General features: G+C 32.0%; 3 protein-coding genes across 4 annotated transcripts; all 3 read left to right on the top strand.

The window, feature by feature from the left end:
* Positions 1-18,101: 18,101 nt before the first annotated feature.
* Positions 18,102-27,436, top strand: LOC143254507 (uncharacterized). 2 transcript variants are annotated; one of them, XM_076509681.1, is made up of 4 exons: positions 18,102-18,610; positions 24,689-24,757; positions 26,017-26,106; positions 27,322-27,436. In XM_076509681.1, the coding sequence occupies exons 1-4, from the start codon at positions 18,104-18,106 to the stop codon at positions 27,376-27,378; spliced, it is 723 nt and encodes a 240-aa protein (XP_076365796.1). In that variant the 5' UTR covers positions 18,102-18,103; the 3' UTR covers positions 27,379-27,436. The 2 variants fall into 2 exon arrangements, with proteins under 2 accessions (XP_076365796.1, XP_076365797.1); XM_076509682.1 differs by lacking the exon at positions 18,102-18,610 and adding an exon at positions 23,183-23,271.
* Positions 27,437-35,244: 7,808 nt separating this feature from the next.
* On the top strand, positions 35,245-40,377 carry LOC143251566 (uncharacterized). Its single transcript, XM_076502839.1, has 5 exons — positions 35,245-35,368; positions 35,856-36,211; positions 37,630-37,698; positions 38,960-39,049; positions 40,263-40,377. The coding sequence occupies exons 1-5, from the start codon at positions 35,245-35,247 to the stop codon at positions 40,317-40,319; spliced, it is 696 nt and encodes a 231-aa protein (XP_076358954.1). The 3' UTR covers positions 40,320-40,377.
* An 8,512-nt stretch (positions 40,378-48,889) lies between these two features.
* On the top strand, positions 48,890-53,310 carry LOC143254506 (uncharacterized). Its single transcript, XM_076509680.1, has 4 exons — positions 48,890-49,139; positions 50,558-50,626; positions 51,889-51,978; positions 53,196-53,310. Exons 1-4 carry the CDS (start codon positions 48,984-48,986, stop codon positions 53,250-53,252), a joined length of 372 nt encoding a protein of 123 aa, XP_076365795.1. The 5' UTR covers positions 48,890-48,983; the 3' UTR covers positions 53,253-53,310.
* Positions 53,311-60,491: the final 7,181 nt, after the last annotated feature.

Here is a 60,491-nt window from a genome sequence, read left to right as displayed (position 1 = left end):
TTTTCTATATCCACAGGTAATACTCTCCACTACGATAACCTCAGAAAATGGAATATGCTTTACTGCATCAGGTTTCTTTGCAATAAACCGTTCTTTGATGACAACTGTACGTACGCTTGAACGAATAGTCGTTTTATAAAGCATAAGGCAAAGCTAAAAATATATAAAATAATTTTAACAGTAAAGTTCAAAATAAAGTTCACTTTTTAAATCATAATAATAATAAATAAAAAGTTTTTATTGTTATTATCTTGAGAATAAAAGTCTTTTTTCAACTTTATTGTCAAAGTGTCTAATTCTCACCAGTACGTTTTACAACTTATGAAATATATATATTTATAAAATAAGTTTATCATGTTTCAATACCTGAGAGAAAGTTTAAAGTAGTTCTTATGAGCCACATATTTTTTAGACTCTTACAACATTTCATGTTTAATAAAGTTTCAAGCGTGTAACGTTCTGCTTAGATACACTGTAATACTGTATAAAAACGACGTTCTTTTGCTGCAATGACAATTTTCTTTACTCGCTGTTTCAACCAGAAACAGTAACTATAAATAACTTATCTTTCAAATGTACCAATAAATGTTTTTCTTTTCTAATATAAACGTAACTTTCTATGTTACGTTATCCAAACCCAGTCATTATATTCTAAAAGTCCCCACCTGGTACAGCGGTAAGTCTTCGGATTTACAACGCTAAAATCAGAGGTTTGATTCCCGTCGGTAGACTCAGCAGAAAGCCCAATGTGGCTTTTTTATAAAAAAAACGCACATATTCTAAAGATGGTTGGTATGGGTATTAAACCTTTAATTAAAATAAAGCACAGAACAACGGTTCGACCTGTCTTAGGTCAGCTGCAGGTTAACTATCGTTATTTGTTTTCTAAAACCTCCTTTTGTAAATATGTTTACACTTTCATAATAAAACGTAGGTAGTTAGCAAAGTCAGTAATCAATGTAGATCAACCCCTCAAAGGATTACAATATACTTAGTTGACAAACTAAATAATAGATGGATGAATGAATAGATAGTAAGTTTGGAAATTCAAGCCAGTCGACATTGAAATAAATTATCTTCTATTTTAAGAAAAACCTATTCGAGTTTTTCACTGTTTTATTTAAGAACAGAAGCTAACTTAAAATTGTTATGTTTTTCTACTTGATGTCGTTTCGCTGTAAACTATGTTATTAACATTAATAACAAAACATATTTCACGTTTCGCTTCAAACTGTCTCTTAATATCGGATAACTTTTTTGTTTTATTTTTTCCTTGTTTAGACTTTAGGATTATTATATGTTTTATTTTTCTTTTTTTTACAGATCATTGGGGCTATTATAACCTACACTGTTATCATGATCCAGACTGGAGGAATATAAATCATTAATTATAAAAATGAACAACAACTCAAGAACGATTCTTAAAATTTTGAAAATTCATAATTATTCAAAACAATTATTATAATTGTTCTTTTAGAAATTTATTATACATTTAAAATATAATATTACAGTATTCATTATATTAAGAGCAACAATTTGCACTCACTCATACTTAGAGTTACTTGTAATTAAGTCACAAAGAGAAAAGACATTTTTTTGATACGAAAATGTTTCTTCTTCTCCTGTACGTTTAAATAATATTATACATTTCAGCAATGCATAATGTTTATACTGTTACAAATCTTACTGCAGTTTCTCAATATTGTATTTATTTATATTGGTGTTTATGTTTGCATACTATAAAGAAAGAATTTGACTTATCGTTTTGATATTATTTTATGGCATATTTTAATTCACTGAAGTCTAAAAATTTCTTCTCATAATATTGTTGAGATCTAAAATTAGTATATCTTGACTGTCCTGTACTTAGATTATTGCTGACTTATGTGATCTGTATTTGTTTTTACACGAAGATCTGAATAACAATAAAGTGTACTGTAGTTATATCTTACCTGTTTCGAGGTTTTCGTTATTTTCGTTACTAATTGTACTAAACACATTTCTTTAACACGATAACAGCTCTTTCATTACTTTAAATCTAAAAATCTTTTGGGTATCATCTGATATCATAGTTTGATAATTATTTAAGTAAAATCAAGATATAGTCTCTCATAATGTATTTAGACATTAAATACATGTCTATCGTACTTAATAATCAGACGTACGTCAAGATAAACTTCTGTGAAACAAACTGTTAAATAGGAAATGTAAAGCGTAGTTAAAAGCACCAAATATGCTCGCCCTTTCAACCGTAGGAGCGTCATAATGTGATGGTTAATCCCACTATTCTTTGGTAAAAGAATAGCCCAAGAGTCGGCGGTGGGTGGTGATGACTAGCTGCCTTCCAACTAGTCTTACACTGCTAAATTAGGGACGGCTAGCACAGATAGCCCGCGAGTAGCTTTGTGCGAAATTGAAAAAACAAAACAAACAAATAAATTTTGTATTCCTTCAAGAAAACGCATGTGAAAGGAAAATCATTTTATTTTTCTTGTCTATTAAACTTCAGATAACAATGTTTTTAACCCATTATTTCAACGTAAATACAATAATTTGCAAAAAAATCACGATGACAAAGAAAACAAATATTTCAAAATATGTATTATTTTCTTTTTTTACAATATTAAATCTCATACATTTTTGATAATATCCGGCTAATTTAAATAATAACAATACAGTGTTCTCGATAGTTGCAACATTTGAACTTCTTTACAGGCATAAATTATGTAACGAATTTAACGTTAAACTTTTATTTTAACACCTACGCTTGTTTCAATATAGTTTTACACTTTTGGAACTGACATAGGGCCGGCATGGCCAGATGGGTTAAGACGTTTGACTCCTAATTTAAGAAGGCGGGTTCGAATCCGCTTCGCACCAAACATGCTCGTCCTTTCAACTGTGGGGGCGTAATAATGTGACAGTCAACTACACTATTTGTTGGTGAAAGAGTAACCCAAGAGTTGGCAGTGGGTGGTGATAACTACCTGACTTTTTTCTGAAACATTAGTCAGTTTCCTATTTTAAATATTTAAAACACACCTAAAGATCAATTTTTGGTAATGTCCAAGTACAAACATTGTAGTTTCTTATGAATTACAATATAAAATAAGAACCTCCTACCTTTTGTATTTATTGAGATATTGCTATATTTACTGACGCAAACACTACTAAATTAGAAACAGCTATTGCAGATAGCCCTCGAGTAGCTTTGAGAGAAATTCAAAAACCAAAACGTAAATGTAAAAAAAAACAGCAACATAAAATATTTACTTTTTCTAACATTGAAACATTAAAAATACATTAACTGGGTGATATGAACAAATTTTTCAAAGTATTCAAGTAAAACATTTCTAATATATTCTTTGGTTTCATTTGAATGTAACATAATGATTCATAAATAGTTGGGTTACCTTGTCCACACTTACTTCAGTAAGTAATTGCTATGAATATTTTTAATTGGGTCAGAGCTCGCATTAAGTCACAGTCTTAGTGTGTTTGTGTTTTGTTGTTGTTAAATTACTACACCGCATTTCGCAATTTTACGTGAGATTTGGCATAAAGATTAAATGTGGGATGTGTTCCATTTTGGTCATTTTAGGGAGTCAGGATGTTAAATGAGTCCGTAATTTTAGTAGCTTTGGTCAAGTAATTAGCCTTGTTTTGACCTGGGATTTGGTACAAAGATACTCTTTGCAGATCCCAAAAAGATATGAATATTATTTTATAATATTTGTCTTTGTTTAAATGTTTCAACGAAGAAAGTACAATTTAGGGTTATCGTAAACTTTTCATGTGCATGTACATGGGATTTGTAACAAAGATACCTACTGGCAGGTCTCAAGCAATAATATATACAATTTTCAATTTCTCTGTGTTTTTAATTATCTATCTAGTGTCGAAATTGGCTGTTGATATTGCGTGACGGAGACGTGTTGCATTTGCCGCTTATGTTATGTATTGGACAATTATCTGACTAAATAATAACAGTCATAAGTAAGACAGTGGTCACAGTGGCCCACAACATTACTACACTGCGTGAGAATCAGTACCTTGCGTATTGAATCATGTGAGTTCCGTAATGCGCAATACTTTACGAACTACTGTGCTGTTTCTGATTTCATTTACAAATTCCTTTTGAACCAATAAAAGATCCACGACACAAATAACAAAAGAGAATATAGACATAAGATATGAAGGGGTGGTTGTTTGAGTTGATATTATTCAAGCTTGCGTTTACTGTGTTAACAGTTGCCGAACCGAGAAATTCTTATCTTATTGCCAAGTGTGTCAAAAAGTGTAGTACTGGAAGTTTTGACAGTCATGAATGATCTAGTGGACATCATCATGCAGACAGTACCTGGAAATCTTTAAACATATAAAAAAGCACACCAATTGAGTAATTTTGGCATCCATGTTGGAAAGTAAGAAATATAAAAGACCTGATGATAGTCCAGTCTCGATAGATTGTGTGTTAAAATCCATAGAAAGAAGACTAGCAACTGGAGAAATCCTTGATGTTTACTTTGATGCTAGAAGACGCAACGTAATTCTAGCCCAAAAATAACCAGGAAGTAGTTACTAAAGATGTAGAATGACAGTCAATGCTGAATGGGGTGATTGCAGGATTTCTGTTGTAATTTACGTTGGATTGGTCAGTCTCTCTGTCAATCTACCACAGAGAGCAGATGATGATGTTATATACCAACAATGTCAAAAAACAAAGAATTGACACTTAACAAAAACTCACACACTAACTCGTATGTGAAGGATAACGAATTAATGAACATGTTCAGAAACGAAAATTAATTTGACCAAACAATGATTCAAATAATCATGTTCTTTAAATCTGCATCCATTCGGTTCGATTCAAATGCTTCTTCTCCAACCCGATGAATGACTTCTTTAATACATTTTTTGTCAATCTTTTAAGTAACTAAACGTAGTGTTGTGCGTATGATATTTTTAATATTTCTCTATACGAGTGCCAGCAATATAAAAAAATCATAAAAATAATTCATATAATTTATTCACCAGTACATATTAACTGTATCATAAATGGGGTGGGGGTTGGAACAAAGAACTATGTTTCCCCTTGAAGGATAATCTTTATACAGTAATCTTCCCAGTGATTCAACTGTAAATATGAAGGTTTGTATCGTTGAAATCCAGGTTTTGATACCCACAGTGGGCACCACACAGACAGCTGATTTTATGGCTTTGCATTTAACAACAACCAAATCAAAACTTCTGCAATACATATCTATGTAGATTAGCTTCAATACAATGTTTCAACTACCAGGAAATTTCTACTACAAAGAACACCCGAGATGAAGTGCAAAATTATGTTACAAGCCAGCAATGAAACTAATCTATGCATATTGGAAATCACCACCATTCGACTTAGAAAAACAAACACTCAACAACAGGAAAGAAATTACAGAATAAGCAGGTTTCAATACGATTAAGATGTGTATATAAAAAATAGGACAAAATAGTGACAAAAACGTTTTTTTTGTTTTAAATTAAACACAAAACTCTATAATCTGTAATCTACCACCCACAAGTATCGAAATGCGGTTTCTAATGAAATTAGTTCAAGGGCTTACCGCTATGCCACTGGGAGGCATTTAAAAAAAAGACATCCAATGTTGTCTCAATAAATATTTCTTAGATAAACACAGAACTTATTAGTTTAATTGTAAAATGTATTAAGATCTAGAAAGTTAAGTTTTGTTTGTTTGTTTGTTTAAAATTAAGCACAAGGCTACACAATGTGCTATCTGTGCTTTGAACACGGGGAATCGATCATAAAAAACGCAGAAGTAGTGTGGTTAATGCATTTGTGACTCAGAACAGAAACACAACACAATGAATGTGGTGAAATGAAATATTTCGCTGCGAAAAGTTACTCCGTGTGATTAATTAAAACAAAATAAACTAGTATCATCAATGTTGCATATACTTGAAATTCGTATGTAACTATATTAATGGTAAAAGACATTTAAAAAACAAATACAAAATATGCATTCTACCAATACATAAAGTCTAGGCTTCTTCTTTCGGTTTTCCCTTGTCAAGAGATACTGATGAGAGGTGGTATTCCTAGAAACTGATACGACTCAGTGACAAGTAACAAATTAGGTACAGGACAATCACATTTGTATTTTAGTATTTCGAAACAGCTTGTTTTATTGACAGTTCACAAGGATAAATTAATAGTTTTAATCGTTCAAACTCTTAAAAATCCTACATAAATATTAGATTACTATGTGAATAAAAGACATTTCAAAACGACTTACGTATTATCATTATTGAAGGTGAAAATTATACAAGGATGATAAAATATTTCGGAGTTAATGTTAGCCACGAACGTTTTTTTCGTGTGGTATAATAAAATTAAGAAAACTTGCTATTACATCACTTTAGGAAATTCAGGATAGAATAAACAAAAATGTTGTACTATCCTTTTGTGTAATGGATTATAATGTCAGAAAAATTAGACAAAAATATTCAGATATTCATCTTGCAGTTGTTTTGTGTGATAAAGTGAAATAACAAGAAATAAAATAACATTCCCAACGACAACAAATGATCCTTTTGCACAAAACGTGTAACGGTCTACAATAAATGAGGTTAATACATTAATGATGTATCTGTAAAACATTTTAATACCTCGTTTTATTTTACTTTAATACCTTTATGATCTGATAGGCTAAATATCATTTAGAGAATATTATGGAAAAAAGTTTTATGATCGTAACGTTGAATTACTTGTTGGGAAATACTCTTTCATTTATAGCTTTTGTAGATCTGGTTTTTCACCGTTGCAGTGCTGATTTTAGTGCAACCTTTATAAATAAGAGTTGGCGGTGGGTTGTGATGACTAGCTGCCTTTCCCTCTAGTCTTACACTGCTAAATTAGGGACGTCTAGCGCAGATAGCCCTCGTGTAGCTTTGCGCGAAATTCAAAACAAACAAACAAACTTTATAAATAAGAAACAACAACATTAGTGTTTCATACACGTGATTCGAGTCATTGTTTTTCCAAATTCTGTATGTTTTTACTATACTTTCCTCTTAAACCAGATTTATATATTAGGATTAAATTGTACGAGCAATTAACACATTCGGGAGGATTTGTATAATACAATTTCCTGAAGAATTTGCTTTACTTTATATATATATGTGGATGAACCACTAATTTTCAAAAATTTATTATAAAAAATTGAAATATTCTAATAAATTAACATTTTTATGTGTACTAAGTTTGTTTGTTTCCTTCAGGTTCCTCGGTGAGTGCAGAAAGTTTGCTGACTTACAATGGTAAAATCGAACGTTCTACTCCCCGCTGTGTAAAGGCTGTGAATGGTCGATTGTGTAGCTTTACTCTAAACAAACACATTTCATTTCTAGCAATAAAGTAAATTACAAATTAATTTATCTTTGCCCATAATATTTACATTTGACGGCAATTTGTAGGAACAACATAAAGGTAAACATAACTGGGTGAGACTCAATATATCCTAGAAGTATCTAAATGTTATTTTATTCAGATATTTATCTTTAGGTGCAGTGATCGATTAATATTTTCTAACTTGTTAAACAGTTCTAAATTATTATAATGGCTTCTTTTTTCAATATCTGATAAAACTAATTTATTCTTTTAAGACCATATGCACACGACACTTTCTTTACGTGTTCTCTCTTTTCTCTCTCTATCTCTCTCTCTTATTCTTTTTGAACTCCAAAAGAACAAATGTCAATATTGACAGTTTATTGAAAAACCAGAAACTTGTATGTTCTTCATAAAAATAATTTCTGCTATAAGTTATCGTTTTGTGCAAACATGACTCCTTCAGTCAACATCCTTTTCGTAATAGTCTCGGACATATTCTTATATTATCATTAATTGTTCCATCTTTCTTTCAGAGCTTTCACTGATAATTAAATCACATATAAGAATGTCAAGTTACTGATCATTTGGACAACATTTCGAAAACTTTGTAAAATTTTAGTTTAATTAGACCTAGTCCATGGTAATAGTCATCTATTGTCATTTTTTCTTATGGTAAACAATTTTAATATTAATTTTAAATGCGTAATTTAACTAAAATTGAAATCCAATTGTTTAAATTAATCTGTTCAAGTTTTCAAACCGTGTGAAGGAACAATTAGAAGTAAAATTAGAAGTAGCATAGTAAATGTTTGTTTACTGATTCTAACAATACAGCGTCGCAGCTATCCACAGTACACTAGACATATCAAACTTCTAGAACCATGTTCTAACATGACAAAAAGGAATTAAGTTACCAACTTAGTTGTCTTTTTTAAAACCTGTTTCAACCTTTTCACAAGTATGTGTGTGATAACATTACTTTAGCGCTGAAATGAAATAGCTGCTTATTTTCCATTATTTAATTCATATAACACATTTTGATGGAGCTTTCTAGAAACAGCTCTTTATATTATAACTTATTTTGTATTTAATTGTAAATGTCTATCACTGATTTACAATTCGGAATTCGACATCGTGCGGTGGGCAGAGTGAAGATATCCATTGTGTAGCTTTGCACTGAGAAAAACCAACAGTAATAAGTGTAAAAAAAAGCTAATAAAATGATGCAATCACAAAGGCATTCCAAAATCAACTGTTGAATTATTTACAATTAGCCAATAGTTTTATTATTTCAAACTCCAAACCTATATTGCTGTAACAATAGGGACTAAATTCTCTGCCAATTTTATGTCACCAGCAAGGCTCTTTTGTGAAATATACCGAAAGTTCATATACGTAATGTCATGACAAATTTACTCTTTTGGAAAACAATGAATGTCAAAGTTATAATGCAATTGAAGCTTAGAAAATTCCTAACACAGAGTATTAAAATAAAAATTCCACAACCTTATTGTCACACAACCAAGTCTTTACAATTAATCGGATTACTACTCGTTAATGAACGTTATAAAAATTACAGCATTAAATTTGTTAAACAAAATACAGTTAAGAACGATTTAACAATTTTCATTAAATATGTTATTTACTGTCTGTAAGTTGTCCATAAACCAACTATTTCTAATTATTTTCTTTTATGTGGCTTGTGATGCATTTATAGGATAAATTGTTGTCATTTATCTTCACTTACAGTCTTATCATTGGAGAAGCTCTCTTCAAGAAGATGGTCGAACGGATCAACTAGTGTCTATATTCTGATAATAATCTGTGAACCTTTTAGGTATGCGTACATTAACTTATTTCTGAACTGAAATAAACCGACCAGTTATCTTTCCTTCTAAAGATCATCACAACAGATAACTTTGTGTTTGGAGCACCTACTATTATGGATTTCATTCTATTGTATTCCAGATCAGCTATCTTTATTGTCACTAGAAACCAAGCCCTGATGATATAATTATAATTTAATATGTGGGGATTTTCTGGTCAGAACATGAGAAGATATGTTATGTTAGACTATTATAGTGTCTATGTCTGTATGAAGTCGGCTCCTAATACACCTTTCCTTGATTATCTACATACCATGCGGTGTAAGGACACTTCTCATACAACACTTTCTGGAGTATATTAACCACTCGCTATCCACATCAGTTCGACTTCTTCATTCAGGTCTAGACGTATCTTTTATTACCAACTCAGATGAAAAAATATTGTAGCTGTATAATTAGTGTCATTCAATACATTTGTGGACTCCTGTGCTAAATTTATTTAGATCATGTGCTCCTTGCTTAATTGGTTAATGTTCCACAAATCTTGTGGATAGTTTGGGCAGACGGAATTATACAAAACACAGTGTACCTTCTAGATATATTGATGTAGTTCAAAGTGTTGGATTCTAAATTAATGTACAAATTATATAAAATGTTCAGTTTCCTTACTTATTCTAATATAGATATTGCTATAGATTATTCTAATATAGATATTTACGTTCAGTAATAGTGTAACAGGAACGAAAATTAGCTATGCAGATGTCAAATAGTCAATGTGAGTTACACCGATAGTCAAACGAGTGAAGATTGTAAAAATTGGTTATTTATAAAGCGACAAAACTCAGTAAAATGCAAAGATCAGTATTGTAAACGTTGCAAAGTTGGGTACCTGATACCCACCCTCGTAAATCAAACAGGATAGTTATATGATACGCAAACGTCTGTGATTCATATTACCCAGGAATAGTATTATCGTGGAAAACATAAATGAACAATGGTATGAACATTTGGTGGATGTATCAAATCTCAGAATGAACAGAGAATCCTTAATAGCCGCAACTGTAATTAGAAATCAAACCTGTCATGATATGAAACTACGAGCTAAAAGTTTGTACTTAAAAAAAACAACTCAGAGCTGTTATGCAGTAGCCAAAAATAGATAATATTACATTTATTAACATATTTACAAAAACAAAATAAAACTATTATGCTCCTCCATGATAAAATAGATGTTTGTTTTAAATTTCGCGCAAAGCTACTCCAGGGCTATCTGCGCTAAGCGAATTAGTAAGTACATGCATCCTGGTTTTGAATTTCGCACTAAGATACGCTGGAGCTAATTGTTCCTACTTTAACAGTAATGGAGTGAAAGGAAAGCAATTAAACACCACCCACCGCCAACTCTTGGACTACTCTTTTACCTATTAACAGTGGGATTATTGTCAACTGTAACGCCTACATTGCTGAAATGTATAGCATATTCGGTAACGGAGCTGCGAATTCGTGACTTTCAGTTTACGAGTAGAGGGCCTTAACCACCAGGACATTGCAGAAAGTCATTAACAACCAACAATTAGCAGTGATCAATAGTAATTTGCCTGTTCGAGACAAATTACGTAATAATAAAATAAGAATTTATCAGAAATTTTGTACACAGGTGTAGAAAAGATTATGTGCCCATATCTGTCCCTCATTTTGAAATAAATGGATATGAAAAAGAAAGGCAGTCAACAATAATCACTGCCAACTTTTGTCTCATCAAATTGTGCACTCTGACCATGACTCTATACGTGTACACAAATCTATCACAGTTTTAAACACGTATATGCCAACTTTTGTCTCATCAAATTGTGCACTCTGACCATGACTCTATACGTGTACACAAATCTATCACAGTTTTAAACACGTATATGCCAACTTTTGTCTCATCAAATTGTGCACTCTGACCATGACTCTATACGTGTACACAAATCTATCAAAGTTTTAAACACGTATATGCCAACTTTGTCTCATCAAATTGTGCACTCTGACCATGACTCTATACGTGTACACAAATCTATCAAAGTTTTAAACACGTATATGCCAACTTTGTCTCATCAAATTGTGCACTCTGACCATGACTCTATACGTGTACACAAATCTATCACAGTTTTAAACACGTATATGCCAACTTTTGTCTCATCAAATTGTGCACTCTGACCATGACTCTATACGTGTACACAAATCTATCAAAGTTTTAAACACGTATATGCCAACTTTTGTCTCATCAAATTGTGCACTCTGACCATGACTCTATACGTGTACACAAATCTATCACAGTTTTAAACACGTATATGCCAACTTTTGTCTCATCAAATTGTGCACTCTGACCATGACTCTATACGTGTACACAAATCTATCAAAGTTTTAAACACGTATATGCCAACTTTTGTCTCATCAAATTGTGCACTCTGACCATGACTCTATACGTGTACACAAAGCTATCACAGTTTTAAACACGTATATGCAGTCAAATGCAGCGAACAACGAATTATGACGTTCAAAGTCTGAGTACGATAACTATAAATCCTGCTAATAACAAAATTACCGCATCGTAAACACTTGATAACAAGTGAAAGTTACTTCTCATTTGAGTTTGATGTATATAGGTTTAATATTCTTAAAAGCAGGTGCGAATGCCTTGCTTTCTATGTTTATCTAACTGTTAAAATGCATGGAATTCATTCTCTGCTTGTCAACTAATTGTCCAATCCAATCGGTCAAGTACCACCAATTTGTCTACTCACTTGACTATCTACTAGGAACACTTTAGTTTAAATGCACACGTTAAACAACGAATGAAGTGGTTGATAAATTACAGGAATAGCCATTAAGGTTGTGTAACACTACACGTGGAAGAAATACTAATATCTTGCTCTACTTCAGCACGTGAAGCTTTGTTTCCACTCATAACTATAATTAGTTTTATTTTGACCTTTAGAAAGTATAACGCTATATATATATATCAGTGAAAAATATGAATTTGTAGTTTATTTCTGCAGCATTTATTGAGGTTTGTGTTATATACATAGAAGACCAGAATTATTATTAGACAAAGTAATTATGACCCCTATTTTATTAACTTGATGGCGCCTATTCGTCGTCCTTGTATTATATATTTATGTTTTTAAACATGGTTGTCATCTACTGCAGAAACTATCACTTTACTAAGTTGTCATGCAGTTTCGTACGGTCGCTTCTCATCAGATCGATAACATTACTTGTCTTAATAAACTTTAAAAAAAAACAACTTTTTATATGAATTAAAATAGAAGCTATCGTGTAGCGTGTTGATAAAAATGAGGACTTAACACTAAACGGAATGTAATGAAGATACAGATGTGTGTAACTTCTAACGTTAAAATCTCATTCTCCCTTTATATATGGAAATCTATTTACAGATGCATGTTCTTACAGTCAGGATCTAGACAGTCCTTGTTTCAGTGTTTTCGTTCTTCCAACAAGGAAAACAACATTTCCTTACGTCCTCCCTCAATTCCAGTATTTAACTTGCATTGTATAGAGTATATAACATTCTACGAAGGGATTCAAGTTACTTCATTTGAGGTTATACCAACTTCTATCACCTATACAATAAGGGGCCTGTGATATTCCATAATAGTTCACGTAATATATAAGGTGTTTATGATTACTAAATATTCAGTCTGATTCTACACCTCAAGAAATAGTATACTGAGAAATAGATTACCTCGTATGTAATCTTATATATTACTTATATATAAGTAATAGTGTTTTCTTATTGACCTTTATAAGGTCAATTATAAAGATACGTATAAATATAACGAATTTATATTTATATAAATATATATAAATTGTCCAATGCAATCGGTCAAGTACCACCAATTTGTCTACAGTTGTCTAAAATTGACAATTTTAACACCTTAACATAGGTGTTGACACCTTTTTGACACCTTAAAATAGGTGTGGGTAGTAACAATTTAATAAATTGTTAAATAACTTTAACAACAATTATTTGTTGTTAAAAATCCTCTCAATAGTGAGAGGGAAATTACTACTAGTAATTAAAAATACTATAGATTGTTTTTACCTTAGATAGTAAGAAATAGTTATTGTTAACTAAATGTTCTAGTGTAATATGAAGTACTTTGATTCTATTTCCAACACCTTCTATGGATACAAATTTAAAGATATATTTCTCGTACTGCGTGTGTATGTGTGTGTGAGTTTTCATATAGCAAAGCCACGTCAGGCTATCTGCTAAGTCCACTGAGAGGAATTGAACCTCTAATTATTTCTCGTACTCCTTTGCACGATAACAAGAATACAAAATTTTTTTAACTATGAAATTAATAATCTGTTTGATATAAATCAAGAATAGCGCATCAGAGATGTTCCGAGAAAAGCCGACAATTTCAGTGAAAAACAGAATCAAGGAAAACATTGCAATTAACAATATAAGAGGGGATGGTAGTTACAGGCCAGGATTTGATACATCGAATTCTCTTGGCATTATGAGATAATTGCAGTTTACTTTCAAGTTAATTTAGAGTTTCATTTAAACTTACTTATCCATTGATTATTACATTCAATCTGTACAAAATTATCTGTTAAGCTTGTAGCAAAATATATTAACTTCGAAATTCAACATATGCAAAAATATTAAATGTGTTTGTGTTATTCTTGATTTTGTTTATAATGTGTGCAAAGTAAGTGAAACAGTAAGTGTCCAACAGAAATTAAAAGAATTTACATGTTTCACATAAGATTTGTATTGCTTTGCCATAACAAATGGCTATCTGCGCTAGCCATCCAAATTTAGCAGTGTATGACTAGAAGGAAGGCAGCTAGTCATCACCACTCACCGCCAACTCTTGAGCTACTCGTTTACTAACGAATAGTGGGATAGCCCTTAACTTTATGACGCTTCCACGGCTTAAAAGGCGAACATGTTTGGTGTGACAGGGATTAGAATCCACGACCCTCAGGTAATGCTGCGCCGAAGAATAGTCGTTCATTTATTATTTTTTAGTACAGATCTTAAAATATACATAACAATGCTAGTATCATGGACAATGATCACATGTGGAAGTACTGTTACTTTATGTGTTAAAATCTAACAGACAGTTACTAAAATTATAGTAATTAAATATATGCACATATGAAAATCCACCTTTGTTAAACATCAGATAAAGTATCACGTATTAACTATTATGTCAAGTTATAAAGTCGAGTTATTAAAGGTGTTATTACATAATAAACGTTTTAGTGATGGTGTTAATTGTTGTATAAAGTCAAATTAATTAAAGTATATGTTTTAATTACTGAATGGTATTGCTCTTTTTTATAGGGTGATTTAAAAGTTATATAACATGGCTGTCTGTAGCAGCGACCTAACAATATTTTCGCTGTTTCGAGGAATGTGAAACAATACGTTCTGTTTTACTAAAATAGGCAGTTATTAAAATAATATTAATTAATTGACGTTTTCGTATAGCAGAACCACATTGACATCAGGAGAGTGTGTGTTGTTTTGTTTATGTTTTCTATCTGCTGAGTCCACCGAGGGGACCCAGCGGGAGATATGTTATTGAAAATCTATAAAGACTTGACTGAGGAAAATATAGTCTTTTTACGACTGAAAATTAAATTACTACTGAAAATCATAAACACTTGATTTACATTTAAATAATACGTTTTAATTAAGATACTGTCCTTTTAGGACTAATTCAGTGGCAAAAAAATGTAAATAATTTAATGATAGCAAGCTTTTAAAATAATTATTAATTATAAATGATTTAATCAACTAGTTAAATAGTGTTAAAAGTCCTTTTAAAGGACTTAATTTAACTATGATTGAATTTATTACTAAGTAATAGATGTTAAGCATCATTATTAGGGCAACTTAATTATAAATGATTTAATTAACTATTGAAATAATGATTAATTATATTAATAGTGAGACAGGTATCATATGAGTCGTTGTTTCATGGCCGCCTGTTATAGCTGTCTAACAACATGTTTTATACTTTGTTGTGGCCCGACTTTGCTAGGTGGTCAAAGCGCTCGATTCGTAATCAGGGAGTCGTTTTATAAGTTACGGTCATTCTCACTATTCGTCGGTAAAAGTGTAGCTAGTCTCAGAGTCGGTGATGAGTCGCAGTTGATGATGACTAGTTACCTTCTCTCTTGTCTTACACTGTTAAATAAAGAACGGCTAGCGTAGAAAATCCTCGTACATAACTTATCGTGGCGACCTAGCAACATGTCCTTACAAAACGCGTCGTCTGGTGGTACATTTTGGAAATATGACGTTTTATCTCCAATGTCATCACCCCTCATTCCTTACCCTCTCTCTGAGACAGATATTTACCGTGAGTCTGCATCCTTTGGATGCCGATATACCAATATAACTAATACCGTTATATTTTTGTTACATTTTTATCTAATTTTGTTTATAACTTTTTTATCTCTAGTGCTGACAAGTATATTGTGTTTTGTTTCATAAATATCTTTATGATGAGGTTTCTAACACTTGACTGTTGGATTAGGTTTGTTGATGACACGATCTAAACAATGATGATCGTTTTAAATCTGCCTAGTTTATATTTCAGTTTGAAAAAAGATAATTGTTTAATATTTCTCAGAAGTACTTATTAAAATGAATAATAGGGGGACGATACTCACCCACTGAAACTATATTTAGACTCCATGCCTCTATATCAAATATCATGTGACCCATTTTCTCAAAAATTAGCAGCTTAGCATTCTTATATAGACAGAGCATTTCGAAAACGAATTGAAACATATAAAAACATTACTAATGATATATTTTATTGTGGTGTTATAAATAAACGTTCAATACAGAAAAAATACAATTAATCTTTTATCAATGTCCTAAAAAGTAAAACTAGTTAAAAACGTGTCCATAAAACATAACTTTTATCCTATTTTAATACGACTAAATCAATAATTTAAATGTATTTAAATACATAGAGCCTTTAAATGTTTACCGTCAATTAATACAAAAACCTTTGGGCATTTTAAACTTTTATTCTATTTTTTCATTTTATAATTTTATACAATTTTTTGACTCGCATAGCAAATTGCATAACTCAGTAGATGGCGCATAACCTTTAGCACTTTTAACATTAGGGCTGTAACAAAACCATGTGAAAGTAACATTTCGATTTTCCTTAGGTGTGGGTAGTAAAAGAAAGATGTATTTGTCTGACCTTAATCTCTCCATAATTTGTTTGTTTGTTTTGGAATTTTGCGCAAAGCTACACGAGGGCTATTTGCGCTAGCCGTCCCTAATTTAGCATTGTATGACCAGAGGGAAGGCTGCTAGTCATCACCACCCACCACCAACTCTTGGGCCACTCTTTCACCAACGAATACTGGGATTGACTGAAACATTATAACGCCCCCACGGCTGAAATGGCGAGCATGTGTGGTGCGACGGGGATTCGAACCCACGACTCTCGGATTACAAGTCGAACGTCTTAACCCACCTGACCAGGCCAGGCCTTAATCACTATAGACTAGCACAAAATCTCTGATTTCGGAAAGCTTTACTGTTGGAACTGCTTTGAAATATTGCCTTCCCTAAAACATATTCAAAATAGTGCACACCTAAATGAGCAGTCAAAAATTTACGTTTACATTTACAGATTTAATTTCACCCAACATTGCCAAAACTTATAACTGTTACCCACATAAATTTCTTCGGCAGAAAACAATTAGATTTGTTTGTTTGCAATTACACACAAAGTTACACGACTGGCTGTCTGTGTTACGCCCACCACGAGTATCGAAACACGGTTTCTAGTGTTTTAAGTCCGCAAACATACCATGGTGCCACTGGGGGGGAATGATTTGCTTTACTACATAAAGTTTTTATATATTTTATAAATCTCTTCAAATTACGAGATAATTTATCACGTTTATTAATTAGTTATCCACAAAGAATAAATTAATTTAATGGCATTGAAATGTCAAAAAGTTCATTCTTTATTTTTGGGCCAAATCATGAAAAACAAGCAGTTGGACATTATGTAACATATATTTCACCTCTGTTAAATTCAGTGTAAATATCGAGAATATTAAAACTTACTGATGTTGTCACTTTGCAACAAAGATCTCATTAACCTATATTTAAACTGTTAGATACGAAATAATCAGAACAAACATAGAAAGTAGAAAGTGCACTCAGAAGTTTGAAATGTTCGTTTCTCTAAAGAAGTACGTTACTGGTCAACTCGAATAGATTTGTTCAGTGATTGGCTATAGTGAAGCAAATAATACGCTGTCTTACGAGATTGATTAGATGGGTCTAGGCGAGCTACTGGCGTGAATGCATTATATCATTCTGAGACGAAGAAGCATACGATGATGGGTAATTCTCGTTCAAAACAATTTTTCCTGATGAAAACAACAAAACCAAACAGGAATGCTCCAGTCTGGTCTACCAAACGTTTCGTAAAATTAACTATTACTTTGGTTTCATGGGAGGGTGCTTCTTACTAGACTTAACACGGAGTGGTCGAGAAGACTTACGTTCGAAAAGATGCAGTTTTCTGACAATCTACTCGATGTTCCTATGGATATTTGGGCTATCTTACGGTGTTTATACAATATATTTATTCCAAATATCCTCTTTTGAGTTTACAAAATACATACGATTACTGAATTTTGTAACTTTCACATCCCTCCTGTTGAGTTCCACCTTTTCTACTATAGTTTCATGGTATAAAGGAACTCATTGCAGTTTAATTTTGAAAAGATTGATTGTCCTGGAAAAAGAAATTAATTTTATTCCAAAGCAAAATCAAAAATACAGTATCTTTCAAACATTGTAATGTGGTTATATACTGTAATATGTCTTTCTTTCGTATTGCTTACGGTAACAATCCGTTTTTACCTTAACCCTTTGTTTAGTTTCCATCTCAGAAATATACCTATTATCTTTGCATTTTTTGTCTTTCACTTACTTTTGATAGGATGGGAGCAGTTGTACAACATCTATATTATTTATTTTGCTTTTTTTCTTAGCAATTTATTTGATTCATTGAATACACGCGTCCGAGAAATAATAAACACTAGAGATAGATCAGTTTCTTCGGAATTTGAAAATTTGAGAATACTTCATGTTAGGTTATGTGAGCTTGTGAAAGATACAGATGAATTTCTTTCTCCTGGCATACTTATTATGTTTTTCAACAGAATTTTGTTTTGTTGTGTTTCTGGAACATTGATGGCATACTCCCAAAAATATGGAATGATGATTCATCTGGTTACCTCTTTCATAGTTCTTTTCACTGGAATGTTCATCGCTTGCCTGTTTTCAGAAAATATGGAAAATAAGGTGAGATTAGTAAGATATACGTTAAACGAGAATATAACCATAGTTATGACGTTTTAATATTAAACTGATAAAATACTATAATGTTAATTTTAAATGTTTCTTCAAATTGAAAAATACCTTTATACTAGAGTGAAAATATTTACCTGTCTGAAAAAATATTATTAAAGTAAGTGTATGAATATTTATATCATTAAATATATGAGTGTAGACAAAAACCTCACAAGTAACACGAACGCACTTTAAACACTAGAACAGTTTATTTCAGCAAGCACTGTAAACCTCAACTACATTTTCGTGTCAACAGCATGATAAAGGTCATCGTCAATGGCTACCAAAGTCTTATCAGGTGGTCAGTGGATTCCTGAAGATAGGTACTCTTGGGCCTTAAAACAAATTGTTAGTGTACCGTACATTTTAACCCAAACAAAAAAATAGAGATTCGTTTTTTAATGTTGAATATTCTTCCGAACACCAAAATCTTCATGGATTCCTCATTACACCCGTTATTTACCACTTCTGTAAGAGGTTAGGATAAAAGAGTCATTATCTACATTAGATATACTGAATCTAATATTTTCTACCGTACTATTGCCATATCATATTGTTTAGTTTCGGAAATATTACTTTACGTAAAGCTTTCGATCGCTTGGCTTAATTTTAAACCCGGCAACGTCGTTGCACCTATCATGTGCAAAAAAGTGAATTTAACTATTAGTTTGGTTTCTTATGTTTATGTTAAAATATATAAAATGTGGAAGACAGCTTCCACCACCATTTTGTATGGCATTGAAAACGTATTATACGACATTGGTTAAAGATCATATAAAATAAGGTTATCAGCTTTAATTTTTTAAACTGTTTTGCTCTGACTGACCTTTAAGTGTTCTGTTATTCTCTGTAGGTGTCTCCAATAAATGTTGAATTATAGCTCTTGCCTGATTATGACAAAAAATCGTGTTTTATTTTTCTGTATACTAATTTGGGCAACCAGTTCTTCACAATTGTTCAAATTTTTCAGACAAAGCAGATTCATTTGAAATGTCTGCAGTAATTAAGTAAAATTGTTGGGAACTTCTATCTATGAAACTGGTTTAGTTTGAATTTCGCGTAAAGCTGCACGAGGGCTATCTGCGCTAGCCGTCCCTAATTTAGCAATGTAAGACTAGACTTAAGGCAGCTAGTCATCACTGCACACCGACAACTCTTAGGCTACTCTTTTAGCAACGAAGAGTGAAATTGACTGCCACACTATAACGCCCCTGGAAGGGTAAGCATGTTTAGTGTGACAGGGATGGCAACCCGTGACCCTCGGATTACGAGTCGAGTGCCTTAAATACCTGTCCATGCCAGGCCGTCACAAAGAGAAAGAACAGTCTTCATGAATAATTCCTTTTTGTCCTGCATATCTAGCCCAGATTAAAACTTTGAAGCACGTATAAATTTTCCCGCATTTCATAACGTTACAAAAGAGACTGCAATTGTTTATATATCGCTTATATATATATATTTGTATGTGCATATTATAAATAAATAAATATATGTATTGCACTGGGACTAATTCATTTTAAATCCATTTTGCTACGTTTTAAAGTCCAACGATGTCTAAACTTTTCCACTGGGTATAATATTGAGTTGAAATGAATGGTAGATATGGACTGTCTTCTATTAAAATTCCTCCTAAATTATGCATTTTGTGATTTATTTTTGTGTTTTGCTCTGAAGATGTGAATACAATTAAACTATATTGTAGTTGCATGTTATGCTGTTACTGTCTCATTGAATAGTAAAATTTGACTATAACTCTTTAACTGTACACACACACAGCTACCAAAGTTTCAAACACGTATATGCGGCAAAATGATGCAAACCACGAATGAAGGTTCAAAGTCTGAGTACAATCATAAAACCTGCTAATAACAGATTTAACACTTTGTAAACACTTTATAACAAGTGTAAGTGACTTGTCACAAGTCATCTTGTCATATGGGTTTGACGTACATTAAATGTGTAATACTCTTAAAAGCTGGTGCGAAAACCTTTATGTTTATCTATCTCTTAGAAATGCATGGAAGTAGTTCTTTACTTGTTCATTTAATTGCCCAATAGATCAAATGCCACCAATATGTCTACATGTGTAATTTTCGTTAGGAACACTTTAGCTTAAACCCAGATATGAATATAAATTTATATATATATATATTGATAAAAAATGTGAATGTGTACTTTATTCCTTTAACATTTATGGTAGGTTTAATTGTACATTGGAACGACAATAATTACCATAGGGAAGAGAACCATACTCTCATTTTAATGACTTCATAGTTCCTGCTGGTCGTCCTTGCATTATTGAATTATTATTGTCATATAGTTTGAAATATGTTATTTTACTAAGATGATATGTAATTTTTGTACAGTAGCTTCCATGAGGTCGATAACGTTACCTATCTATTAGGATTAAAATATTAATAATTAGGACTTAACAGTAAACAGAAAGTAATGCAGACACGTTATAAACTTTTTAAGTTAAAATCTAACACTCTTATTTTTATATCAAATGGCATACAACTATTAAGTTTACCAATAATATAACTTTTTACACAAAATGAACAAATATCCCTGGTCACTTTCTACATTACAAAAAACACAGTAAATGTTCTACCGTATTCAAATATAGAAAATTCGATTTATATTTTCGTTCTTTCCATTACTTAAATGGTAACATTAAAGCTTAATATTCTGCAGCATTATGTGTTATAAACAAGTAATCATTGTAATTTCAAATAACCAGACAATAAATATCAGCTTCCATCACCTGTACAATATGGCACCTGTAATATTTCACGTATAATGTAAGGTTTTACTAATTACTCCACATTCGACCTCAATAAATATTTCAAGAAATATTATATTCACAAATAGATCACCTCCTAAGTACTATAAGAATCACCAATCCAAAATATTTTAAATAGTTTTCCTTATGTAATAAAAGTAGCTAATGTTAACTAAACATTCTAGTGTAATATGAAGCATTTTAAACATATTTCCAAATAATTCTGTGAAAAGAACTTTAGGCCAGGTGGGTTACGGCGTTCGACGCGTAATCTGAGGGTCAAGGGTTCGAATCCGCTTCGCACCAAACATGCTCACCCTTTCAGCATAAGGGTGACGTTTTATGCATTATGGAATTCTTTCATGGCATATCATTATATGCCACAGATATAATGTGGCAATCAATCCTACTAATCTTTGGTAAAAGAGTAGCGCAAGATTTGGTGGTGGGCGGTGTGACTAGCTGCCTTTCCTTTAGTCTTACATTGTTCAATTATGGACGACTGTCGCAGATAGCCCTCATGTAGCTTTGCGCGAAATTCAAAACAAACAAATACCTCAGTTAACATACGGTTAATGTATCGAGAATGTTAAACCTTACTGATGTTGTTACTTCACAACAAAGAACTTATTAACTTATATATACGGTTAGTTACTAAATAATTAGGACAAGTATAGAACGATGACAATGTGATGTCTATTACCTTAAAATAAATGCTATTGATTTACTCGGCTAGACATGTTTTATTATTGGCTATAGCAAAGCAAAGTCTGCGCTGTCATACGTGATGACAGAAAAGGACTGACGCATGGTATTCGGTTGAATTCTAAGCACACTATATCACTCCTATTCGAAGTATAACATGGCGGACTCTTCTCATTTACCAACAATTTTCCTTAGTGAAAACAACAAAACCAAACGGGAATGCTTTAGTCTGGTTTACCAAAGTTTTCGAAGGATTAGCTGGTTTTTCCGTATCTTGGGATGGTACTCTTCAGCAGAGTTAACACAGAGCGGACCAGAAGATGTCCGTACAAAAAGATGTAATTTCATGGTAATCTACCCAGTGTTTCTATGGATACTTGTGTTGTCTTGTGGTATTTATATGCTCCCTTTATCTCAAGCCCCCTCTTCTAAATTTAATGAATTCTCACGTATACTCAACTATGTAAACTTCACAGTCTTTCTATCGAATTGTATGGTTTCTACTATGGTTTCATGGTGTAAAGGACCACACTGCATTTCAATTGTAAAAAAGCTAATTGTCATGGAAGACGAAATTTGCTTCCTCAGAGAGCAAAAAATGAAAACAAAATATTTTTCGAACATAATAATGTTGTTTTTGTTCGTTATAGTCCCTTCTTACGTACTATTTGTGGTTTTATTCAACCTGCATTTAAACTCTATGCTTAGTTTCGATTACCGGAGTATATCTTTGTTTATCACAAGTTTTATCCTTACTTATTATCTTATAGGCTGGGGACAATACTATGTCTTTTACGTTTCTTATTTTTCGTTTGTTTTCAGCAGTTTATTTGATTTTCTGAACGAAAGACTCCGAGACATAACAAACACTGTAGATGTAGCGGAATTTGAAAACTTGTGAATACTTCATTTTAGGTTATGTGAGCTTGTTAAAGATACAGATAAGTGTTTTTCTCCTGGCATACTTATTATGTTTTTCAATGGAATTTTGTTTTGTTGTGTTTGTGGAACACTGATGGAATACTCCTCAAATAATGGAATGGTGATTGAACTGGTTACCTCTTTCATAGTTCTTTTCACTGGAATGTTCATCTCTTGCACGTTTTCAGAAAACATGCAAAATAAGGTAAGCATCACTAAGAAATACGTTAAATGATAAAATCATTGTAGTTGTGAGGTTTTACATTAAAGTTTAATGTTAATTTTAAACGTTTTGAAATAAATATGCAAAAACGGCTCGTTTGGGTTGAGAAAATATTTTACATAGAAGAGCGAACAACGTTTTGTTCGGTTGGTCGAGATCTTTATATTATAGTCAAAATATTTACCTCTCTAAAAATATTATTATTAAAGTGCTTCATAAACTTCTATGCCAATAATTGCCACTATCCTATTAGTTGGAGTCGAGATGCCACTAAGAAAGGAGATTTCAAGCCTTAACTATAAATTGTTATTGAATACTAGTGTACCACACAGTTCGGCATAAATGAACAAAAAATACCAAATGTTAACGTGGAACATTTCTCTTATCATCCAAAATTAATTACTTCTCGATACATCCAACATCACAGCCATTGTTCACTATTTAGATGAAAATCAAACAATGCAATTGGCCTGTCTGAAATCTCATCTTGAATCCATCGTAACCGCTCAGGGCGGTATATAACAACGAGTAAGTTGACGTTAATTAACATCACTTTTTATTAACACAAAACCTGTCCTCTATTGACCAAATCCTTTGGTTAATATCTCTTAAAGTAGAATGACATTTTTGCTGTTTTGATAAGATAGTATCAATAAATATGAGAACTGTTGTAAGGGTATTTTTTTCATCTAGGGATGTTCTTGTATCATTTAATAATATGTAATACACTATGGCTAAAGAGTATTGGTTCTGTAGTTAGAGCTATTCAACCTCATAGCTTTCGATCGCTAGATTTAACAACAACTTCGCAACGTTGTTACCCCTATAAAGTAAAAAGAAATGAATTTTATTATTAGTTTTATTTCGTTTGTTTATGTAATAAAAAATGAAAGAAAAAGATATAGGAGACTACCTTTACCAACAATTTGTATGGTATTAAAAAGGTATTATACGAAATATAATATAACAATGCCAGGTGTGTTAAGGCGTTCAACTCGTAATCTGAGGGTCGCGGGTTCGAATCGCAATCGCACCAAACATGATTGCCCTTTCAGCCGTGGGATCGTTATAATTTGACGGTCAATCCCATTATTCGTTGGTAAAAAGAGTAGCCCAAGAGTTGGCGGTGGGTGGTGATGAATAGCTGCCTTCCTTCTAGTCTTACACTGCTACATTAGGGACGGCTAGAGCAAATAGCCCTCGAGTAGCTTTTAGCGGAATTCTAAAACAAACAAACAGCCCTCTTTTAACACGAATTGTGTTATCACCTTAATGTGTTATGCTTTTGTGCTGTGATCTTTGTGTGTGATCGTTTCCATGTGTGTATACAATAAATGTTGAATTATAGTTACTGTCTTGTTTTGATTAAAAACATGTTTTATTTCTGTATTTTAATCAGGGCAGCCAGTTCTTCAAGATAGTTCAAACATTTAAGACAGAGCAGATTCCTTTGGAATCTTTGCAGCAAGTAAGTAAAATTGATAAGTTTCTAACATAATATCAGGATAAGCTAGAACACCTTAACATAAGAGAAGACAAAACATTATGATAATTATGATAGGGCAAAAGTTTTCGTAAAATCTTAGTATTACATTTCTAAAATCAAAATATATTACATGATATTTATATTCCTCCATCATTACTATTCAGTTTCATGGGAGAAATTTTGACTTTTCTTTGATATTCCAATGTCATCTGCTTTTCTGCACTTTAGATTACACGTATAAAATGTTCACGTATTGCTTTAATTATGAAGAAACACGCACTATTAATAGTATATTCTATTTAAACACACTTCATATTGTAACGTATGATAATATTAGACAGTAATACGGAATGAATCTGAAAACTGAATTATTTTTAATACCTAGAAATACTTGTGTAGGTCTAGTATAGAAAATGCGAAGACATTTATTGGTCATAAAATGAGAAATAAAATGAACAATAAAAACATCTTAATGTAAAAGACGTTAATAGGAACTAGACTGTTAAAATACCAGTGGCATATTTTCCGCGTCACCATCTTTCCCGGACGTAAACCAGCCCGCGGAGAGTTTTTAAAAATAGTGCTTTAGTCGTTATAAAAATATTTGAAACATGTATGACCAGTACTAGCACAACTATATAATTACTGCAGTTTAGGAAAAGCAGTGACACAAGATGTTATTTATGTTTTAGTTATGTTTTACGTATAGTTGTGATAAAACAAATCTACCGGCCAGCACACACCACTGTAAAATACATATTTCAATCAGAAGATATTTACTTTCTTTCTAAAATACTATTATTCAACGTTCAAAATATTTTTCGATAACCTTGAAACTGAAGAATTTAACGTTGGAATGCACGAGGAATAGCAACCACTAAGTGTATTCTTTGATATATTGTTCAGGCAGAGTATTCATAATGAAACTTTGTAGAATGGACGACAACTTTCGAAACGTCGTCCTCTACACATATGTCTTCACAACAGAGAGTTGCCGCCCATTCTAAAAAGTTTCATCAACGACTAGGTGATATGCACAAACCAAAAGTCAACATTTTGAGCTAAAATAAAGTTGTGATCGAATAATTTATTAGGTTTTTTTGGAAGCAAATATTTAACTCTTAAAGCGTAAATTTCAATAATTGTATTGGTCGCCAATTACATAAGGCTTATTGGTTGATCTTTGCAACTTAAGTTTTGCTGAACTTTGAATTTAAAATATATTATTTCCATATCCACAGGTAATACTCTCCACTACGATAACCTCAGAAAATGGAATATGCTTTACTGCATCAGGTTTCTTTGCAATAAACCGTTCTTTGATGACAACTGTACGTACGCTTGAACGAATTGTCGTTCTATAAAGCATAAGGCAAAGCTAAAAATATATAAAAAATTGTAACAGTAAAGTTCAAAATAAAGTTCACTTTTTAAATCATAATAATAATAAATAAAAAGTTTTTATTGTTATTATCTTGAGAATAAAAGTCTTTTTTCAACTTTATTGTCAAAGTGTCTAATTCTCACCAGTACGTTTTACAACTTATGAAATATATATATTTATAAAATAAGTTTATCATGTTTCAATACCTGAGAGAAAGTTTAAAGTAGTTCTTATGAGCCACATATTTTTAGACTCTTACAACATATCATGTTTAATAAAGTTTCAAGCGTGTAACGTTCTTCTTAGATACATTGTAATACTGTATGAAAACGACGTTCTTTTGCTGCAATGACAATTTTCTTTACTCGCTGTTTCAACCAGAAACAGTAACTATAAATAACTTATCTTTCAAATGTACCAATAAACGTTTTTCTTTTCTAATATAAACGTAACTTTCTATGTTACGTTATCCAAACCCAATCATTATATTCTAAAAGTCCCCACCTGGTACAGCGGTAAGTCTTCGGATTTACAACGCTAAAATCAGTGGTTTGATTCCCGTCGGTAGACTCAGCAGAAAGCCCAATGTGGCTTTGTTATAAAAAAACGCACATATTCTAAAGATGGTTGGTATGGGTATTAAACCTTTAATTAAAATAAACCACAGAACAACGGTTCGACCTGTCTTAGGTCAGCTGCAGGTTAACTATCGTTATTTGTTTTCTAAAACCTCCTTTTATAAATATGTTTACACTTTCATAATAAAACGTAGGTAGTTAGCAAAGTCAGTAATCAATGTAGATCAACCCCTTAAAGGATTACAATATACTTAGTTGACAAACTAAATAATAGATGGATGAATGAATAGATAGTAAGTTTGGAAATTCAAGCCCGTCGACATTGAAATAAATTATCTTCTATTTTAAGAAAAAACTATTCGAGTTTTTCACAGTTTTATTTAAGAACAGAAGCTAATTTAAAATTGTTATCATTTTCTAGTTGATGTCGTTTCGCTGTAAACTATGTTATTAACATTAATAACAAAACATATTTCACGTTTCGCTTCAAACTGTCTCTTAATATCGGATAACTTTTTTGTTTTATTTTTTCCTTGTTTAGACTTTAGGAGTATTATATGTTTTTATTTTTATTTTTTTTACAGATCATTGGGGCTATTATAACCTACACTGTTATCATGATCCAGACTGGAGGAATATAAATCATTAATTATAAAAATGAACAACTCACTTCAAGAACGATTCTTAAAATTTTGAAAATTCATAATTATTCAAAACAATTATTATAATTGTTCTTTGAGAAATTTATTATACATTTAAAATATAATATTACAGTATTCATTATATTAAGAGCAACAATTTGCACTCACTCATACTTAGAGTTACTTGTAATTAAGTCACAAAGAGAAAAGACATTTTTTTATACGAAAATGTTCCTTCTTCTCCTATACGTTTAAACAATATTATACATTTCAGCAATGCATAATGTTTATACTGTTACAAATCTTACTGCAGTTTCTCAATATTGTATTTATTTATATTGGTGTTTATGTTTGCATACTATAAAGAAAGAATTTGACTTATCGTTTTGATATTATTTTATGGCATATTTTAATTCACTGAAGTCTAAAATTTCTTCTCATAATATTGTTGAGATCTAAAAATAGTATATCTTGACTGTCCTGTACTTAGATTATTGCTGACTTATGTGATCTGTATTTGTTTTTACACGAAGATCTGAATAACAATAAAGTGTACTGTAGTTATATCTTACCTGTTTCGAGGTTTTCGTTATTTTCGTTACTAATTGTACTAAACACATTTCTTTAACACGATAACAGCTCTTTCATTACTTTAAATCTAAAAATCTTTTGGGTATCATCTGATATCATAGTTTGATAATTATTTAAGTAAAATCAAGATATAGTCTCTCATAATGTATTTAGACATTAAATACATGTCTATCGTACTTAATAATCAGACGTACGTCAAGCTAAACTTCTGTGAAACAAACTGTTAAATAGGAAATGTAAAGCGTAGTTAAAAGCACCAAATATGCTCGCCCTTTCAACCGTGGAGGCATTATAAAGTGACGGTCAATCCCAATAATCGTTGGTAAAAGAGTAGCTAGTCTCAGAGTCGGTGATGAGTCGCAGTTGATGATGACTAGTTACCTTCTCTCTTGTCTTACACTGTTAAATAAAGAACGGCTAGCGTAGAAAATCCTCGTACATAACTTATCGTGGCGACCTAGCAACATGTCCTTACAAAACGCGTCGTCTGGTGGTACATTTTGGAAATATGACGTTTTATCTCCAATGTCATCACCCCTCATTCCTTACCCTCTCTCTGAGACAGATATTTACCGGGAGTCTGCATCCTTTGGATGCCGATATACCAATATAACTAATACCGTTATATTTTTGTTACATTTTTATCTAATTTTGTTTATAACTTTTTCTAAAATGTCTTTTTTTATCTCTAGTGCTGACAAGTATATTGTGTTTTGTTTCATAAATATCTTTATGATGAGGTTTCTAACACATGACTGTTGGATTAGGTTTGTTGATGACACGACCTAAACAATGATGATCGTTTTAAATCTGCCTAGTTTATATTTCAGTTTGAAAAAAGATAATTGTTTAATATTTCTCAGAAGTACTTATTAAAATGAATACCAGTGAGACGATACTCACCCACTGAAACTATACTTAGACTCCATGCCTCTATATTAAATATCATGTAACCAATTTTCTCAAAAATTAGCAATTTAGCATACTTATATAGACAGAGCATTTCGAAAACGAATTGAAACATATAAAAACATTACTAATGATATATTTTATTGTGGTGTTATAAATAAACGTTCAATACAGAAAAATACAATTAATCTTTTATCAATGTCCTAAAGTAAAACTAGTTAAAACGTATCCATAAAACAAAACTTTTTTCCTATTTTAATACGACTAAAACAATAATTTAAACGTATTCAAATATATAGAGCCTTTAAATGTTGACCCTCAATTAATACAAAATCCTTTGGGCATTTTAAACTTTTATTCTATTTTTCATTTTATAATTTTATACAATTTTTCGACACGCATAGCAAATTGCATAACTCAGCAGATGGCGTATAACCTTTAGCACTTTTAACATTAGGGCTGTACAAAACCATGTGAAAGTAACATTTCGATTTTCCTTAGGTGTGGGTAGTAAAAGAAAGATGTATTTGTCTGACCTTAATCTCTCCATAATTTGTTTGTTTGTTTTGGAATTTTGCGCAAAGCTACTCGAGGGCTATTTGCGCTAGCCGTCACTAATTTAGCATTGTATGACCAGAGGGAAGGCTGTTCGTCATCACCACCCACTACCAACTCTTGAGCCACTCTTTCACCAACGAATACTGGGATTGACCGTCACATTATAACGCCCCACGGCTGAAAGGGCGAGCATGTGTGGTGCGACGGGGATTCGAACCCACGACTCTCGGATTACAAGTCGAACGTCTTAACCCACCTGGCCAGGCCAGGCCAGGCCTTCTTCTCCACAGACTAGCACAAAATCTATGATTTCTGTAAGCTTTACTGTTGTAACTGCTTTGAAATATTGCCTTCCCTGAAATATATTCAAAATAGTGCACACCTAAATGACAGTCAAAAATTTACGTTTACATTTACAGATTTAATTTCACCCAACATTGCCAAAACTTATAACTACCCACATAAATTTCTTCGGCAGAAAACAATTAGATTTGTTTGTTTGCAATTACACACAAAGTTACACGACTGGCTGTCTGTGTTACGCCCACCACGAGTATCGAAACACGGTTTCTAGTGTTTTAAGTCCGCAAACATACCATGGTGCCACTGGGTGGGGGGAATGAGTTGCTTTACTACATAGAGTTTTTATATGTTTTATAAATCTCTTCAAATTACGAGATAATTTATCACGTTTATTAATTAGTTATCCACAAAGAATAAATTAATTTAATGACATTGAAATGTCAAAAAATTTATTCTTTATTTTTGGGCCAAATCATGAAAAACAAGCAGTCGGACATTATGTAACATATATTTCACCTCTGTTAAATTCAGTGTAAATATCGAGAATATTAAAACTTACTGATGTTGTCACTTTGCAACAAAGATCTCATTAACCTATATTTAAACTGTTAGATACGAAATAATCAGAACAAACATAGAAAGTAGAAAGTGCACTCAGAAGTGTGAAATGTTCGTTTCTCTAAAGAAGTACGTTACTGGTCAACTCGAATAGATTTGTTCAGTGATTGGCTATAGTGAAGCAAATAATACGCTGTCTTACGAGATTGATTAGATGGGTCTAGGCGAGCTACTGGCGTGAATGCATTATATCATTCTGAGACGAAGAAGCATACGATGATGGGTAATTCTCGTTCAAAAACAATTTTTCCTGATGAAAACAACAAAACCAAACAGGAATGCTCCAGTCTGGTCTACCAAACGTTTCGTAAAATTAACTATTACTTTGGTTTCATGGGAGGGTGCTTCTTACTAGACTTAACACGGAGTGGTCGAGAAGACTTACGTTCGAAAAGATGCAGTTTTCTGACAATCTACTCGATGTTCCTATGGATATTTGGGCTATCTTACGGTGTTTATACAATATATTTATTCCAAATATCCTCTTTTGAGTTTACAAAATACATACGATTACTGAATTTTGTAACTTTCACATCCCTCCTGTTGAGTTCCACCTTTTCTACTATAGTTTCATGGTATAAAGGAACTCATTGCAGTTTAATTTTGAAAAGATTGATTGTCCTGGAAAAGAAATTAATTTTATTCCAAAGCAAAATCAAAAATACAGTATCTTTCAAACATTGTAATGTGGTTATATACTGTAATATGTCTTTCTTTCGTATTGCTTTCGGTAACAATCCGTTTTTACCTTAACCCTTTGTTTAGTTTCCATCTCAGAAATATACCTATTATCTTTGCATTTTTTGTCTTTCACTTACTTTTGATAGGATGGGAGCAGTTGTACAACATCTATATTATTTATTTTGCTTTTTTTCTTAGCAATTTATTTGATTCATTGAATACACGCGTCCGAGAAATAATAAACACTAGAGATAGATCAGTTTCTTCGAATTTGAAAATTTGAGAATACTTCATGTTAGGTTATGTGAGCTTGTGAAAGATACAGATGAATTTCTTTCTCCTGGCATACTTATTATGTTTTTCAACAGAATTTTGTTTTGTTGTGTTTCTGGAACATTGATGGCATACTCCCAAAAATATGGAATGATGATTCATCTGGTTACCTCTTTCATAGTTCTTTTCACTGGAATGTTCATCGCTTGCCTGTTTTCAGAAAATATGGAAAATAAGGTGAGATTAGTAAGATATACGTTAAACGAGAATATAACCATAGTTATGACGTTTTAATATTAAACTGATAAAATACTATAATGTTAATTTTAAATGTTTCTTCAAATTGAAAAATACCTTTATACTAGAGTGAAAATATTTACCTGTCTGAAAAAATATTATTAAAGTAAGTGTATGAATATTTATATCATTAAATATATGAGTGTAGACAAAAACCTCACAAGTAACACGAACGCACTTTAAACACTAGAACAGTTTATTTCAGCAAGCACTGTAAACCTCAACTACATTTTCGTGTCAACAGCATGATAAAGGTCATCGTCAATGGCTACCAAAGTCTTATCAGGTGGTCAGTGGATTCCTGAAGATAGGTACTCTTGGGCCTTAAAACAAATTGTTAGTGTACCGTACATTTTAACCCAAACAAAAAAATAGAGATTCGTTTTTTAATGTTGAATATTCTTCCGAACACCAAAATCTTCATGGATTCCTCATTACACCCGTTATTTACCACTTCTGTAAGAGGTTAGGATAAAAGAGTCATTATCTACATTAGATATACTGAATCTAATATTTTCTACCGTACTATTGCCATATCATATTGTTTAGTTTCGGAAATATTACTTTACGTAAAGCTTTCGATCGCTTGGCTTAATTTTAAACCCGGCAACGTCGTTGCACCTATCATGTGCAAAAAAGTGAATTTAACTATTAGTTTGGTTTCTTATGTTTATGTTAAAATATATAAAATGTGGAAGACAGCTTCCACCACCATTTTGTATGGCATTGAAAACGTATTATACGACATTGGTTAAAGATCATATAAAATAAGGTTATCAGCTTTAATTTTTTTAAACTGTTTTGCTCTGACTGACCTTTAAGTGTTCTGTTATTCTCTGTAGGTGTCTCCAATAAATGTTGAATTATAGCTCTTGCCTGATTATGACAAAAAATCGTGTTTTATTTTTCTGTATACTAATTTGGGCAACCAGTTCTTCACAATTGTTCAAATTTTTCAGACAAAGCAGATTCATTTGAAATGTCTGCAGTAATTAAGTAAAATTGTTGGGAACTTCTATCTATGAAACTGGTTTAGTTTGAATTTCGCGTAAAGCTGCACGAGGGCTATCTGCGCTAGCCGTCCCTAATTTAGCAATGTAAGACTAGACTTAAGGCAGCTAGTCATCACTGCACACCGACAACTCTTAGGCTACTCTTTTAGCAACGAAGAGTGAAATTGACTGCCACACTATAACGCCCCTGGAAGGGTAAGCATGTTTAGTGTGACAGGGATGGCAACCCGTGACCCTCGGATTACGAGTCGAGTGCCTTAAATACCTGTCCATGCCAGGCCGTCACAAAGAGAAAGAACAGTCTTCATGAATAATTCCTTTTTGTCCTGCATATCTAGCCCAGATTAAAACTTTGAAGCACGTATAAATTTTCCCGCATTTCATAACGTTACAAAAGAGACTGCAATTGTTTATATATCGCTTATATATATATATTTGTATGTGCATATTATAAATAAATAAATATATGTATTGCACTGGGACTAATTCATTTTTAAATCCATTTTTGCTACGTTTTAAAGTCCAACGATGTCTAAACTTTTCCACTGGGTATAATATTGAGTTGAAATGAATGGTAGATATGGACTGTCTTCTATTAAAATTCCTCCTAAATTATGCATTTTGTGATTTATTTTTGTGTTTTGCTCTGAAGATGTGAATACAATTAAACTATATTGTAGTTGCATGTTATGCTGTTACTGTCTCATTGAATAGTAAAATTTGACTATAACTCTTTAACTGTACACACACACAGCTACCAAAGTTTCAAACACGTATATGCGGCAAAATGATGCAAACCACGAATGAAGGTTCAAAGTCTGAGTACAATCATAAAACCTGCTAATAACAGATTTAACACTTTGTAAACACTTTATAACAAGTGTAAGTGACTTGTCACAAGTCATCTTGTCATATGGGTTTGACGTACATTAAATGTGTAATACTCTTAAAAGCTGGTGCGAAAACCTTTTATGTTTATCTATCTCTTAGAAATGCATGGAAGTAGTTCTTTACTTGTTCATTTAATTGCCCAATAGATCAAATGCCACCAATATGTCTACATGTGTAATTTTCGTTAGGAACACTTTAGCTTAAACCCAGATATGAATATAAATTTATATATATATATATTGATAAAAAATGTGAATGTGTACTTTATTCCTTTAACATTTATGGTAGGTTTAATTGTACATTGGAACGACAATAATTACCATAGGGAAGAGAACCATACTCTCATTTTAATGACTTCATAGTTCCTGCTGGTCGTCCTTGCATTATTGAATTATTATTGTCATATAGTTTGAAATATGTTATTTTACTAAGATGATATGTAATTTTTGTACAGTAGCTTCCATGAGGTCGATAACGTTACCTATCTATTAGGATTAAAATATTAATAATTAGGACTTAACAGTAAACAGAAAGTAATGCAGACACGTTATAAACTTTTTAAGTTAAAATCTAACACTCTTATTTTTATATCAAATGGCATACAACTATTAAGTTTACCAATAATATAACTTTTTACACAAAATGAACAAATATCCCTGGTCACTTTCTACATTACAAAAAACACAGTAAATGTTCTACCGTATTCAAATATAGAAAATTCGATTTATATTTTCGTTCTTTCCATTACTTAAATGGTAACATTAAAGCTTAATATTCTGCAGCATTATGTGTTATAAACAAGTAATCATTGTAATTTCAAATAACCAGACAATAAATATCAGCTTCCATCACCTGTACAATATGGCACCTGTAATATTTCACGTATAATGTAAGGTTTTACTAATTACTCCACATTCGACCTCAATAAATATTTCAAGAAATATTATATTCACAAATAGATCACCTCCTAAGTACTATAAGAATCACCAATCCAAAATATTTTAAATAGTTTTCCTTATGTAATAAAAGTAGCTAATGTTAACTAAACATTCTAGTGTAATATGAAGCATTTTAAACATATTTCCAAATAATTCTGTGAAAAGAACTTTAGGCCAGGTGGGTTACGGCGTTCGACGCGTAATCTGAGGGTCAAGGGTTCGAATCCGCTTCGCACCAAACATGCTCACCCTTTCAGCATAAGGGTGACGTTTTATGCATTATGGAATTCTTTCATGGCATATCATTATATGCCACAGATATAATGTGGCAATCAATCCTACTAATCTTTGGTAAAAGAGTAGCGCAAGATTTGGTGGTGGGCGGTGTGACTAGCTGCCTTTCCTTTAGTCTTACATTGTTCAATTATGGACGACTGTCGCAGATAGCCCTCATGTAGCTTTGCGCGAAATTCAAAACAAACAAATACCTCAGTTAACATACGGTTAATGTATCGAGAATGTTAAACCTTACTGATGTTGTTACTTCACAACAAAGAACTTATTAACTTATATATACGGTTAGTTACTAAATAATTAGGACAAGTATAGAACGATGACAATGTGATGTCTATTACCTTAAAATAAATGCTATTGATTTACTCGGCTAGACATGTTTTATGATTGGCTATAGCAAAGCAAAGTCTGCGCTGTCATACGTGATGACAGAAAAGGACTGACGCATGGTATTCCGTTGAATCCTAAGCACACTATATCACTCCTATTCGAAGTATAACATGGCGGACTCTTCTCATTTACCAACAATTTTCCTTAGTGAAAACAACAAAACCAAACGGGAATGCTTTAGTCTGGTTTACCAAAGTTTTCGAAGGATTAGCTGGTTTTCCGTATCTTGGGATGGTACTCTTCAGCAGAGTTAACACAGAGCGGACCAGAAGATGTCCGTACAAAAGATGTAATTTCATGGTAATCTACCCAGTGTTTCTATGGATACTTGTGTTGTCTTGTGGTATTTATATGCTCCCTTTATCTCAAGCCCCCTCTTCTAAATTTAATGAATTCTCACGTATACTCAACTATGTAAACTTCACAGTCTTTCTATCGAATTGTATGGTTTCTACTATGGTTTCATGGTATAAAGGACCACACTGCATTTCAATTGTGAAAAAGCTAATTGTCATGGAAAACGAAATTTGCTTCCTCAGAAAGCAAAAAATTAAAACTAAATATTTTTCGAACATAATAATGTTGTTTTTGTTCGTTATAGTCCCTTCTTACGTATTGTTTGTGGTTTTATTCAACCTGTATTTAAACTCTATGCTTAGTTTCGATTACCGGAGTATATCTTTGTTTATCACAAGTTTTATCCTTACTTATTTTCTTATAGGCTGGGGACAATACTATGTCACTTACGTTTCTTATTTTTCGTTTGTTTTCAGCAGTTTATTTGATTTTCTGAACGAAAGACTCCGAGACATAACAAACACTGTAGATGTAGCGGAATTTGAAAACTTGAGAATACTTCATGTTAGGTTATGTGAGCTTGTTAAAGATACAGATAAGTGTTTTTCTCCTGGCATACTTATTATGTTTTTCAATGGAATTTTGTTTTGTTGTATTTGTGGAACACTGATGGCATACTCCTCAAATAATGGAATGGTGATTGAACTGGTTACCTCTTTCATAGTTCTTTTCACTGGAATGTTCATCTCTTGCACGTTTTCAGAAAACATGCAAAATAAGGTAAGCATCACTAAGAAATACGTTAAATGATAAAATCATTGTAGTTGTGAGGTTTTACATTAAAGTTTAATGTTAATTTTAAACGTTTTGAAATAAATATGCAAAAACGACTCGTTTGGGTTGAGAAAATATTTTACATAGAAGAGCGAACAACGTTTTGTTCGGTTGGTCGAGATCTTTATATTATAGTCAAAATATTTATTTCTCTAAAAATATTATTATTAAAGTGCTTCATAAACTTCTATGCCAATAATTGCCACTATCCTATTAGTTGGAGTCGAGATGCCACTAAGAAAGGAGATTTCAAGCCTTAACTATAAATTGTTATTGAATACTAGTGTACCACACAGTTCGGCATAAATGAACAAAAAATACCAAATGTTAACGTGGAACATTTCTCTTATCATCCAAAATTAATTACTTCTCGATACATCCAACATCACAGCCATTGTTCACTATTTAGATGAAAATCAAACAATGCAATTGGCCTGTCTGAAATCTCATCTTGAATCCATCGTAACCGCTCAGGGCGGTATATAACAACGAGTAAGTTGACGCTAATTAACATCACTTTTTATTAACACAAAACCTGTCCTCTATTGACCAAATCCTTTGGTTAATATCTCTTAAAGTAGAATGACATTTTTGCTGTTTTGATAAGATAGTATCAATAAATATGAGAACTGTTGTAAGGGTATTTTTTTTCATCTAGGGATGTTCTTGTATCATTTAATAATATGTAATACACTATGGCTAAAGAGTATTGGTTCTGTAGTTAGAGCTATTCAACCTCATAGCTTTCGATCGCTAGATTTAACAACAACTTCGCAACGTTGTTACCCCTATAAAGTAAAAAGAAATGAATTTTATTATTAGTTTTATTTCGTTTGTTTATGTAATAAAAAATGAAAGAAAAAGATATAGGAGACTACCTTTACCAACAATTTGTATGGTATTAAAAAGGTATTATACGAAATATAATATAACAATGCCAGGTGTGTTAAGGCGTTCAACTCGTAATCTGAGGGTCGCGGGTTCGAATCGCAATCGCACCAAACATGATTGCCCTTTCAGCCGTGGGATCGTTATAATTTGACGGTCAATCCCATTATTCGTTGGTAAAAAGAGTAGCCCAAGAGTTGGCGGTGGGTGGTGATGAATAGCTGCCTTCCTTCTAGTCTTACACTGCTACATTAGGGACGGCTAGAGCAAATAGCCCTCGAGTAGCTTTTAGCGGAATTCTAAAACAAACAAACAGCCCTCTTTTAACACGAATTGTGTTATCACCTTAATGTGTTATGCTTTTGTGCTGTGATCTTTGTGTGTGATCGTTTCCATGTGTGTATACAATAAATGTTGAATTATAGTTACTGTCTTGTTTTGATTAAAAACATGTTTTATTTCTGTATTTTAATCAGGGCAGCCAGTTCTTCAAGATAGTTCAAACATTTAAGACAGAGCAGATTCCTTTGGAATCTTTGCAGCAAGTAAGTAAAATTGATAAGTTTCTAACATAATATCAGGATAAGCTAGAACACCTTAACATAAGAGAAGACAAAACATTATGATAATTATGATAGGGCAAAAGTTTTCGTAAAATCTTAGTATTACATTTCTAAAATCAAAATATATTACATGATATTTATATTCCTCCATCATTACTATTCAGTTTCATGGGAGAAATTTTGACTTTTCTTTGATATTCCAATGTCATCTGCTTTTCTGCACTTTAGATTACACGTATAAAATGTTCACGTATTGCTTTAATTATGAAGAAACACGCACTATTAATAGTATATTCTATTTAAACACACTTCATATTGTAACGTATGATAATATTAGACAGTAATACGGAATGAATCTGAAAACTGAATTATTTTTAATACCTAGAAATACTTGTGTAGGTCTAGTATAGAAAATGCGAAGACATTTATTGGTCATAAAATGAGAAATAAAATGAACAATAAAAACATCTTAATGTAAAAGACGTTAATAGGAACTAGACTGTTAAAATACCAGTGGCATATTTTCCGCGTCACCATCTTTCCCGGACGTAAACCAGCCCGCGGAGAGTTTTTAAAAAATAGTGCTTTAGTCGTTATAAAAATATTTGAAACATGTATGACCAGTACTAGCACAACTATATAATTACTGCAGTTTAGGAAAAGCAGTGACACAAGATGTTATTTATGTTTTAGTTATGTTTTACGTATAGTTGTGATAAAACAAATCTCCCGGCCAGCACACACCACTGTAAAATACATATTTCAATCAGAAGATATTTACTTTCTTTCTAAAATACTATTATTCAACGTTCAAAATATTTTTCGATAACCTTGAAACTGAAGAATTTAACGTTGGAATGCACGAGGAATAGCAACCACTAAGTGTATTCTTTGATATATTGTTCAGGCAGAGTATTCATAATGAAACTTTGTAGAATGGACGACAACTTTCGAAACGTCGTCCTCTACACATATGTCTTCACAACAGAGAGTTGCCGCCCATTCTAAAAAGTTTCATCAACGACTAGGTGATATGCACAAACCAAAGTCAACATTTTGAGCTAAAATAAAGTTGTGATCGAATAATTTATTAGGTTTTTTTTGGAAGCAAATATTTAACTCTTAAAGCGTAAATTTCAATAATTGTATTGGTCGCCAATTACATAAGGCTTATTGGTTGATCTTTGCAACTTAAGTTTTTGCTGAACTTTGAATTTAAAATATATTATTTCCATATCCACAGGTAATACTCTCCACTACGATAACCTCAGAAAATGGAATATGCTTTACTGCATCAGGTTTCTTTGCAATAAACCGTTCTTTGATGACAACTGTACGTACGCTTGAACGAATTGTCGTTCTATAAAGCATAAGGCAAAGCTAAAAATATATAAAAAATTGTAACAGTAAAGTTCAAAATAAAGTTCACTTTTTAAATCATAATAATAATAAATAAAAAGTTTTTATTGTTATTATCTTGGTAATAAAAGTCTTTTTTCAACTTTATTGTCAAAGTGTCTAATTCTCACCAGTACGTTTTACAACTTATGAAATATATATATTTATAAAATAAGTTTATCATGTTTCAATACCTGAGAGAAAGTTTAAAGTAGTTCTTATGAGCCACATATTTTTAGACTCTTACAACATATCATGTTTAATAAAGTTTCAAGCGTGTAACGTTCTTCTTAGATACATTGTAATACTGTATGAAAACGACGTTCTTTTGCTGCAATGACAATTTTCTTTACTCGCTGTTTCAACCAGAAACAGTAACTATAAATAACTTATCTTTCAAATGTACCAATAAACGTTTTTCTTTTCTAATATAAACGTAACTTTCTATGTTACGTTATCCAAACCCATCATTATATTCTAAAGTCCCCACCTGGTACAGCGGTAAGTCTTCGGATTTACAACGCTAAAATCAGTGGTTTGATTCCCGTCGGTAGACTCAGCAGAAAGCCCAATGTGGCTTTGTTATAAAAAAACGCACATATTCTAAAGATGGTTGGTATGGGTATTAAACCTTTAATTAAAATAAACCACAGAACAACGGTTCGACCTGTCTTAGGTCAGCTGCAGGTTAACTATCGTTATTTGTTTTCTAAAACCTCCTTTTATAAATATGTTTACACTTTCATAATAAAACGTAGGTAGTTAGCAAAGTCAGTAATCAATGTAGATCAACCCCTTAAAGGATTACAATATACTTAGTTGACAAACTAAATAATAGATGGATGAATGAATAGATAGTAAGTTTGGAAATTCAAGCCCGTCGACATTGAAATAAATTATCTTCTATTTTAAGAAAAAACTATTCGAGTTTTTCACAGTTTTATTTAAGAACAGAAGCTAATTTAAAATTGTTATCATTTTCTAGTTGATGTCGTTTCGCTGTAAACTATGTTATTAACATTAATAACAAAACATATTTCACGTTTCGCTTCAAACTGTCTCTTAATATCGGATAACTTTTTTGTTTTATTTTTTCCTTGTTTAGACTTTAGGAGTATTATATGTTTTTATTTTTATTTTTTTTACAGATCATTGGGGCTATTATAACCTACACTGTTATCATGATCCAGACTGGAGGAATATAAATCATTAATTATAAAAATGAACAACTCACTTCAAGAACGATTCTTAAAATTTTGAAAATTCATAATTATTCAAAACAATTATTATAATTGTTCTTTGAGAAATTTATTATACATTTAAAATATAATATTACAGTATTCATTATATTAAGAGCAACAATTTGCACTCACTCATACTTAGAGTTACTTGTAATTAAGTCACAAAGAGAAAAGACATTTTTTTATACGAAAATGTTCCTTCTTCTCCTATACGTTTAAACAATATTATACATTTCAGCAATGCATAATGTTTATACTGTTACAAATCTTACTGCAGTTTCTCAATATTGTATTTATTTATATTGGTGTTTATGTTTGCATACTATAAAGAAAGAATTTGACTTATCGTTTTGATATTATTTTATGGCATATTTTAATTCACTGAAGTCTAAAATTTCTTCTCATAATATTGTTGAGATCTAAAAATAGTATATCTTGACTGTCCTGTACTTAGATTATTGCTGACTTATGTGATCTGTATTTGTTTTTACACGAAGATCTGAATAACAATAAAGTGTACTGTAGTTATATCTTACCTGTTTCGAGGTTTTCGTTATTTTCGTTACTAATTGTACTAAACACATTTCTTTAACACGATAACAGCTCTTTCATTACTTTAAATCTAAAAATCTTTTGGGTATCATCTGATATCATAGTTTGATAATTATTTAAGTAAAATCAAGATATAGTCTCTCATAATGTATTTAGACATTAAATACATGTCTATCGTACTTAATAATCAGACGTACGTCAAGCTAAACTTCTGTGAAACAAACTGTTAAATAGGAAATGTAAAGCGTAGTTAAAAGCACCAAATATGCTCGCCCTTTCAACCGTGGAGGCATTATAAAGTGACGGTCAATCCCAATAATCGTTGGTAAAAGAGTAGCTAGTCTCAGAGTCGGTGATGAGTCGCAGTTGATGATGACTAGTTACCTTCTCTCTTGTCTTACACTGTTAAATAAAGAACGGCTAGCGTAGAAAATCCTCGTACATAACTTATCGTGGCGACCTAGCAACATGTCCTTACAAAACGCGTCGTCTGGTGGTACATTTTGGAAATATGACGTTTTATCTCCAATGTCATCACCCCTCATTCCTTACCCTCTCTCTGAGACAGATATTTACCGGGAGTCTGCATCCTTTGGATGCCGATATACCAATATAACTAATACCGTTATATTTTTGTTACATTTTTATCTAATTTTGTTTATAACTTTTTCTAAAATGTCTTTTTTTATCTCTAGTGCTGACAAGTATATTGTGTTTTGTTTCATAAATATCTTTATGATGAGGTTTCTAACACATGACTGTTGGATTAGGTTTGTTGATGACACGACCTAAACAATGATGATCGTTTTAAATCTGCCTAGTTTATATTTCAGTTTGAAAAAAGATAATTGTTTAATATTTCTCAGAAGTACTTATTAAAATGAATACCAGTGAGACGATACTCACCCACTGAAACTATACTTAGACTCCATGCCTCTATATTAAATATCATGTAACCAATTTTCTCAAAAATTAGCAATTTAGCATACTTATATAGACAGAGCATTTCGAAAACGAATTGAAACATATAAAACATTACTAATGATATATTTTATTGTGGTGTTATAAATAAACGTTCAATACAGAAAAAATACAATTAATCTTTTATCAATGTCCTAAAGTAAAACTAGTTAAAAACGTATCCATAAAACAAAACTTTTTTCCTATTTTAATACGACTAAAACAATAATTTAAACGTATTCAAATATATAGAGCCTTTAAATGTTGACCCTCAATTAATACAAAATCCTTTGGGCATTTTAAACTTTTATTCTATTTTTCATTTTATAATTTTATACAATTTTTCGACACGCATAGCAAATTGCATAACTCAGCAGATGGCGTATAACCTTTAGCACTTTTAACATTAGGGCTGTACAAAACCATGTGAAAGTAACATTTCGATTTTCCTTAGGTGTGGGTAGTAAAAGAAAGATGTATTTGTCTGACCTTAATCTCTCCATAATTTGTTTGTTTGTTTTGGAATTTTGCGCAAAGCTACTCGAGGGCTATTTGCGCTAGCCGTCACTAATTTAGCATTGTATGACCAGAGGGAAGGCTGTTCGTCATCACCACCCACTACCAACTCTTGAGCCACTCTTTCACCAACGAATACTGGGATTGACCGTCACATTATAACGCCCCACGGCTGAAAGGGCGAGCATGTGTGGTGCGACGGGGATTCGAACCCACGACTCTCGGATTACAAGTCGAACGTCTTAACCCACCTGGCCAGGCCAGGCCAGGCCTTCTTCTCCACAGACTAGCACAAAATCTATGATTTCTGTAAGCTTTACTGTTGTAACTGCTTTGAAATATTGCCTTCCCTGAAATATATTCAAAATAGTGCACACCTAAATGACAGTCAAAATTTACGTTTACATTTACAGATTTAATTTCACCCAACATTGCCAAAACTTATAACTACCCACATAAATTTCTTCGGCAGAAAACAATTAGATTTGTTTGTTTGCAATTACACACAAAGTTACACGACTGGCTGTCTGTGTTACGCCCACCACGAGTATCGAAACACGGTTTCTAGTGTTTTAAGTCCGCAAACATACCATGGTGCCACTGGGTGGGGGGAATGAGTTGCTTTACTACATAGAGTTTTTATATGTTTTATAAATCTCTTCAAATTACGAGATAATTTATCACGTTTATTAATTAGTTATCCACAAAGAATAAATTAATTTAATGACATTGAAATGTCAAAAATTTATTCTTTATTTTTAGGCCAAATCATGAAAAACAAGCAGTCGGACATTATGTAACATATATTTCACCTCTGTTAAATTCAGTGTAAATATCGAGAATATTAAAACTTACTGATGTTGTCACTTTGCAACAAAGATCTCATTAACCTATATTTAAACTGTTAGATACGAAATAATCAGAACAAACATAGAAAGTAGAAAGTGCACTCAGAAGTGTGAAATGTTCGTTTCTCTAAAGAAGTACGTTACTGGTCAACTCGAATAGATTTGTTCAGTGATTGGCTATAGTGAAGCAAATAATACGCTGTCTTACGAGATTGATTAGATGGGTCTAGGCGAGCTACTGGCGTGAATGCATTATATCATTCTGAGACGAAGAAGCATACGATGATGGGTAATTCTCGTTCAAAACAATTTTTCCTGATGAAAACAACAAAACCAAACAGGAATGCTCCAGTCTGGTCTACCAAACGTTTCGTAAAATTAACTATTACTTTGGTTTCATGGGAGGGTGCTTCTTACTAGACTTAACACGGAGTGGTCGAGAAGACTTACGTTCGAAAAGATGCAGTTTTCTGACAATCTACTCGATGTTCCTATGGATATTTGGGCTATCTTACGGTGTTTATACAATATATTTATTCCAAATATCCTCTTTTGAGTTTACAAAATACATACGATTACTGAATTTTGTAACTTTCACATCCCTCCTGTTGAGTTCCACCTTTTCTACTATAGTTTCATGGTATAAAGGAACTCATTGCAGTTTAATTTTGAAAAGATTGATTGTCCTGGAAAAGAAATTAATTTTATTCCAAAGCAAAATCAAAAATACAGTATCTTTCAAACATTGTAATGTGGTTATATACTGTAATATGTCTTTCTTTCGTATTGCTTTCGGTAACAATCCGTTTTACCTTAACCCTTTGTTTAGTTTCCATCTCAGAAATATACCTATTATCTTTGCATTTTTGTCTTTCACTTACTTTTGATAGGATGGGAGCAGTTGTACAACATCTATATTATTTATTTTGCTTTTTTTCTTAGCAATTTATTTGATTCATTGAATACACGCGTCCGAGAAATAATAAACACTAGAGATAGATCAGTTTCTTCGGAATTTGAAAATTTGAGAATACTTCATGTTAGGTTATGTGAGCTTGTGAAAGATACAGATGAATTTCTTTCTCCTGGCATACTTATTATGTTTTTCAACAGAATTTTGTTTTGTTGTGTTTCTGGAACATTGATGGCATACTCCCAAAATATGGAATGATGATTCATCTGGTTACCTCTTTCATAGTTCTTTTCACTGGAATGTTCATCGCTTGCCTGTTTTCAGAAAATATGGAAAATAAGGTGAGATTAGTAAGATATACGTTAAACGAGAATATAACTATAGTTATGACGTTTTAATATTAAACTGATAAAATACTATAATGTTAATTTTAAATGTTTCTTCAAATTGAACAATACCTTTATACTAGAGTGAAAATATTTACCTGTCTGAAAAAATATTATTAAAGTTAGTGTATGAATATTTATATCATTAAATATATGAGTGTAGACAAAAACCTCACAAGTAACACGAACGCACTTTAAACACTAGAACAGTTTATTTCAGCAAGCACTGTAAACCTCAACTACATTTTCGTGTCAACAGCATGATAAAGGTCATCGTCAATGGCTACCAAAGTCTTATCAGGTGGTCAGTGGATTCCTGAAGAAAGGTACTCTTGGGCCTTAAAACAAATTTTTAGTGTACCATACATTTTAACCCAAACAAAAAAATAGAGATTCGTTTTTTTAATGTTGAATATTCTTCCGAACACCAAAATCTTCATGGATTCCTCATTACACCCGTTATTTACCACTTCTGTAAGAGGTTAGGATAAAAGAGTCATTATCTACATTAGATATACTGAATCTAATATTTTCTACCGTACTATTGCCATATCATATTGTTTAGTTTCGGAAATATTACTTTACGTAAAGCTTTCGATCGCTTGGCTTAATTTTAAACCCGGCAACGTCGTTGCACCTATCATGTGCAAAAAAGTGAATTTAACTATTAGTTTGGTTTCTTATGTTTATGTTAAAATATATAAAATGTGGAAGACAGCTTCCACCACCATTTTGTATGGCATTGAAAACGTATTATACGACATTGGTTAAAGATCATATAAAATAAGGTTATCAGCTTTAATTTTTTTAAACTGTTTTGCTCTGACTGACCTTTAAGTGTTCTGTTATTCTCTGTAGGTGTCTCCAATAAATGTTGAATTATAGCTCTTGCCTGATTATGACAAAAAATCGTGTTTTATTTTTCTGTATACTAATTTGGGCAACCAGTTCTTCACAATTGTTCAAATTTTTCAGACAAAGCAGATTCATTTGAAATGTCTGCAGTAATTAAGTAAAAATTGTTGGGAACTTCTATCTATGAAACTGGTTTAGTTTGAATTTCGCGTAAAGCTGCACGAGGGCTATCTGCGCTAGCCGTCCCTAATTTAGCAATGTAAGACTAGACTTAAGGCAGCTAGTCATCACTGCACACCGACAACTCTTAGGCTACTCTTTTAGCAACGAAGAGTGAAATTGACTGCCACACTATAACGCCCCTGGAAGGGTAAGCATGTTTAGTGTGACAGGGATGGCAACCCGTGACCCTCGGATTACGAGTCGAGTGCCTTAAATACCTGTCCATGCCAGGCCGTCACAAAGAGAAAGAACAGTCTTCATGAATAATTCCTTTTTGTCCTGCATATCTAGCCCAGATTAAAACTTTGAAGCACGTATAAATTTTCCCGCATTTCATAACGTTACAAAAGAGACTGCAATTGTTTATATATCGCTTATATATATATATTTGTATGTGCATATTATAAATAAATAAATATATGTATTGCATTGGGACTAATTCATTTTTGCTACGTTTTAAAGTCCAACGATGTCTAAACTTTTCCACTGGGTATAATATTGAGTTGAAATGAATGGTAGATATGGACTGTCTTCTATTAAAATTCCTCCTAAATTATGCATTTTGTGATTTATTTTTGTGTTTTGCTCTGAAGATGTGAATACAATTAAACTATATTGTAGTTGCATGTTATGCTGTTACTGTCTCATTGAATAGTAAAATTTGACTATAACTCTTTAACTGTACACACACACAGCTACCAAAGTTTCAAACACGTATATGCGGCAAAATGATGCAAACCACGAATGAAGGTTCAAAGTCTGAGTACAATCATAAAACCTGCTAATAACAGATTTAACACTTTGTAAACACTTTATAACAAGTGTAAGTGACTTGTCACAAGTCATCTTGTCATATGGGTTTGACGTACATTAAATGTGTAATACTCTTAAAAGCTGGTGCGAAAACCTTTTATGTTTATCTATCTCTTAGAAATGCATGGAAGTAGTTCTTTACTTGTTCATTTAATTGCCCAATAGATCAAATGCCACCAATATGTCTACATGTGTAATTTTCGTTAGGAACACTTTAGCTTAAACCCAGATATGAATATAAATTTATATATATATATATTGATAAAAAATGTGAATGTGTACTTTATTCCTTTAACATTTATGGTAGGTTTAATTGTACATTGGAACGACAATAATTACCATAGGGAAGAGAACCATACTCTCATTTTAATGACTTCATAGTTCCTGCTGGTCGTCCTTGCATTATTGAATTATTATTGTCATATAGTTTGAAATATGTTATTTTACTAAGATGATATGTAATTTTTGTACAGTAGCTTCCATGAGGTCGATAACGTTACCTATCTATTAGGATTAAAATATTAATAATTAGGACTTAACAGTAAACAGAAAGTAATGCAGACACGTTATAAACTTTTTAAGTTAAAATCTAACACTCTTATTTTTATATCAAATGGCATACAACTATTAAGTTTACCAATAATATAACTTTTTACACAAAATGAACAAATATCCCTGGTCACTTTCTACATTACAAAAAACACAGTAAATGTTCTACCGTATTCAAATATAGAAAATTCGATTTATATTTTCGTTCTTTCCATTACTTAAATGGTAACATTAAAGCTTAATATTCTGCAGCATTATGTGTTATAAACAAGTAATCATTGTAATTTCAAATAACCAGACAATAAATATCAGCTTCCATCACCTGTACAATATGGCACCTGTAATATTTCACGTATAATGTAAGGTTTTTACTAATTACTCCACATTCGACCTCAATAAATATTTCAAGAAATATTATATTCACAAATAGATCACCTCCTAAGTACTATAAGAATCACCAATCCAAAATATTTTAAATAGTTTTCCTTATGTAATAAAAAGTAGCTAATGTTAACTAAACATTCTAGTGTAATATGAAGCATTTTAAACATATTTCCAAATAATTCTGTGAAAAGAACTTTAGGCCAGGTGGGTTACGGCGTTCGACGCGTAATCTGAGGGTCAAGGGTTCGAATCCGCTTCGCACCAAACATGCTCACCCTTTCAGCATAAGGGTGACGTTTTTATGCATTATGGAATTCTTTCATGGCATATCATTATATGCCACAGATATAATGTGGCAATCAATCCTACTAATCTTTGGTAAAAGAGTAGCGCAAGATTTGGTGGTGGGCGGTGTGACTAGCTGCCTTTCCTTTAGTCTTACATTGTTCAATTATGGACGACTGTCGCAGATAGCCCTCATGTAGCTTTGCGCGAAATTCAAAACAAACAAATACCTCAGTTAACATACGGTTAATGTATCGAGAATGTTAAACCTTACTGATGTTGTTACTTCACAACAAAGAACTTATTAACTTATATATACGGTTAGTTACTAAATAATTAGGACAAGTATAGAACGATGACAATGTGATGTCTATTACCTTAAAATAAATGCTATTGATTTACTCGGCTAGACATGTTTTATGATTGGCTATAGCAAAGCAAAGTCTGCGCTGTCATACGTGATGACAGAAAAGGACTGACGCATGGTATTCCGTTGAATCCTAAGCACACTATATCACTCCTATTCGAAGTATAACATGGCGGACTCTTCTCATTTACCAACAATTTTCCTTAGTGAAAACAACAAAACCAAACGGGAATGCTTTAGTCTGGTTTACCAAAGTTTTCGAAGGATTAGCTGGTTTTCCGTATCTTGGGATGGTACTCTTCAGCAGAGTTAACACAGAGCGGACCAGAAGATGTCCGTACAAAAGATGTAATTTCATGGTAATCTACCCAGTGTTTCTATGGATACTTGTGTTGTCTTGTGGTATTTATATGCTCCCTTTATCTCAAGCCCCTCTTCTAAATTTAATGAATTCTCACGTATACTCAACTATGTAAACTTCACAGTCTTTCTATCGAATTGTATGGTTTCTACTATGGTTTCATGGTATAAAGGACCACACTGCATTTCAATTGTGAAAAAGCTAATTGTCATGGAAAACGAAATTTGCTTCCTCAGAAAGCAAAAAAATTAAAACTAAATATTTTTCGAACATAATAATGTTGTTTTGTTCGTTATAGTCCCTTCTTACGTATTGTTTGTGGTTTTATTCAACCTGTATTTAAACTCTATGCTTAGTTTCGATTACCGGAGTATATCTTTGTTTATCACAAGTTTTATCCTTACTTATTTTCTTATAGGCTGGGGACAATACTATGTCACTTACGTTTCTTATTTTTCGTTTGTTTTCAGCAGTTTATTTGATTTTCTGAACGAAAGACTCGAGACATAACAAACACTGTAGATGTAGCGGAATTTGAAAACTTGAGAATACTTCATGTTAGGTTATGTGAGCTTGTTAAAGATACAGATAAGTGTTTTTCTCCTGGCATACTTATTATGTTTTTCAATGGAATTTTGTTTTGTTGTATTTGTGGAACACTGATGGCATACTCCTCAAATAATGGAATGGTGATTGAACTGGTTACCTCTTTCATAGTTCTTTTCACTGGAATGTTCATCTCTTGCACGTTTTCAGAAAACATGCAAAATAAGGTAAGCATCACTAAGAAATACGTTAAATGATAAAATCATTGTAGTTGTGAGGTTTTACATTAAAGTTTAATGTTAATTTTAAACGTTTTGAAATAAATATGCAAAAAACGACTCGTTTGGGTTGAGAAAATATTTTACATAGAAGAGCGAACAACGTTTTGTTCGGTTGGTCGAGATCTTTATATTATAGTCAAAATATTTATTTCTCTAAAAATATTATTATTAAAGTGCTTCATAAACTTCTATGCCAATAATTGCCACTATCCTATTAGTTGGAGTCGAGATGCCACTAAGAAAGGAGATTTCAAGCCTTAACTATAAATTGTTATTGAATACTAGTGTACCACACAGTTCGGCATAAATGAACAAAAAATACCAAATGTTAACGTGGAACATTTCTCTTATCATCAAAATTAATTACTTCTCGATACATCCAACATCACAGCCATTGTTCACTATTTAGATGAAAATCAAACAATGCAATTGGCCTGTCTGAAATCTCATCTTGAATCCATCGTAACCGCTCAGGGCGGTATATAACAACGAGTAAGTTGACGCTAATTAACATCACTTTTTATTAACACAAAACCTGTCCTCTATTGACCAAATCCTTTGGTTAATATCTCTTAAAGTAGAATGACATTTTTGCTGTTTTGATAAGATAGTATCAATAAATATGAGAACTGTTGTAAGGGTATTTTTTTTCATCTAGGGATGTTCTTGTATCATTTAATAATATGTAATACACTATGGCTAAAGAGTATTGGTTCTGTAGTTAGAGCTATTCAACCTCATAGCTTTCGATCGCTAGATTTAACAACAACTTCGCAACGTTGTTACCCCTATAAAGTAAAAAGAAATGAATTTTATTATTAGTTTTATTTCGTTTGTTTATGTAATAAAAAATGAAAGAAAAAGATATAGGAGACTACCTTTACCAACAATTTGTATGGTATTAAAAAGGTATTATACGAAATATAATATAACAATGCCAGGTGTGTTAAGGCGTTCAACTCGTAATCTGAGGGTCGCGGGTTCGAATCGCAATCGCACCAAACATGATTGCCCTTTCAGCCGTGGGATCGTTATAATTTGACGGTCAATCCCATTATTCGTTGGTAAAAAGAGTAGCCCAAGAGTTGGCGGTGGGTGGTGATGAATAGCTGCCTTCCTTCTAGTCTTACACTGCTACATTAGGGACGGCTAGAGCAAATAGCCCTCGAGTAGCTTTAGCGGAATTCTAAAACAAACAAACAGCCCTCTTTTAACACGAATTGTGTTATCACCTTAATGTGTTATGCTTTTGTGCTGTGATCTTTGTGTGTGATCGTTTCCATGTGTGTATACAATAAATGTTGAATTATAGTTACTGTCTTGTTTTTGATTAAAAACATGTTTTATTTCTGTATTTTAATCAGGGCAGCCAGTTCTTCAAGATAGTTCAAACATTTAAGACAGAGCAGATTCCTTTGGAATCTTTGCAGCAAGTAAGTAAAATTGATAAGTTTCTAACATAATATCAGGATAAGCTAGAACACCTTAACATAAGAGAAGACAAAACATTATGATAATTATGATAGGGCAAAAGTTTTCGTAAAATCTTAGTATTACATTTCTAAAATCAAAATATATTACATGATATTTATATTCCTCCATCATTACTATTCAGTTTCATGGGAGAAATTTTGACTTTTCTTTGATATTCCAATGTCATCTGCTTTTCTGCACTTTAGATTACACGTATAAAATGTTCACGTATTGCTTTAATTATGAAGAAACACGCACTATTAATAGTATATTCTATTTAAACACACTTCATATTGTAACGTATGATAATATTAGACAGTAATACGGAATGAATCTGAAAACTGAATTATTTTTAATACCTAGAAATACTTGTGTAGGTCTAGTATAGAAAATGCGAAGACATTTATTGGTCATAAAATGAGAAATAAAATGAACAATAAAACATCTTAATGTAAAAGACGTTAATAGGAACTAGACTGTTAAAATACCAGTGGCATATTTTCCGCGTCACCATCTTTCCCGGACGTAAACCAGCCCGCGGAGAGTTTTTAAAAATAGTGCTTTAGTCGTTATAAAAATATTTGAAACATGTATGACCAGTACTAGCACAACTATATAATTACTGCAGTTTAGGAAAAGCAGTGACACAAGATGTTATTTATGTTTTAGTTATGTTTTACGTATAGTTGTGATAAAACAAATCTCCCGGCCAGCACACACCACTGTAAAATACATATTTCAATCAGAAGATATTTACTTTCTTTCTAAAATACTATTATTCAACGTTCAAAATATTTTTCGATAACCTTGAAACTGAAGAATTTAACGTTGGAATGCACGAGGAATAGCAACCACTAAGTGTATTCTTTGATATATTGTTCAGGCAGAGTATTCATAATGAAACTTTGTAGAATGGACGACAACTTTCGAAACGTCGTCCTCTACACATATGTCTTCACAACAGAGAGTTGCCGCCCATTCTAAAAAAGTTTCATCAACGACTAGGTGATATGCACAAACCAAAAGTCAACATTTTTGAGCTAAAATAAAGTTGTGATCGAATAATTTATTAGGTTTTTTTTGGAAGCAAATATTTAACTCTTAAAGCGTAAATTTCAATAATTGTATTGGTCGCCAATTACATAAGGCTTATTGGTTGATCTTTGCAACTTAAGTTTTTGCTGAACTTTGAATTTAAAATATATTATTTCCATATCCACAGGTAATACTCTCCACTACGATAACCTCAGAAAATGGAATATGCTTTACTGCATCAGGTTTCTTTGCAATAAACCGTTCTTTGATGACAACTGTACGTACGCTTGAACGAATTGTCGTTCTATAAAGCATAAGGCAAAGCTAAAAATATATAAAAAATTGTAACAGTAAAGTTCAAAATAAAGTTCACTTTTTAAATCATAATAATAATAAATAAAAAAGTTTTTATTGTTATTATCTTGGTAATAAAAGTCTTTTTTCAACTTTATTGTCAAAGTGTCTAATTCTCACCAGTACGTTTTACAACTTATGAAATATATATATTTATAAAATAAGTTTATCATGTTTCAATACCTGAGAGAAAGTTTAAAGTAGTTCTTATGAGCCACATATTTTTAGACTCTTACAACATATCATGTTTAATAAAGTTTCAAGCGTGTAACGTTCTTCTTAGATACATTGTAATACTGTATGAAAACGACGTTCTTTTGCTGCAATGACAATTTTCTTTACTCGCTGTTTCAACCAGAAACAGTAACTATAAATAACTTATCTTTCAAATGTACCAATAAACGTTTTTTCTTTTCTAATATAAACGTAACTTTCTATGTTACGTTATCCAAACCCAATCATTATATTCTAAAAGTCCCCACCTGGTACAGCGGTAAGTCTTCGGATTTACAACGCTAAAATCAGTGGTTTGATTCCCGTCGGTAGACTCAGCAGAAAGCCCAATGTGGCTTTGTTATAAAAAAAACGCACATATTCTAAAGATGGTTGGTATGGGTATTAAACCTTTAATTAAAATAAACCACAGAACAACGGTTCGACCTGTCTTAGGTCAGCTGCAGGTTAACTATCGTTATTTGTTTTCTAAAACCTCCTTTTATAAATATGTTTACACTTTCATAATAAAACGTAGGTAGTTAGCAAAGTCAGTAATCAATGTAGATCAACCCCTTAAAGGATTACAATATACTTAGTTGACAAACTAAATAATAGATGGATGAATGAATAGATAGTAAGTTTGGAAATTCAAGCCCGTCGACATTGAAATAAATTATCTTCTATTTTAAGAAAAAACTATTCGAGTTTTTCACAGTTTTATTTAAGAACAGAAGCTAATTTAAAATTGTTATCATTTTCTAGTTGATGTCGTTTCGCTGTAAACTATGTTATTAACATTAATAACAAAACATATTTCACGTTTCGCTTCAAACTGTCTCTTAATATCGGATAACTTTTTTGTTTTATTTTTTCCTTGTTTAGACTTTAGGAGTATTATATGTTTTTTTTTTTATTTTTTTACAGATCATTGGGGCTATTATAACCTACACTGTTATCATGATCCAGACTGGAGGAATATAAATCATTAATTATAAAAATGAACAACTCACTTCAAGAACGATTCTTAAAATTTTGAAAATTCATAATTATTCAAAACAATTATTATAATTGTTCTTTGAGAAATTTATTATACATTTAAAATATAATATTACAGTATTCATTATATTAAGAGCAACAATTTGCACTCACTCATACTTAGAGTTACTTGTAATTAAGTCACAAAGAGAAAAGACATTTTTTATACGAAAATGTTCCTCCTTCTCCTGTACGTTTAAATAATATTATACATTTCAGCAATGCATAATGTTTATACTGTTACAAATCTTACTGCAGTTTCTCAATATTGTATTTATTTATATTGGTGTTTATGTTTGCATACTATAAAGAAAGAATTTGACTTATCGTTTTGATATTATTTTATGGCATATTTTAATTCACTGAAGTCTAAAATTTCTTCTCATAATATTGTTGAGATCTAAAAATAGTATATCTTGACTGTCCTGTACTTAGATTATTGCTGACTTATGTGATCTGTATTTGTTTTTACACGAAGATCTGAATAACAATAAAGTGTACTGTAGTTATATCTTACCTGTTTCGAGGTTTTCGTTATTTTCGTTACTAATTGTACTAAACACATTTCTTTAACACGATAACAGCTCTTTCATTACTTTAAATCTAAAAATCTTTTGGGTATCATCTGATATCATAGTTTAATAATTATTTAAGTAAAATCAAGATATAGTCTCTCTAATGTATTTAAACATTAAATACATGTCTATCGTACTTAATAATCAGACTACGTCAAGCTAAACTTCTGTGAAACAAACTGTTAAATAGGAAATGTAAAGCGTAGTTAAAAGCACCAAATATGCTCGCCCTTTCAACCGTGGAGGCATTATAAAGTGACGGTCAATCCCAATAATCGTTGGTAAAAGAGTAGCTAGTCTCAGAGTCGGTGATGAGTCGCAGTTGATGATGACTAGTTACCTTCTCTCTTGTCTTACACTGTTAAATAAAGAACGGCTAGCGTAGAAAATCCTCGTACATAACTTATCGTGGCGACCTAGCAACATGTCCTTACAAAACGCGTCGTCTGGTGGTACATTTTGGAAATATGACGTTTTATCTCCAATGTCATCACCCCTCATTCCTTACCCTCTCTCTGAGACAGATATTTACCGGGAGTCTGCATCCTTTGGATGCCGATATACCAATATAACTAATACCGTTATATTTTTTGTTACATTTTATCTAATTTTGTTTATAACTTTTCTAAAATGTCTTTTTTTATCTCTAGTGCTGACAAGTATATTGTGTTTTGTTTCATAAATATCTTTATGATGAGGTTTCTAACACATGACTGTTGGATTAGGTTTGTTGATGACACGACCTAAACAATGATGATCGTTTTAAATCTGCCTAGTTTATATTTCAGTTTGAAAAAAGATAATTGTTTAATATTTCTCAGAAGTACTTATTAAAATGAATACCAGTGAGACGATACTCACCCACTGAAACTATACTTAGACTCCATGCCTCTATATTAAATATCATGTAACCAATTTTCTCAAAAATTAGCAATTTAGCATACTTATATAGACAGAGCATTTCGAAAACGAATTGAAACATATAAAAACATTACTAATGATATATTTTATTGTGGTGTTATAAATAAACGTTCAATACAGAAAAAATACAATTAATCTTTTATCAATGTCCTAAAGTAAAACTAGTTAAAAACGTATCCATAAAACAAAACTTTTTTCCTATTTTAATACGACTAAAACAATAATTTAAACGTATTCAAATATATAGAGCCTTTAAATGTTGACCCTCAATTAATACAAAATCCTTTGGGCATTTTAAACTTTTATTCTATTTTTCATTTTATAATTTTATACAATTTTTCGACACGCATAGCAAATTGCATAACTCAGCAGATGGCGTATAACCTTTAGCACTTTTAACATTAGGGCTGTACAAAACCATGTGAAAGTAACATTTCGATTTTCCTTAGGTGTGGGTAGTAAAAGAAAGATGTATTTGTCTGACCTTAATCTCTCCATAATTTGTTTGTTTGTTTTGGAATTTTGCGCAAAGCTACTCGAGGGCTATTTGCGCTAGCCGTCACTAATTTAGCATTGTATGACCAGAGGGAAGGCTGTTCGTCATCACCACCCACTACCAACTCTTGAGCCACTCTTTCACCAACGAATACTGGGATTGACCGTCACATTATAACGCCCCACGGCTGAAAGGGCGAGCATGTGTGGTGCGACGGGGATTCGAACCCACGACTCTCGGATTACAAGTCGAACGTCTTAACCCACCTGGCCAGGCCAGGCCAGGCCTTCTTCTCCACAGACTAGCACAAAATCTATGATTTCTGTAAGCTTTACTGTTGTAACTGCTTTGAAATATTGCCTTCCCTGAAATATATTCAAAATAGTGCACACCTAAATGACAGTCAAAAATTTACGTTTACATTTACAGATTTAATTTCACCCAACATTGCCAAAACTTATAACTACCCACATAAATTTCTTCGGCAGAAAACAATTAGATTTGTTTGTTTGCAATTACACACAAAGTTACACGACTGGCTGTCTGTGTTACGCCCACCACGAGTATCGAAACACGGTTTCTAGTGTTTTAAGTCCGCAAACATACCATGGTGCCACTGGGTGGGGGGAATGAGTTGCTTTACTACATAGAGTTTTTATATGTTTTATAAATCTCTTCAAATTACGAGATAATTTATCACGTTTATTAATTAGTTATCCACAAAGAATAAATTAATTTAATGACATTGAAATGTCAAAAATTTATTCTTTATTTTGGGCAAATCATGAAAAACAAGCAGTCGGACATTATGTAACATATATTTCACCTCTGTTAAATTCAGTGTAAATATCGAGAATATTAAAACTTACTGATGTTGTCACTTTGCAACAAAGATCTCATTAACCTATATTTAAACTGTTAGATACGAAATAATCAGAACAAACATAGAAAGTAGAAAGTGCACTCAGAAGTGTGAAATGTTCGTTTCTCTAAAGAAGTACGTTACTGGTCAACTCGAATAGATTTGTTCAGTGATTGGCTATAGTGAAGCAAATAATACGCTGTCTTACGAGATTGATTAGATGGGTCTAGGCGAGCTACTGGCGTGAATGCATTATATCATTCTGAGACGAAGAAGCATACGATGATGGGTAATTCTCGTTCAAAAACAATTTTTCCTGATGAAAACAACAAAACCAAACAGGAATGCTCCAGTCTGGTCTACCAAACGTTTCGTAAAATTAACTATTACTTTGGTTTCATGGGAGGGTGCTTCTTACTAGACTTAACACGGAGTGGTCGAGAAGACTTACGTTCGAAAAGATGCAGTTTTCTGACAATCTACTCGATGTTCCTATGGATATTTGGGCTATCTTACGGTGTTTATACAATATATTTATTCCAAATATCCTCTTTTGAGTTTACAAAATACATACGATTACTGAATTTTGTAACTTTCACATCCCTCCTGTTGAGTTCCACCTTTTCTACTATAGTTTCATGGTATAAAGGAACTCATTGCAGTTTAATTTTGAAAAGATTGATTGTCCTGGAAAAAGAAATTAATTTTATTCCAAAGCAAAAATCAAAAATACAGTATCTTTCAAACATTGTAATGTGGTTATATACTGTAATATGTCTTTCTTTCGTATTGCTTTCGGTAACAATCCGTTTTTACCTTAACCCTTTGTTTAGTTTCCATCTCAGAAATATACCTATTATCTTTGCATTTTTTGTCTTTCACTTACTTTTGATAGGATGGGAGCAGTTGTACAACATCTATATTATTTATTTTGCTTTTTTCTTAGCAATTTATTTGATTCATTGAATACACGCGTCCGAGAAATAATAAACACTAGAGATAGATCAGTTTCTTCGGAATTTGAAAATTTGAGAATACTTCATGTTAGGTTATGTGAGCTTGTGAAAGATACAGATGAATTTCTTTCTCCTGGCATACTTATTATGTTTTTCAACAGAATTTTGTTTTGTTGTGTTTCTGGAACATTGATGGCATACTCCCAAAAATATGGAATGATGATTCATCTGGTTACCTCTTTCATAGTTCTTTTCACTGGAATGTTCATCGCTTGCCTGTTTTCAGAAAATATGGAAAATAAGGTGAGATTAGTAAGATATACGTTAAACGAGAATATAACCATAGTTATGACGTTTTAATATTAAACTGATAAAATACTATAATGTTAATTTTAAATGTTTCTTCAAATTGAAAAATACCTTTATACTAGAGTGAAAATATTTACCTGTCTGAAAAAATATTATTAAAGTAAGTGTATGAATATTTATATCATTAAATATATGAGTGTAGACAAAAACCTCACAAGTAACACGAACGCACTTTAAACACTAGAACAGTTTATTTCAGCAAGCACTGTAAACCTCAACTACATTTTCGTGTCAACAGCATGATAAAGGTCATCGTCAATGGCTACCAAAGTCTTATCAGGTGGTCAGTGGATTCCTGAAGATAGGTACTCTTGGGCCTTAAAACAAATTGTTAGTGTACCGTACATTTTAACCCAAACAAAAAAAATAGAGATTCGTTTTTTTAATGTTGAATATTCTTCCGAACACCAAAATCTTCATGGATTCCTCATTACACCCGTTATTTACCACTTCTGTAAGAGGTTAGGATAAAAGAGTCATTATCTACATTAGATATACTGAATCTAATATTTTCTACCGTACTATTGCCATATCATATTGTTTAGTTTCGGAAATATTACTTTACGTAAAGCTTTCGATCGCTTGGCTTAATTTTAAACCCGGCAACGTCGTTGCACCTATCATGTGCAAAAAAGTGAATTTAACTATTAGTTTGGTTTCTTATGTTTATGTTAAAATATATAAAATGTGGAAGACAGCTTCCACCACCATTTTGTATGGCATTGAAAACGTATTATACGACATTGGTTAAAGATCATATAAAATAAGGTTATCAGCTTTAATTTTTTTAAACTGTTTTGCTCTGACTGACCTTTAAGTGTTCTGTTATTCTCTGTAGGTGTCTCCAATAAATGTTGAATTATAGCTCTTGCCTGATTATGACAAAAATCGTGTTTTATTTTTTCTGTATACTAATTTGGGCAACCAGTTCTTCACAATTGTTCAAATTTTTCAGACAAAGCAGATTCATTTGAAATGTCTGCAGTAATTAAGTAAAATTGTTGGGAACTTCTATCTATGAAACTGGTTTAGTTTGAATTTCGCGTAAAGCTGCACGAGGGCTATCTGCGCTAGCCGTCCCTAATTTAGCAATGTAAGACTAGACTTAAGGCAGCTAGTCATCACTGCACACCGACAACTCTTAGGCTACTCTTTTAGCAACGAAGAGTGAAATTGACTGCCACACTATAACGCCCCTGGAAGGGTAAGCATGTTTAGTGTGACAGGGATGGCAACCCGTGACCCTCGGATTACGAGTCGAGTGCCTTAAATACCTGTCCATGCCAGGCCGTCACAAAGAGAAAGAACAGTCTTCATGAATAATTCCTTTTTGTCCTGCATATCTAGCCCAGATTAAAACTTTGAAGCACGTATAAATTTTCCCGCATTTCATAACGTTACAAAGAGACTGCAATTGTTTATATATCGCTTATATATATATATTTGTATGTGCATATTATAAATAAATAAATATATGTATTGCACTGGGACTAATTCATTTTTAAATCCATTTTTGCTACGTTTTAAAGTCCAACGATGTCTAAACTTTTCCACTGGGTATAATATTGAGTTGAAATGAATGGTAGATATGGACTGTCTTCTATTAAAATTCCTCTAAATTATGCATTTTGTGATTTATTTTTTGTGTTTTGCTCTGAAGATGTGAATACAATTAAACTATATTGTAGTTGCATGTTATGCTGTTACTGTCTCATTGAATAGTAAAATTTGACTATAACTCTTTAACTGTACACACACACAGCTACCAAAGTTTCAAACACGTATATGCGGCAAAATGATGCAAACCACGAATGAAGGTTCAAAGTCTGAGTACAATCATAAAACCTGCTAATAACAGATTTAACACTTTGTAAACACTTTATAACAAGTGTAAGTGACTTGTCACAAGTCATCTTGTCATATGGGTTTGACGTACATTAAATGTGTAATACTCTTAAAGCTGGTGCGAAAACCTTTTATGTTTATCTATCTCTTAGAAATGCATGGAAGTAGTTCTTTACTTGTTCATTTAATTGCCCAATAGATCAAATGCCACCAATATGTCTACATGTGTAATTTTCGTTAGGAACACTTTAGCTTAAACCCAGATATGAATATAAATTTATATATATATATATTGATAAAAATGTGAATGTGTACTTTATTCCTTTAACATTTATGGTAGGTTTAATTGTACATTGGAACGACAATAATTACCATAGGGAAGAGAACCATACTCTCATTTTAATGACTTCATAGTTCCTGCTGGTCGTCCTTGCATTATTGAATTATTATTGTCATATAGTTTGAAATATGTTATTTTACTAAGATGATATGTAATTTTTGTACAGTAGCTTCCATGAGGTCGATAACGTTACCTATCTATTAGGATTAAAATATTAATAATTAGGACTTAACAGTAAACAGAAAGTAATGCAGACACGTTATAAACTTTTTAAGTTAAAATCTAACACTCTTATTTTTATATCAAATGGCATACAACTATTAAGTTTACCAATAATATAACTTTTTACACAAAATGAACAAATATCCCTGGTCACTTTCTACATTACAAAAAAACACAGTAAATGTTCTACCGTATTCAAATATAGAAAATTCGATTTATATTTTCGTTCTTTCCATTACTTAAATGGTAACATTAAAGCTTAATATTCTGCAGCATTATGTGTTATAAACAAGTAATCATTGTAATTTCAAATAACCAGACAATAAATATCAGCTTCCATCACCTGTACAATATGGCACCTGTAATATTTCACGTATAATGTAAGGTTTTACTAATTACTCCACATTCGACCTCAATAAATATTTCAAGAAATATTATATTCACAAATAGATCACCTCCTAAGTACTATAAGAATCACCAATCCAAAATATTTTAAATAGTTTTCCTTATGTAATAAAAAGTAGCTAATGTTAACTAAACATTCTAGTGTAATATGAAGCATTTTAAACATATTTCCAAATAATTCTGTGAAAAGAACC

Source organism: Tachypleus tridentatus, chromosome 6, assembly GCF_004210375.1.
Source record: "Tachypleus tridentatus isolate NWPU-2018 chromosome 6, ASM421037v1, whole genome shotgun sequence".
Taxonomy (NCBI): Eukaryota; Metazoa; Arthropoda; class Merostomata; order Xiphosura; family Limulidae; genus Tachypleus; species Tachypleus tridentatus.
This window is presented reverse-complemented; position numbering and strand designations above follow the sequence as displayed.

Excerpts from the sequence above, each read along its gene's own strand:
- LOC143254506 (XM_076509680.1), top strand. The coding sequence starts at position 48,984 with ATGTTTTTCAATGGAATTTTGTTTTGTTGTATTTGTGGAACACTGATG. Across the intron at positions 50,627-51,888 it reads CTTTGGAATCTTTGCAGCAA|GTAATACTCTCCACTACGAT; the intron begins GTAAGTAAAATT and ends CCATATCCACAG. Across the intron at positions 51,979-53,195 it reads ACCGTTCTTTGATGACAACT|ATCATTGGGGCTATTATAAC; the intron begins GTACGTACGCTT and ends ATTTTTTTACAG.
- LOC143251566 (XM_076502839.1), top strand. The coding sequence starts at position 35,245 with ATGGCGGACTCTTCTCATTTACCAACAATTTTCCTTAGTGAAAACAAC. Across the intron at positions 35,369-35,855 it reads GTTTTCCGTATCTTGGGATG|GCTGGGGACAATACTATGTC; the intron begins GTACTCTTCAGC and ends ATTTTCTTATAG. Across the intron at positions 36,212-37,629 it reads CAGAAAACATGCAAAATAAG|GGCAGCCAGTTCTTCAAGAT; the intron begins GTAAGCATCACT and ends TATTTTAATCAG.
- LOC143254507 (XM_076509681.1), top strand. The coding sequence starts at position 18,104 with ATGTGGTTATATACTGTAATATGTCTTTCTTTCGTATTGCTTACGGTA. Across the intron at positions 18,611-24,688 it reads CAGAAAATATGGAAAATAAG|GGCAGCCAGTTCTTCAAGAT; the intron begins GTGAGATTAGTA and ends TATTTTAATCAG. Across the intron at positions 24,758-26,016 it reads CTTTGGAATCTTTGCAGCAA|GTAATACTCTCCACTACGAT; the intron begins GTAAGTAAAATT and ends CCATATCCACAG.